Source organism: Artemia sp. Qi Xiang Cuo, chromosome 2 (genome assembly GCF_049724085.1).
Source record: "Artemia sp. Qi Xiang Cuo chromosome 2, ASM4972408v1, whole genome shotgun sequence".
Classification (NCBI taxonomy): domain Eukaryota; kingdom Metazoa; phylum Arthropoda; class Branchiopoda; order Anostraca; family Artemiidae; genus Artemia; species Artemia sp. Qi Xiang Cuo.
In genome coordinates this window covers 86,664,961-86,737,049 of record NC_142795.1, presented here as the reverse complement: position 1 = coordinate 86,737,049, position 72,089 = coordinate 86,664,961, and positions in this window count along the sequence as shown.

Genomic DNA, 72,089 nt, shown 5'->3' with positions numbered 1-72,089 from the left:
ATATCCCGTTTGAAGAGAATAACGTGGTAAAAATCTATTTACTTGATTTTCAAGCCAATATATTTTCTTTGTTATTCAAGCCAAAGGGTGGTAGGTTTCCTTTATGGAGGATTTGGACAAGGCGGTTCTAATGGTGTACTTTTTGTTTTGATCTGACTCTTTTTTTAGGAGCTACGGGTTTTTATATTTCTTAACATTGGAGGTGATCGTCTCTTACTAGGTTGCTAGCTACCGCTGCAACCCGGATTGCTAGCTACCGCTGCAACCCGGATTCAACTTCCCCTAATCATTCCTTGAGTGTTAGAACTTAATATCCATAGTTTTGCTTAGACATTGCAGACACAAACCCTTTTGACAACCTGGATGTTCCACTTCAACCTCCCCTAATCATTCCCTGAATTTTAGAACTTAATATCCAAAGTTTTTGCTTAGACATTGCAGACACAAACCCTTTTGACAACCTGGATGTTCTACTTCAACCTCCCCTAATCATTCCTTGAATGTTAGAACTTAATATCCGTAGTTTTTGCTTAGACATTGTAGACACAAACCCTTATGACAACCTGGTTGTTCAACTTCCCATCATTCCTTGAATGTTAGAACTTAATATCCATAGTTTTTGCTTAGACATTGCAGACACAAACCCTTTTGACAACCTGGATGTTCCACTTCAACCTCCCCTAATCATTCTCTGAATGTTAGAACTTAATATCCATAGTTTTTGCTTAGACATTGCAGACACAAACCCTTTTGACAACCTGGATGTTCTACTTCAACCTCCCCTAATCATTCCTTGAATGTTAGAACTTAATATCCATAGTTTTTGCTTAGACATTGCAGACACAAACCCTTTTGACAGCCTGGATGTTCAACTTCAACCTCCCCTTATCATTCCCTGAATGTTAGAACTTAATATCCAAAGTTTTTGCTTAGACATTGCAGACACAAACCCTTTTGTCAACCTGGATGTTCTACTTCAACTTCCCCTAATCATTCCTTGAATGTTAGAACTTAATATCCATAGTTTTTGCTTAGACATTGCAGACACTAACCCTTTTGACAACCTGGATGTTCTACTTCAACCTCCCCTAATCATTCCTTGAATGTTGGAACTTAATATCCATAGTTTTTGCTTAGACATTTGAGTTATGGGTTTTTATATTTCTTAACATTGTACGTGAGCGTCACTTACTAGGTTGCTAGCTACCGCTGCAGCCTGGACTGGCTCGAGTTCGATTACCGGTATGGGAAATATTATGATTTATTTTCTTTCTGGTTATGATTTTTTTTTGGTTTGAATTAAAAAATTTAATATTGGAAGTGATCGTCTCTTCCTAGGTTGCTAGCTACCGCTGCAACCCAGATATGTTAACTTTACTAACCTATACTATAGTTAAGTGGCCAATAAAATTTAGTATAGGCAAGAGGTCGTTCTTTATTATACTTTGGATACGTCCTTGAATGTTAGTTAGCTACCGCTGCAACCCGGATAAAAAATTATTATCATATCTTATATGTAACTTTTATTTTATAAGTCTTCGATAGTCTAATGGTAAGTATGCCCACTTGTTACCTGGGAGAAGGGGGTTCGATTACCCGTCGGGGAGAACTTTTTATATGTTGAATTAAAAGCACTATCTTTTCAATTTAAAATTTAAAAAAGAAACTTGTTTATTTACATTCTAGCTAAAATAATGAAGATAATTTGAATGAACCACAGGGTTCAGTTTCTTTGGACTTGAGTTCGTTTTTTCACTATAAATACAAACTAGCAAGTTTGTACTTACTACTAAATAGTAAGAGACGAAACTCAAACAATCAAGTAGCTAACTAAGTCCAATGTAAGGAAAGGTTTGTTATTTCAGTGATCGTCTTTTAATATAAATTTGATCTGACTCCTTTGTTAGGAACTATGGGTTTTTATATTTCTTAACATTGGACGTGATCGTCTTTTACTAGGTTGCTAGCTATCGCTGCAACCCGGAAAAAAACACATTGTGCCCACATCGTTCTTTACTCAGGCAGTGCTAGCGCGCTGCCTATGATAATAAACTGATTACACACAGGAAAAAGCCTACGGCTTTTTCTTCTTTTAAATAGTAAGAGACGAGTCTCAAATAATCAAGTAGCTAGCTAATTCCAAAGGTATTCAATTTTTGTTATTCCAATGATCGTTTTTTATTGTAACTAGGTATCAGCCATCTCTACAGCCATGATACTATTGGAAATTACATAATCCCTATTTATGTTTTAGTTAACATGGGCAAGGTGTCGTTCTTTATTGTATAATCAAGAATGAAAGAATTTTCAGTTTTGACTTTCCTTATATACTAATTATGACGTCACTCTATTCACGTCATAACTCTATTATAAAACTATGATGACGTTCATTATTTATCTAGTAGGGTTTCAGACAAGGTATTTCTAATGATGTACTTTTGTTTTGATCTGACTCTATTTTTAGGAGTTTTGGGTTTTTATATTTCTTAGCATTGGACTGATCGTCTCTTACTAGGTTGCTAGCTACTGCTGCAACCCAAATTCACATATATATTTATTTATGAGAGGCAGCCTGGCCGAGTGGTCCAAGGCACTGGTGTTAGCCACCAGTCTCTTCAGAGGCGTGGGTTCAATTCTTACCGCTGGTATACGATTATGTTTGAAAGACTGCAGTGTGAAAAGACATCAAAATGCAGTTTTTGGTGGAAAAATTTATTCTCTTTTAGAAATAATTTATTTTAGTTACTATAGATTTTTAACCCAATTAATTTCCTTTAAAATGAGCTATTGAACAACCCTCTACGATGTTCCAGTGCCAAGCTATCTCTGGATACAAAAGAAAAAAAGAAAAGAAAAAAATATCCCGTTTAGGCAGAATGTTGTAGTAGCTGCCACTTTTCTTGATTTTCAAGCCAATATATTTCCCTTGCTGTTCAAGCCAAGGGACAGAAATTTTACTATGCAGGGGTTTCGGACAAGGCGGTTCTAATGGTGTACTTTTTGTTTTGATCTGACTCTTTTTTTAAGAACTATGGGTTTTTATATTTCTTAACATTGGACGTGATCGTCTCTTACTAGGTTGCTAGCTACCGCTGCAACCCGGATAAACCTAGCATGAAAAAAACTAATTTTGAAATTTTCAGGTATTTATCTTGTTTGAATTACAAAATTAGTATTATTGGTTAGACACCACAAATATTTTTGCAGTTTACATAATAAGTTTAGCGATTCTGGACTAAAAAATAAAATAATTGCAATTATAAGACAATAATATGGAGATACGTACTTTACGGGTTACAAACCAAAAAAAGTTTGGTTCCAGGATACAATAATAACTTTGAACTGATATGAAAAAAAATTTCTTCCAGGAGACAAAAAGTAAAACTAATTATAAAATTTTCATGTATTTTGTTGTTTAAATTAAGAAATTATTATTACTGATTAGGCATCATAGATATTTTTGCAGTTTACATAATAATTTTAGCGATTAAGCCAAAAAATAAAATTTTGGTTCCAGGAGTTTCGGTTACTATTGAGACAAGTAGCTATTATTACTATAGAGTTCATTACCATGAACTGTTTGATTGCTTTAAAATTCAAATATCTTTGAAAAGACTGCAGCATGAACAAACATCAAAAATGCAATTTTTTTGAAAAAATTGATTCTACTTTAAAAAGTATTTTATTTTTAATTACAAAAAGCACTAGATGTTGCAATTTTCTTTAAAATGAGCTATTATACAGCTCTCTATGATTTTCCAGTGCCAAGCTAGCTGAGAAGAAAAATCAAGCGGAAAGAAAAAAATATCCTGTTTGTGGAGAATAACGTGGTAAAAGTCAATTTGCTTGATTTTTAAGACAATATATTTTCTTTGTTATTCAAGCCAAAGGGCGGTAAGTTTTCTTTATAGAGGTTTCGGACAAGGCAGTTCTAATGGTGTACTTTTTGTTTTGATCTGACTCTTTTTTTAGGAGTTGGGGGGTTTTATATTTCTTTATATTCGAGGTGATCGTCTCTTACTAGGTTGCTAGCTACCGCTGCAACCCGGATGAATAACTTTCTACGATGTTCCAGTGCAAAGCTATCTCTGGATAACAAGAAAGAAAAAAATATCCCGTTTAGGCAGAATGTTGTAGTAACTGCCACCATTAGAATTATAAACAACAATATAATTTCCTGTATTTCTATTCACGTCATAGCTCTAATTTATCTAGTGGGGTTTCAGACAAGGTAGTTCTAATGATGTACTTTTATTTTGATCTTATTCTATTTTAGGAGTTTTGGGTTTTATATATCTTAGCATGGGACTGATCGTCTCTTACTAGGTTGCTAGCTACTGCTGCAACCCAAATTATGAGAAGCAGCCTGGCCGAGTGGTCCAAGACACTGGTGTTAGCCACCAGTCTCTTCGGAGGCGTGGGTTCAATTCTTACCGCTGGTATACGATTATGTTTGAAAGACTGCAGTGTGAAAAGACATCAAAAATGCCGTTTTTGGTGGAAAAATTTATTCTCTTTTAGAAATAATTTATTTTAGTTACTATAGATTTTTAACCCAATTAATTTCCTTTAAAATGAGCTATTGAACAACCCTCTACGACGTTCCAGTGCCAAGCTATCTCTGGATACAAAAGAAAAAAAAAGAAAAAAATATCCCGTTTACGCAGAATGTTGTAGTAGCTGCCACTTTTCTTGATTTTCAAGCCAATATATTTCCCTTGCTGTTCAAGCCAAGGGACAGAAAGTTTCCTATACGGGGGTTTCGGACAAGGGGGTTCTAATGGTGTACTTTTTGTTTTGATCTGACTCCTCTATTAGGAACTTTGGGTTTTTATATTTCTTAACATTGGACGTGATCGTCTCTTACTAGGTTGCTAGCTACCGCTGCAACCCGGAGTATAAAAAAATATCTCGTTTAGGCTGAATTTTGTAGTAGCTGCCACTTTTCTTGATTTTCAAGCCAATATATTTCCCTTGCTGTTCAAGCCAAAGGGCGGTAAGTTTCCTTTCAAGGGGTTTCGGACAAGGCGGTTCTAATGGTGTACTTTTGAATTTGATCTGACTTTATTTTTAGGACCTATGGGTTTTTTACATTTCTTAACATTGGAAGTGATCGTCTCTTACTAGGTTGCTAGCTACCGCTGCAACCCAGAAAAATGGTACGATGAAATAATAATATGCATATGGTTCTTAAATCATGCTGTTTTATAGTTCCATATGGTGTAGCGGATAGGATAGCTGGCTTTTATCTAGAAGGGCCGGGTTATATTTCTTAACATTGGACGTGATCGTCTCTTACTAGGTTGCTAGCTACCGCTGCAACCCGGACAATACTCTACATTATCTCTGTATTTGATGTTTCTCCGGATGGATCCAGACTTGACATTTGAAGTGATCGGCTCTTACTAGGGTGCTAGTTACCGCTGCAACCCAGATTATTCCAATGATCGTCTTTTAATGAATCCTTATTATAATTCTTTACTATAACAACCAGGATGACGTCAGTTACAACTTGGGTTTCTTTTTATGCTATATCATTACAAACAGGAAAAAGCCTACGGCTTTTTCTTCTTTGAAATAGTAAGAGACGATCCTCAAGCAATCAAGTAGCAATCTAAGTCCAATGTATGCAGTGGTATGTTATTCCAATGATCGTATTTTAATGTAATTTTCTAGATTTTCAAGCCAATATATTTCCCTTGCTGTTCAAGCCAAGGGGCTGAAAGTTTCCTATAGAGGGTTTTCTGACAAGGTGGTTCTAATGGCGTACTTTTTGTTTTGATCTGACACCTTTTTAGGAACTATGAGTTTTTATATTTCGTAAAATTGGACGTGATTGTCTCTTACTAGGTTGCTAACTACCGCTGCAACCCAGACTAGGCTGCTAGCTACCGCTGCAACCCGGATAATTGACAAACACCATTTATGATGAGCTATATTCGTCCTTTATGTAACTACACCTGGAACCACCATATATCAGTTAGTATGGGAGAGAGATCGTTCTTTACTGTAAAATTTTGTTTGGCTGTCTCAATTTTCGCATGTCTATAAACTACATCATTATAATAACGCTGTTTGTCACTATCAATTATTACTTCTCGATACGCCTGGTCGGTTCAATACCTTTGCTTTTTTCTTTTCAAGATGCTATCTCAGTTTTTTTGGTAGTACTTTTTTTTTAACTTGCGTGTAGCTAGCTTGATTGAAACCATTATGTAACCATTAGTTGAATGTTTTTATGTCACGTATCAAGTATCAAGAACCTAACAAAAAAATAAACTAATTTTTAAATTTTCAGGTATTTTTCTAGTCTAAATTAAAAGATTAAAACTATTGTTCAGACACCATAAATATTTTAGCAGTTTATAACTTTAGCAATTCTGAACTAAAAACGAAAATAAAATAAAAATTATTTTTTTCAATTTTTACGTCACGTCACTAATTAAGTCATATATGGTTATTAGTACACAATAGGCTTTAGATATTACGTCATGTCACTTATTACGTCATATAGGGTTATTAGCAGATAATCGATAAAATATTCGTTCTTTATTATAATTTGGGCTACAGTATAACGAATGCCCATGCTTTCTTGTGTCCCTGTAATTGATTTCACAATAATCCAAGCCGCCAAGGTAGAAATTAACCACTTTGTCAGTTGAAAATTTTAATGCTATATTATTTTCAAGGATATCAAAAAGAATTTGACATAATTCAATATCCGTCGGATAGAGCTTGCAGATATCAGGGTGACATTCCCAAGTAACCTGCTGCCCAATTTTTGGTTTTGAATGTTTACTCAGATTGTTATAGGTTAATTCAGCCATCATAATTTCCTTGTCAGATCTAGATTCAGAGCATTTTTCAATAGTTGTCTCGTACTTTTCAGGACAGTTTGTTCGACTAAACAGAGAATTTTTTGCCAAATATTCAGTAAAACTAAAAGAACTGTTTAAAACACAGTTAGAAATGCTTTTTTCTTGAGTCGGTGTTCCAGGAATTTGTTCTAAATCATTAGTCTTACAAACACATTTACTAATAACCCTAACAGGCTCGTGTTCGCCATAATTGAAAAACATTGCTTTTCCTTCGCTGTTGATAGGTATGCTTGTATATATATTTGTATTGCTGCTACATAAACTGCAATTACTCCTTCCAAAATTAATATACGAATTTTCTAAGAAGTACGCCTCCGTATATTCACTGTGTTGTCGAACATTTTCCATTGCATCTATAAACTGTTCCGCAGTTGCCAATCCATACCTTGGAAGCTTTTCATTAAACTGACAACATTTCTTTTGGATATTACTATGAAGCTTTGCCAAAGCATTTCTAGCCGACTCTTCAACAGCATCCGCTCTTTCAAAGAGAATTTTAATCTGTAATTTTGAATACTTTTCGTGATCCTGGTAAAACATGCGTAAAATGTTTCTCAATTTACGAAGATCAGCCTGCATTTTTGCCATCTTCTTGTATTTTTGAATGTAATTTTTCCCTTTGTCCTTATGTGTTCTTCGGTACAACCTCGCAGAGAATTAAATTTTTTTCATTATAGCTTTTGTCACCCCAGTATCTACCCATTATTCTGGTAGCAACTTTTTTCTTATATATTTTTCAGTAATCTTCATCATTGTGATAACGCTCCTTGATCTTTTGTCTAGCCTGCTCAATTGTTGCTTCTCTATAAAGTCTATCATTTTGATAACGCTCCTTGATCTTTTGTTTGGCTGTCTCAATTTTTACTTCTCTATACACCTGGACTGTTGAATACCTTTGCTTTTGGTTTTTCTTATATTTGATGCGGTAATCTTCATCATTGTGATAACTCTCCTTGAACTTTTGTTTGGCTGTCTCAATTTTCGCATGTCTATAAACTAAATCATTATAATAACGCTGTTTGTCACTATCAATTTTCGCATCTCGATACGCGTGGTCGGTTGAATACCTTTGCTTTTCTCTTTTCAAGATATTATCTCTGTTGTTTCTGTAGTACTGTTTTTTTAACTTACGTATTGCTTGGTTTGATCTAACCATTATCTAATTATGAATGAGAACATTTACAGTTCTGACACTTCTTATATAGTAATTATGACGTCATGAAGTAATAATTTTATTTCATGACGTCATGGCGCAATGGTATTATTTCATGACGTCTTCAGAAACCAAAATATAAGGTCGTGTTTTTCTATTCACGTCATAGCTCTAATATAAAACTATGACGAAATTCATTATTTATCTAATAGGGTTTCAGACAAGGTAGTTCTAATGATGTACTTTTGTTTTGATCTGACTCTATTTTTAGGAGTTTTGGGTTCTTATATTTCTTAGCATTGGACAGATCTCTTACTAGGCTGCTAGATGCTGCTGCAACCCAGATTCACATATATATTATTTATGAGAGGCAGCCTGGCCGGGTCCAAGGCACTGGTGTTAGCCACCAGTCTCTTCGGAGGCGTGGGTTCAAATCTTACCGCTGGTATACGATTATGTTTGAAAGACTGCAGTGTGAAAAGACATCAAAAATGCAGTTTTTGGTGGAAAAATTTATTTCTTTTTGAAATAATTTATTTTAGTTTTGTAGATTTTTAACCCAATTAATTTCCTTTCAAATGAGCCATTGAACAACTCTCTACGATGTTCCAGTGCCTTTCTATCTCTGGAAAAGAAGAAAAGAGAAAAAAAAAAAACATCAAGCTTAGTCAGAATTTTGAAATATCTGCCCCTTTTCTTTATATTCAATCCAAAATATTTCCCTGTCTGTTTCAAGACAAGAGAAAGACAGTATCATAGCCAGGGGTTTCGGACACGGCGGTTCTAATGGTGTACTTTTGAATTTGATCTGACTCCTTTGTTAGGAACTATTGGTTTTTATATTTCTTAACATTGGACGTGATCGTCTCTTACTAAGTTGCTAGCTACCGCTGCAACCCGGATTAGTGAAAAGTTTCCAAGGTATGGACCGGCAACTGTGGAACAGTTTAAAGATGTAATGGGAAATCTTATACATCACTGTGAATATATGAAGGCATGCAAAAAATTTGAACTAAAATGATATAAAATTAATGGCGTATAAAATGGTGTAGCGAGTCAATTGAAGCAAAAGGAAAACCAAACTAATTTTTAAATTTTCAGGTTTTTTTCTGGTTTGAATAAATAAATGGAAATTATTGTTCAGACACCGTAAATATTTTTGCACTTTGCAGCTAAATAAAATTATTCTATTTAAAATTTTCAGGAATTATTCTAGTTTCAGTTGACAAATAAGATTTTTTTCTTCAAGGAATCGAGCAGCTAACTAAGTCCAACATATACAATGGTATGTTCTTCGAATGATCTCTTTTAATTAGGTCCCTAGCTAACGCTGCAAACCGGAACTATTAAAAAATATTCTATCTTCAATTACAGAAGGAACTAGATGTAGCAAGTTTTACTATTGAGACGAGTCGCTCTTACTATACAACATATAGTTCGTTATCACGAACTGTTTGCTTTGATGTATCTATTGGTACCAAAATTTTGTTCTTTAGAGTGTCGGTTACTATTGAGACAAGTAGCTATTATTACTATAGATTTCATTACCATGAGCTGTTTGATTGCTTCAAAATTCAAATATCTTTGAAAAGTCTGCAGTATGAAAATACATCAAAAATACAATTTTTTTGACAAAATTGATTCTACTTTAAAAAGTATTTTATTTTTAATAACAAAAGGCACTAGATGTTTCAATTTCCTTTAAAATGAGCTATTGTACAGCTCTCTATGATTTTCCAGTGCCCAGCTAGCTGAGGAGGAAAAAAAGCGGGAAGAAAAAAATTTCCCGTTTGTGGAGAATAATTTGGTTAAAGTCAATTTTCTTGATTTTCAAGCCAATATATTTTCTTTGTTATTCAAGCCAAAGGGCGGTAAGTTTCCTTTATAGGGGTATCTGACAAGGCGGTTCTAATGGTGTAATTTTTGTTTTGATCTGACTCTTTTTTAGGTGTTAGGGGTTTTTATATTTCTTAACATTGGACGTGATCGTCTCTTACCAGGTTGCTAGCTACCGCTGCAACGCGGATGTTTTGATCTGAATCCTTTTTTAGGAACTATGGGTTTTTATATTTCTTAACATTGGACGTGATCGTCTCTTACTAGGTTGCTAGCTACCGCTGCAACCCGGATTATATTCTATATCATTACAAAAAGGAAAAAGCCTACGGCTTTTTCTTTTTTGAAATAGTAAGAGACGAACCTCAAGTAACTGCCCCTGGAACCACCATATATCATTTAATATGGATGAGAGATCGTAGTTTACTGTAAAATTTTAATTTTTTAATTCAATCTAGAAAAATACCTGAAAATTTGTTTAATTAATTTTGTTTTTTGTTAGGTTTTGACTACTCGACGCGTGAACAAACTCTAGCCTATAGTAAATGGCGTTTATAATTACCCAAAATGGTTTTATTCCATTTAGACATCGTTAAAGCAGTTTTAAGTGACCAATTGGTTGTACCTCAGAAATAATATTCTAAGCTACTACTAAAATACTAACAGTGAAGCTAAAATGGTTTTATTCCATTTAGACATCGTTAAAGCAGTTTTAAGCGACCAATTGGTTGTACCTGAGAAATAATATTCTAAGCTACTACTAAAATACTAACAGTGAAGTTATGTTTTTTAGGAATTTATCTGCTAAGGAACTTTTTACCGAAATATTTTCGCTCTTTATGCTTAAACTGTCGAATGCAATGAAACTTTTAGTTTTTCAAATAAAATATATGAAAGTAAAAAATTGTCAAATATAATATTTTAACAAAACATCGATTTTACTGACTGAGAATGACATCAGTATATTTTTACATATTTTCAGTTCAAAATCGCTAAAGTTATTGTGTAAACTGCAAAAATGTTTATGTTGTTCTCCTAGAGTTACTCCTAAAGTGCGTATCTCTATAATGCTGTGCTATATTTCCGTAGAAAAGAAATTCTTTTTTTTGTTTTAGTTTTCAGTTCAGAATAGCTAAAGTTACTGTGTAAACTGCAAAAATGTTTATTGTGTCTGAGCATTAATTTAAAAAATTTTAATTCAAACTAGAAAAATACCTGAAAATTCAGAATCGGTTTTTTTTTGTTTGGTTTTTACTACTCGTCATGGGATTTTATGGGTAGAACTTTAAATGTAAGAAAAGATTCTGGTTACAGCAATAGCTAGCAACCCCTTCAGTTTGTATGAGTATGTGTTTGTGTATGCTGCAACCCGGACTAAAATTAAATATTATATCAATTCCTGTGAGCTAGTCTTCGTTCTTTATTATAACCGCTGCAACCCGTATTTCTACCACTGCAACCTGTATTATGTAATTAATAGGTTGCTAGCTACCGCTGCAACCTAGATATTCGTATTTCTGTTACTATGAGCTAAGGTTCGTTCTTCACTGTAAAATCGCTGCAAACTGGATACGACGATTCCTTCGATACGAAGTGCCTGACTGAAGAAGAAAAAACACATTGTGCCCACATCGTTCTTTACTCAGGCAGTGCTAGCGCATTGTCTCTGATAATAAACTGATTACACACAGGAAAAAGCCTACGGCTTTTTCTTCTTTGAAATAGTAAGAAACGAGTCTCAAGCAATCAAGTAGCTAGCTAATTCCAATGTATGCAATTGTTTGTTATTCCAAGGATCGTCTTTTATTGTAACTATGTTTCAGCCATCTCTACAGCCATGATACTGATGGAAATTATATAATCCCTATTTATGTTTTAGTTAACATGGGCAAGGTGTCGTTCTTTATTGTAAAACATAATTAAAATTTCTTAATGCAATAAAAATAATTTCTTTTAATTAAAAAAGGTTTTTAACCCCATTAATTTCCTTTAAAATGAGTCATTGAACAACTCTCTACGATGTTACAGTGCCATGCTATCTGTTGAATTACTAACCAATACTATAATTAAGTGGCGTATAAAATTTAGTATAGGCAAGAGGTCGTTTTTTATTATAGCTTGGGTTCAAATCTTACCGCTGGTATACGATTATGTTTGAAAGACTGCAATGTGAAAAGACATCAAAAATGCAGTTTTTGGTGGAAAAATTTATTCTCTTTTAGAAATAATTTATTTTAGGAACTATAGATTTTTAACCCAATTAATTTCCTTTAAAATGAGCCATTGAACCAATTAATTTCCTTTAAAATGAGCCATTGAACAACTCTCTACGATGTTCCAGTGCCAAGCTATCTCTGGAAAAGAAGAAAAAAAGAAAAAAGAAAAAAAATATCCTGATTAGGCAGAATGTTGTAGTAGCTGCCACTTTTCTTGATTTTCAAGCCAATATATTTCCCTTGCTGTTCAAGCCAAGGGACAGAAAGTTTACTATACAGGGGTTTTGGACAAGGCGGTTCAAATGGTGTACTTTTTGTTTTGATCTGACTCCTTTTTTAGGAACTATGGGTTTTTATATTTCTTAACATTGGACGTGATCGTCTCTTACTAGGTTGCCAGCTACCGCTGCAACCCGGATCAGACAGCTAACCAAGTTTATAATTTGTTCCTTATCATAATTAGCATTGGACTGATCGTCTCTTACTAGGTTGCTAGCTACCGCTGCAACACGGATACCGCTGCAATCTGGATATCTTGCAGCTACCCCTGGAACCACCATATATCAGTTACTATGGGCGAGAGATCGGTGTTTACTGTAACATTGAACAACTCTCTACGATGTTCCAGTGCAAAGCTATCTGTGGAATTACTAACCTTAACTATAATTAAGTGGCGCATAAAATTTAGTATAGGCAAAAGGTAGTTCTTTATTATATTTATTATAAAAAAATACAAACAGGAAAAAGCCTACGGCTTTTTCTTTGTTTAAATAGTAAGAGACGAAACTCAAACAATCAAGTAGCTAACTAAGTCCATTATATGGAATGGTTCGTTATTTCAGTGATCGTCTTTTAATGTAATCTTTAACAAAAACTTCATTAATCGGATATTTTAATATATCCTATATGGTCTAGAGGTTGGAATAGCTCTCACCCAGTAGGCTTGAGTTCAATTTCTGTATGGGAAATTTTTACTTATGATGATTTCTTAAGGAATATATAAAATTTCTTAATGTAATAAAAATAATTGTTTTAATTACAAAAGGTTTTTAACCCCATTAATTTCCTTCAAAATGAGCCATTGAACAACTCTCTACAATGTTCCAGTGCCATGCTATCTGTTGAATTACTAATCTATACTATAATTAAGGGGCGTATAAAATTTAGTATAAGTAAGAGGTCGTTCTTTATTATAATCTAAATTATCGTCCCTTTTCTATATAATGATTCCTTTTAATACTTCAGTTACCATGGGCTACTGTTCGTGTTTTAATGTAAATGCAACCTAGATAACATACAAGCATCGATGGCTCAGTTAGTAGAGCATATAATTCTGCTAATGATCGTCCTTTAATATAAACTTTAAATGAACCATTGAACAACTCTCTACGATGTTTCAGTGCCAAGCTATCTGTTGAATTACTAACCTATACTATAATTAAGTGGCGTATAAAATTTAGTATAGGCAAAAGGTCGTTCTTTATTATAACTTTACTATAATATGCAGTATTTTTGCAATTTACATAAAAGCTTTAGAGATTCTAAACTAAAAACTAAATGATCTTAGAGTTTTTGATTTTTCTATAGCATCATATCCAGTGACAGCTTCATAGAAAGGTGGCCTGATAGCAAAACACATCGAAGAGTTTAAGTTTTAGTTTAGAGTTTTAATTTAGAGTATTATGGCGTTTATAATGGCATTATAACGGCATAGTTATGTGAGGCAGCGTGGTCCAGCGGTTTAAGGTTCTGGGGTTAGCCACTCTTCAATTCGGAGCCATGGGTTCGAATCCCACCGCTGACAGTATTTTATACCAAAGCTAATTATAATCTTGTTTTAGTTACTATGGACTGAAGTTCGTTTTTTACTATAAACCCCTGGAGCCACCGTATATCAGTTACTATTGGCGAGAGATCGTTCTTTACTGTAAAGAGAACGCAAATAGCTCTGACATCCCTCATTTGGGCTACAGTATAACGAATGCCCATGCTTTCTTGTGTCCCTGCAATTGATTTCACAATAATCCAAGCCGCCAAGGTAGAAATTAACCACTTTGTCAGTTGAAAATTTTAATGCTATATTATTTTCAAGGATATCAAAAAGAATTTGACATAATTCAATATCCGTCGGATAGAGCTTGCAGATATCAGGGTGACATTGCCAAGTAAACTGCTGCCCAATTTTTGGTTTTGAATGATTACTCAGATTGTTATAAGTGACTCCAGCCATCATAATTTCCTTGTCAGATCTAGATTCAGAGCATTTTTCGATAGTTGTCTCGTACTTTTCAAGACAGTTTGTTCTACTACACAGAGCATTTTTGGCCAAATATTCAATAGAACTAAAAGAACTGTTTAAAATACAGTTAGAAATACTTTTTTCTTGAGTCGGTGTTCCAGAAATTTGTTCTAAATCATTAGTCTTACAAACACATATACTAATAACCCTAACAGGCTCGTTTTCGCCATAATTGAAAAACATTGCTTTTCCTTCGCTGTTGATAGGTATGCTTGTATATATATTTTTATTGCTGCTACATAAACTGCAATTGCTCCTTCCAAAATTAATATACGAACTTTCTAAGAAGTACTCCTCTGTATATTCACTGTGTTGTCGAACATTTTCCATTGTATCTATAAACTGTTCCGCAGTTGCCAGTCCATACCTTGGAAGCTTTTCATTAAACTGACAACATTTCTTTTGGATATTGCTATGAAGCTTTGCCAAAGCATTTCTAGCCGACTTTCCAACAGCATCCGCTCTTTCAAAGAGAATTTTAATCTGTAATTTTGAATACTTTTCGTGATCCCGATAAAACATGCGTAAAATGTTTCTCAATTTACAAAGATCAGCCTGCATTTTTGCCATCTTCTTGTATTTCTGAATGTAATTTTTCCCTTTGTCCTTATGCGTTCTTCGGTACAACCTCGCAGAAAATTTAATTTTTTCATTATAGCTTTTGTCACCCCAGTATCTACCCATTATTCTGGTAGCAACTTTTTTCTTATGTTTGTTTCGCTAATCTATATCGTTATCATACCGTTCCTTGCTCTTTTGTTTGGCTGTCTCAATTTTCCCTTCTCGATACCCCTGATCCGTAACATACCTCTGTTTTGCTCTGGCATATTTCATTTTCTTAAATTCTGGATCACAAGACATCTTAGTAGCAATCCTTACGCGTTCTCGAGCTTTATTGCGTTCAATGGCATTTTATCTCTTTTAAATAAACTTTTCCTATATTTCAGGATGTTAGCTTTATTTTTTGTGTAGTAAAGTTTTCTATTAGTAGAAATTTGGATTGCTCTATTTTGATAGTTTTTTTGGTTATTCTTTCTTTTTTTCCACTCGCGTGGGAACATATTTTTTCAATGTTTAAAATTATTTAGTACACAATAACCCGTGTCGAGTATCTAAAACCTAGCATAAAAAAAAACTAATTTTTAAATTTTCAGGTATTTATCTTGTTTGAATTACAAAATTAGTATTATTGGTTAGACACCATAAATATTTTTGCAGTTTAAATAATAATTTTAGAGATTCTGGACTTAAAAATAAAATAATTTCAATTATAAGACAATAATATGGAGATACGTACTTTACGGGTTACAAACCAAAAAAATTTGGTTCCAGGATACAATAATAACTTTGAACTGAGATGAAAAAAATTTTGGTTCCAGCAGACAAAAAGTAAAACTAATTATAAAATTTTCATGTATTTTTGTTGTTTAAATTAAGAAATTACTATTACTGATTAGGCATCATAGATATTTTTGCAGTTTACATACTAATTTTAGCGAGTAAGCCAAAAAAGAAAATTTTGGTTCCAGGAGTTTCGGTTACTATTCAGACAAGTAGCTATTATTACTATAGAGTTCATTACCATGAACTGTTTGATTGCTTCAAAATTCAAATATCTTTGAAAAGACTGCAGCATGAAAATACATCAAACATGCAATTTTTTTGACAAAACTGATTCTACTTTAAAAAGTATTTTATTTTTAATTACAAAAGTGACTAGATGTTGCAATTTCCTTTAAAATGAGCTATTATACAGCTCTCTATGATTTTCCAGTGCCCAGCTAGCTGAGAAGAAAAATCAAGCGGAAAGAAAAAAATATCCCGTTTGTGGAGAATAACGTGGTAAAAGTCAATTTGCTTGATTTTCAAGCCAATATATTTTCTTTGTTATTCAATCCAAATGGCGGTAAGTTTCCTTTATAGAGGTTTCGGACAAGGCGGTTCTAATGGTATACTTTTTGTTTTGATCTGACTCTTTTTTTAGGAGTTGGGGGGTTTTATATTTCTTTACATTGGAGGTGATCGTCTCTTACTAGGTTGCTAGGTACCACTGCAACCCGGATTAAGTGGCGTATTAAATTTAGTATAGGCAAAAGGTCGTTCTTTATTATAACTATACTATAATTAAGTGGCATATAATATTTAGCATAGGTAAGAGGTCGTTCTTTATTATAAATTCCAGTGCCAAGATATCTGTGGAATTACTAACCTATATTATAAACAAGTGGCGTATAAAATTTAGTATAGGAAAGAGGTCGTTCTTTATTATAACATGATTCTAATCAAGAATGAAAGAATTTTCAGTTTTGACTTTCCTTATATACTAATTATGACGTCACTCTATTCACGTCATAGCTCTAATATAAAACTATGATGACGTTCATTATTTATCTAGTAGGGTTTCAGACAAGGCATTTCTAATGATGTACTTTTGTTTTGATCTGACTCTATTTTTAGGAGTTTTGGGTTTTTATATTTCTTAGCATTGGACTGATCGTCTATTACTAGGTTGCTAGCTACTGCTGCAACCCAAATTCACATATATATTTATTTATGAGAGGCAGCCTGGCCGAGTGGTCCAAGGCACTGGTGTTAGCCACCAGTCTCTTCAGAGGCGTGGGTTCAATTCTTACCGCTGGTATACGATTATGTTTGAAAGACTGCAGTGTGAAAAGACATCAAAATGCAGTTTTTGGTGGAAAAATTTATTCTCTTTTAGAAATAATTTATTTTAGTTACTATAGATTTTTAACCCAATTAATTTCCTTTAAAATGAGCTATTGAACAACCCTCTACGATGTTCCAGTGCCAAGCTATCTCTGGATACAAAAAAAGAAAAAAAAAGAAAAAAGAAAAAAATATCCCGTTTAGGCAGAATGTTGTAGTAGCTGCCACTTTTCTTGATTTTCAAGCCAATATATTTCCCTTGCTGTTCAAGCCAAGGGACAGAAATTTTACTATGCAGGGGTTTCGGACAAGGCGGTTCTAATGGTGTACTTTTTGTTTTGATCTGACTCTTTTTTTAAGAACTATGGGTTTTTATATTTCTTAACATTGGACGTGATCGTCTCTTACTAGGTTGCTAGCTACCGCTGCAACCCGGAAAGACAGGAAAATGTGGAGCTAGCGCCCTTAGAGAATGCAAATAGCTCTGACATCCCTCATTTGGGCTACAGTATAACGAATGCCCATGCTTTCTTGTGTCCCTGTAATTGATTTCACAATAATCCAAGCCGCCAAGGTAGAAATTAACCGCTTTGTCAGTTGAAAATTTTAATGCTACATTATTTTCAAGGATATCAAAAAGAATTTGACATAATTCAATATCCGTCGGATACAGCTTGCAGATATCAGGGTGACATTGCCAAGTAACCTGCTGCCCAATTTTTGGTTTTGAATGTTTACTCAGATTGTTATAGGTGACTTCAGCCATCATAATTTCCTTGTCAGATCTAGAGATCTAGTTCTAGAGCATTTTTCAATAGTTGTCTCGTACTTTTCAGGACAGTTTGTTCTACTACACAGAGAATTTTTTGCCAAATATTCAGTAGAACTAAACGAACTGTTTAAAACACAGTTAGAAATGCTTTTTTCTTGAGTCGGTGTTCCAGGAATTTGTTCTAAATCATTAGTCTTACAAACACATTTACTAATAACCCTAACAGGCTCGTTTTCGCCATAATTGAAAAACATTGCTTTTCCTTCGCTGTTGATAGGTATGCCTGTATATATATTTTTATTGCTGCTACATAACTGCAATTGCTCCTTCCAAAATTAATATACGAATTTTCTAAGAAGTACGCCTCCGTATATTCACTGTGTTGTCGAACATTTTCCATTGCATCTATAAACTGTTCCGCAGCTGCCAATCCATACCTTGGAAGCTTTTCGTTAAACTGACAACATTTCTTTTGGATATTACTATGAAACTTTGCCAAAGAATTTCTAGCCGACTTTTCAACAGCATCCGCTCTTTCAAAGAGAATTTTAATCTGTAATTTTGAATACTTTTCATGATCCCGATAAAACATGCGTAAAATGTTTCTCAATTTACAAAGATCAGACTTCATTTTTGCCATCTTCTTGTATTTCTGAATGTAATTTTTCCCTTTGTCCTTATGCGTTCTTCGGTACAACCTCGCAGAGAATTTAATTTTTTCATTATAGCTTTTGTCACCCCAGTATCTACCCATTATTCTGGTAGCAACTTTTTTCTTATGTTTGTTTCGGTAATCTTTATCGTTATCATACCGTTCCTTGCTCTTTTGTTTGGCTGTCTCAATTTTTGCATGTCTATAATCCTCATCATTAACATAACACTCCTTGCTGTTTTGTTTGGCTCTCTCAATTTTCGCATCTCGATACGCCTTGTCGGTTGAATACCTTTGCTTTTCTCTTTTCAAGATGTTGTCTCTGTTTTTTGTATAGTAATGTTTTTTTAAATTACGTATAACTCTATTAGAACGCATCTTATTACAAAACAAGAAATAATATTCTTATCTAATTGAAACTTTTTAAGACTCGTATCATGTACCCATAACCTAACAAAAAATAAAACTAATTTTTAAATTTTCAGGTATTTTGTTAGTTTGAATTAAAAGATTAAAATTATTGCTCATATATCATAAATATTTTTGCAGTTTACATAATAACTTTAGCGATTCTAAACTGAAAAATGAAATATATTAAAAAATTGAATTTTTTGGTCTGAAAATACATAGCAAATTCCAGATCGGGTAGTTAGAACCTAACTAAAAATAAAACTAATTTTAACATTTTCAGGTATTTTTCTAGCTTGAATTGAAATATTCAAACTATTGCTCGGATACCATGGATATTTTGCAGTTTACACAAGCTGCAAAGAACGCATAAGGGCAAAATTAAAAATTATATTCAGAAGTCCAAAAACATGGCAACAATGCTGGCTGATCTTAGTAAATATAGAAAAATCTTACGAATTTTTTACCGGGATTACGAAAAATATTCAAAATTAAAGATTAAAATTATCTCTGAAAGAATGGATTTTGTTGAAAAGTCAGCTAGAGATGCTTTCGCAAAACTTCATAGTAATATCCAAAAGAAATGTTGCATGTTTAGTGAAAAGCTTCCAAGGTATGAACATGCAACTGTGGAACAGTTTATAGATGTAATGGTAAATTTTATAGATCACTGTGAATATATGGAGGCATAATTGTTCTTTACTTAGTTTCAGCTTTAATTCGATGATCCAGACTTTATGTACTAACTACATCCAAAGACTATGACGTCATTGATTAATATTGTATATAAAAAATTAAGTTTTTCGTAAAAAAATTGATTAAAAAAAAAATTAAGTACAAATAACACTAGACCTAAAGATTTCCTTTAAAATGAGCCATTGAACAACTCTTTACGATGTTCCAGTGCCAAGCTATCTGTGGAAAAAAAGAAAGAAAGAAAAAAATATCCTGTTTGTGGAGAATAACGTGGTTAAGGTCAATTTTCTTGGTTATCAAGCCAATATATTTTCTTTGTTATTCAAGCCGCAGGGCGGTGAGTTTTCCTTATAGGGGTTTCGGACAAGGCGGTTCTAATGGTGTACTTTTTGTTTTGATCTGACTCTGTTTTTAGGAGTTAGGGGTTTTTATATTTCTTAACATTGGACGTGATCGTCTCTTACTAGGTTGCTAGCTACCGCTGCAACCCGGATATACGGTCTAGAGGTTGGGATAGCTCTCACCAAGTTGGCTTGAGTTCAATTTCCGTATGAGAAATTTTTTCTTATGATGATTTCTTAAGGAACATAATTAAAATCTCTTAATGTAATAAAAACAATTTGTTTTAATTACAGAAAGTTTTTGACCCCAATAGTTTCCTTTAAAATGAGCCATTGAACAACTCTCTACAATGTTCCAGTGCGAAGCTATCTCATGAATTACTGACCTATACTATAATTAAGTGGCTTAAAAAATTTAGTATAGGTAAGAGGTCGTTCTTCATTATAAATTTCAGACAAGGTAATTCTAATGATGTACTTTTGTTTTGATCTAACTCTATTTTTAGGAGTTTTGTTATATTTCTTAGCATTGGACTGATCGTCTCTTACTAGGTTGCTAGCTACTGCTGTAACCCAAATTCATATATATATTTATTTATGAGAGGCAGCCTGGCCGAGTGGTCCATGGCACTGGTGTTAGCCACCAGTCTCTTCGGAGGCGTGGGTTCAAATCTTACCGCTGGTATACGATTATGTTTGAAAGACTGGAGTGTGAAAAGACATCGAAAATGCAGTTTTCGGTGGAAAAATTTATTCTCTTTTAGAAATAATTTATGTTAGTTACAAAAGGTTTTTAACCCAATTAATTTCCTTTAAAATGAGCTATTGAACAACCCTCTACGATGTTCCAGTGCCAAGCTATCTGTGGAAAAGAAAAATAGAAAAAAAAAAAAATATCTCGTTTAGGCAGAATGTTGTAGTAGCTGCCACTTTTCTGGATTTTCAAGCCATTATATTTCCCTTGCTGTTCAAGCCAAGGGACAGAAAGTTTCCTATACAGGGGTTTCGGACAAGGCGGTTCTAATGGTGTACTTTTTGTTTTGATTTGACTCCTCTGTTAGGAACTATGGGTTTTTATATTTCTAAACATTGGACGTGATCGTCTCTTACTAGGTTGCTAGCTACCGCTGCAACCCGGATAAATTAAAAGATTAAAACTATTGTTCAGACACCATAAATATTTTTGCAGTTTATAACTTTAGTGATTCTGAACTAAAAACGAAAATAAAATAAAAATTAATTTTTTCAATTTTTACGTCACGTCGCTCATTAAGTCATATATGGTTATTAGTACTCAATAGGTTTTAGATATTAGGTCATGTCACTTATTACGTCATATATGGTTATTAGTAGATAATCGGTAAAATATTCGTTCTTTATTAAAATGTCTATAATCTTCATCATTGAGATAACACATCTTGCTGTTTTGTTTTGCTCTCTCAATTATTACTTATCGATACGCCTGGTCGGTTGAATACCTTTGCTTTTTTCTTTTCAAGTTACTATCTCTGTTGTTTTTGTAGTACTGTTTTTTCAACTTGCGTATAGCTTGCTTGATTGAAACCATTATGTAATTATGAATGAGAACATTTACAGTTCTGACGCTTCTTATATAGTAATTCTAGCTAAAAATAAATGAAGATAATATGAATGAACCACAGGGTTCAGTTTCTTTGGACTTGAGTTCGTTTTTTAACTATAAATACAAACAGGAAAAAGCCTACGGCTTTTTCTTCTTTTAAATAGTAAGGGACGAAACTCAAACAATCAAGTAGCTAACTAAGTCCAATGTATGGAATGGTTTGTTATTTCAGTGATCGTCTTTTAATGTAAATTTACTAACATATACTATAGTTAAGTGGCCAATATAATTTAGTATAGGCAAGTGGTCGTTCTTTATTATAATACTAACTACATCCAAAGACTATGACGTCATTGATTAATATTGTATATAAAAAATTAAGTTTTTCGTAAAAAAAATTAATTGAAAAAAAATTAAGTACAAATAGCGCTAGATCTAGAGATTTCCTTTAAAATGAGCCATTGAACAACTCTCTACGATGTTCCAGTACCAAGCTATCTGTGGAAAAGAAAGAAAGAAAAAAATATCCCGTTTGTGGAGAATAACGTGGTTAAAGTCAATTTTCTTGATTATCAAGCCCATATATTCTCTTTGTTATTCAAGCCGCAGGGCGGTAAGTTTCCTTTATAGGGGTTTCGGACAAGGCGGTTCTAATGGTGTACTTTTTGTTTTGATCTGACTCTTTTTTTAGGAGTTAAGGGTTTTTATATTTCTTAACATTGGACGTGATCGTCTCTTACTAGGTTGCTACCTACCGCTGCAACCCGGATTTCTTTGGAGCATTACACGTGCACCTACTGCAAGTAAAAAGCTCATGAAAGAACCGGCTATTCTTTTTCTGTCATTGCCAAAGTTTAAAACAGTGTTTGCTGCTTTCTGTTCGATTCGTTTGTCGTCAACAACTGAAGAGAGTCAATCAACTGCAGAAAGTTTAACGTAGTCTGAGCAGCTTTTTGTAGGAAGCAACTCGTTAACTACCTTACAATTTTCATTGGTGGGCATAATAATGACAGGTCTATTTCCCTCTTCATACAATTTTGAGTAAAGATCTATAATTTCGTCATTTGAAGCTCTGTAGGAGTTCCCAATTTTTCTCTTGTAAAGACTATTCAAATTTTCACCAGTGCAAAACCCCTGTCTAATTTCAGCAAGTGTATTAGCACAGCTCTTATCCATCTTTTGTCTCACATTTATGCTTAGTTCCTCATACTCAAATAGATGCCAGAGGTTGAAAGTACTAACTGATCCGATCCCTATTTATATATTTCTTACTTCTAGTCGTGTGAGAGGTATATAAGGAGGATTTCTTACTGGTCTTAATCAATTAAGACACTTACTGGTCTTAATTGAAGAAAATCTCCCAAAAATACGCAGTTAGCATTACCCATTGGCAAATCAGCTGCCATTATTTCTGATAGTCTTAAATGAATATAGGTTAAAAGAAGAGACTAAACCATACTAATTTCGTTAATAATAAAAAGTCTTGTCTCCTTAAGTGTCTTTCTCAAAGTAAGAAGTTTTTCAGTGGAGAGAGGGGTGTATTTTGTGGTGTTTTCCTGATCAATAGCTAAACTTAAACAACTATGTATTGTTAAACCATTTATGCTATGTGCAGCCATACCATTAGGTGCCATAACTACAACGGGACAATCTTTATTCTTGAACTTGTTGCAAAGTAGTCTTCTCATGACACTGATAACCCTAGATTTTCCTGTACCCCCACATCCAGATACAATCAACTTCAAAGGTGTTGCACCATTGCGCTTGGTAACTGAGTCAAAAATTTTGTCAACTACTCCCTTTTAATCAATATTGAGCGACTCATAATCATTTTTCAGCCTGTCTTCGGTGTCACCATTTAAAATCTGTTTGTTTGCGTCTAACAAATCCTCCATAGCATCTGCTGCTCTGTCAATGACTCCTCCCTGAATTGCATTTTCTGGGTCATCTTCAATGTTTTCATAAATATTTTCTGCCTTCTGAATTTCTTTTGCACGTTCTCGGACCCTTTCTTCAAATTCTATATCGCTTTTCCTCTTAACAACAAATTTTTCGTGGTAAGCTACCATGTCGGGATAGTTTACACATTCAACACAGTAGGTTTCGTAGTTGCTATTTCCACTGACTACTAGTTCATTGTCATTTCACCAAGGATTAAACAATTTTGAAAGGTATCCATAGTAAGCATTTTTCTTCTCGTCAGTTTCAAATGGGTTTACCTTTCTGTGCTGTATGATATATGGTTTTAAAAGCCTTTTTCTGAGGTAGAAGGACCCATCAGTTAATATCATATTATCATCAGTACTATTACGCTCCCGTTCATACCAAGACAATAACTGAAAAAGACTGATAATTTCCATATGTTCCGGTCTTTTAGGGTAGATATCAATAACCCAGTGGGCAATGTACAAATCACTACTCTGTGGTCAATATATCTAATTGCCTAGAAATAATATACAATTTAGTACCAAGAAGCCTATCAGCAGCTTCAACTGCTCCAACTTGACGGGTTTTTATGGACTTCAACAAGTAGGACATAGTTCGTTGACCGATACTTTGGCATGCATTATTTATTTTCTCCCACATTACTTCTATTTCGACACTCTCTGCTTTAGTCATGTAATCGGTAATGTAATACGGTAATTTAGAGCCTAAATGGCCAATATATTGAACATCAATGTTTGCTCGATTAGCAATAAGTAACGCAGGAGAATAGTCATTTATATAACGCTCGTCATCTCTTCGAAGCAGATTATATATTCTTTTTCTTGGCTTTTTACGGTCTGTACCAAGAGCCAAGCAGTCAAGGATGTCATTTCTTTGACAGTATTTATTACAGTGGTGCACTTGATGGTCTTTGACCAGTTTGTGAAGAGTTGGACTAGTCAATCTATTTGGTATTTCACAAGTTATAATACTATTGATATACTGAATCACTTCAGATGCTGTTGATTTTCCAATAATAGGTGTATCTTCAATCCACAACACACAGTGTACATGAGGCGCACCTTGTTTCTGATACTCGATACGCCAGAAATGATCCTTAATTTTACCAAACAAAGGATTTGTCTTTGAACAAATTAGCTCATTAAATATAGGTGTCCATTTTTTGTCAAAGTGCATGGAAACTGCAACTGGATCTAGACACGTCAACTCTGCTGGGGTCATTTTTGCTACACCAGGTAAGTTCTTATGGACAGTCCGTAAATAGTCAATAAATTCAGGAGAGTACCACTCAGCACATGAAACTGTCAGAAACAAAGTCAGTGGACCCAATTGCTCAATCATTGACTTTACTTTATAGGAAAGAGATTGAAAATACTGCTGAGATCCTCTGATTTTTGACTGAACAGAAAACAAAGTCGCTTCCATCTCTCCATCACGGGAATGAAGCCGGTCTATAAATTGACGAGCATTTTGATTTGGTTTCACAGTCCACAACATATGACCGACGCTATTACACATGTAAGAGAATTCTTGCAATTGGAAGCTGTGAAAAAGATACTGTTTGTCAAGACAAAACTTAGTATGTCTGCTAAGAAACCTTGATTTAAAATATTCTGCATTCCTAATCCGAAAAGGTCTTGCCTTGTCACGCAAGCCATATTTGCCTTTCGGGAAAAGATTTGGAAACACTTTTAGATCAAGTTCTTCCTGAAATAAGTCTTCGCTCTCACCTTTTAGTTTCTTGATTTGAAATTGGTCAGTACCAAGATCTTTCATCTGCTTAAAATCTTTTAGGAAGTCTTTTGGAACCGCTGAATTGAGAGATTGGACAGAAAAATGTTCAACCAATGTAGATTTTGCACTTTCTGTCAGTTTCTGAAGGATTGCAGCTTCCGGTATTTCAGGTAAATTATCAACACCAACCGCTTTTTCAGCAAGACGCGCTTCAAGTATTTTATTTAAATCTTCTAGGGTGTATGCGCGTATTGTTTTATAGAGACTGTTGTTCTCTCTTAAACACAACAGTGCTTCATGGACTTTTCTCAGATCTATTAGTGCAGTCCAAACATTCTTGTTGTTAGTGGGATGACCATTGACAATGACTACAAAACTATCAATGTTAAGAAGTTTTTCAGGCTGAATATCTGCATTTGCTTGCACATCAACAGGTAGATATACTATTCTACCCTTAAGAGCGTCAACAAGTTCTGTTCTAGGTCTCTTCAATGCAGTTACTTGCCCTAATCTGACGATCGTAAGACAAGGCATTACAAATCGAATCATTGCCATTTCAAAATTATTTAAACACTTTATGCATTCCGGTGTACAGCCGATATGAAGGTTATTTAATACTGATCGGACATTCTCCTGACTTTTCAACATTTTCCCAGCACAGTAATCACAGACAGAGAATGAATCTAAGACATCCTCTTTCCAACCTGTACAATGAATTAGCTGTTCTCTGTCATCTTTGGGTATGTCCTGTTGGAGGTGTTCTAAAATCATGGCCAACATTATATCAAAACCTTTCTTATTTGAAAGGGATCTTAGACTCTTCAATTGGTATTTTTTTAATTACAAAAATTATTTTTCATTATTTTTCACCTAGGAGAAGGGGGTTCGATTCCCCGTCGGGGAGAACTTTTAATATGTTGAATTAAAAGCACTATCTTTTCAATTTAAAATTTAAAAAAGAAACTTGTTTATTTACATTCTAGCTGAAATAATGAAGATAATATGAATGAACCACAGTGTTCAGTTTCTTTGGACTTGAGTTCGTTTTTTAACTATAAATACAAACAGGAAAAAGCCTACGGCTTTTTCTTCTTTTAAATAGTAAGAGATGAAACTCAAAAAATCAAGTAGCTAACTAAGTCCAATGTACTAAATGGTTTGTTATTTCAGTGATCGTCTTTTAATGTATTACGTCATGTCACTTATTACTTCATATATAGTTATTAGTAGATAATCGGTAAAATATTCTTTCTTTATTATAAAATTCCTTTTATACTATCGATCCTGTGTGTACAACCCGGAATCGTTCTTTAATGTAATCAAATATCTTTGAAAAGACTGCAGTATGAAAATACATCAAAAATGCAATTTTTTTGACAAAATTGATTCTACTTTAAAAGATATTTTCTTTTTAATTACAAAAGTGACAAGATGTAGCAATTTCTTTTAAAATGAGCTATTATACAGCTCTCTATTATTTTCCAGTGCCCAGCTAGCTAAGTAGAAAAAAGAAGCGGAAAGAAAAAAATATCCCGTTTAGGCAGAATGTTGTAGTAGCTGCCACTTTTCTTGATTTTCAAGCCAATATATGTCCCTTGCTGTTCAAGTCAAGGGACAGAAATTATACTATACAAGGGTTTCGGACAAGGCGGTTCTAATGGTGTACTTTTGAATTTGATCTGACTCCTTTTTTAGGAACTATGGGTTTTTACATTTCTTAACATTGGACGTGATCGTCTCTTACTAGGTTGCTAGCTACCGCTGCAACCCGGATACAATTTCCTTTAAAATGAGCTATTATACAGCTCTCTATGATTTTCCAGTGCCCAGCTAGATGAGAAGAAAAATCAGGGTTGCTAGCTACCGCTTCAACCCGGATTACTATCTCTGTTTTTTTTGTAGTAATTATTTTTTAACTTGCGTGTAGCTTGCTTTGATCTAACCATTATGCATTCATGAATGAGATCATTTACACTTTTGACGTTTCTTATATAGTAATTATGACGTCACTGCATCAAAAATACAGTTTTTAGTGGAAAAATTTATTCTCTTTTAGAAATAATTTATTTTAGTTACAAAAAGTTTTTAACCCAATTAATTTCCTTTAGGATGAGCCATTGAACAAATGGCTACGACGTTCCAGTGCCAAGCTATCTCTGGAAACAAAAGAAAGAAAGAAAAAAATATCCCGTTTGGGGAGAATAACGTGGTTAAAGTCAATTTTCTTGATTTTAAAGCCAATATATTTCCCTTGAAGTTCAAGCCAAGGGACAGAAAGTTTCCTATACAGGGGTTTCGGACAAGGCGGTTTCAAAGGTGTACTTTTTGTTTTGATCTGACTCCTTTTTTAGGAACTATGGTTTTTTTAATTTCTTAACATTGGACGTGATCGTCTCTTACTAGGTTGCTAGCTACCGCTGCAACCCGGATAGTAAAAAATGTTGTTATGAAAGTAATATGATTTTAAAAAACTACAGGTAACTCAGTAAAGAAGGTACAATTTTCTGCAAAATTAATTACTTTTGTAATTAAAAATAAAATACTTTAAAAAGTATTTTATTTTTAATTACAAAAATGACTAGATGTTGCAATTTCCTTTAAAATGAGCTGTTTTACAGCTCTCTATGATTTTCCAGTGCCCAGCTAGGTGAGGAGAAAAAAAACGGAAAGAAAAAAATATCCCGTTTGTGGAGAATAACGTGGTTAAAGTCAATTTTCTTGATTTTCAAGCCAATATATTTTCTTTGTTATTCAAGCCAAAGAGCGGTAAGTTTCCTTTATAGGGGTTTTGGACAAAGCGGTTCTAATGGGGTAATTTTTGTTTTGATCTGAATCTTTTTTGAGGAGTTAGGGGTTTTTATATTTCTTAACATTGGACGTGATCTTCTCTTACTAGGTTGCTAGCTACCGCTGCAACTCGGAAATAGTTACTATGTGCCGTGGTTTGTTCTTTACTAGGTTTCAGCTATATCCGATGAAATTTATGTTATAAGAGATCATAAAACAATTAACTAGCTTTCTATATATATCTCATATGGTTTAGTGGTTTAGGGTAGTTGGCTTTCAATTAATTGTCTTGGGTTCGAATCCCGGTGTAGTAATTATTTTTAAACAAAATTAGATGAAATTAATTAGCTAATTTGACTTGACATAGTAGGTAACTAAGGGCAAGAGTTCGTTCTTTACTATAACAACCAGGATGACGTCAGTTACAACTTGGAATTCGTTTTATGCTATATCATTACAAACAGGAAAAAGCCTACGGCTTTTTCTTCTTTGAAATAGTAAGAGACGAACCCCAAGTAAGTACCCCTGGAACCACCATGTATCAGTTACTATGCATGAGCGATCGTTCTTTACTGTAAATCTGACTCTTTTTTTAGGAGTGGGGGGGTTTTATATTTCTTAACATTGGAGGTGATCGTCTCTTACTAGGTTGCTAGCTACCGCTGCAACCCGGATATCATTACAAACAGGAAAAATCCTACGGCTTTTTCTTCTTTGAAATAGTAAGAGACGATCCTAAAGCAATCAAGTAGCTATCTAAGTCCAATGTATGCAGTGGTATGTTATTCCAATGATCGTATTGTAATGTAATTTTCTTGATTTTCAAGCCAATATATTTCCCTTGCTGTTCAAGCCAAGGGACTGAAAGTATTCTATACAGGGATTTCGGACAAGGCGGTTCTAATGGTGTACTTTTTGTTTTGATCTGACTTTTTTTAAGAACCATGAGTTTTTATATTTCGTAACATTGGACTTGATCGTCTCTCACTAGGTTGCTAGTTACCGCTGCAACCCAGACTAGGTTGCTAGCTACTGCTGCAACCCGGATAATTGACAAACACCATTTATGATGAGCTATATTCGCCCTTTATGTAACTGCACCTGGAACCACCATGTATCAGTTAGTATGGGAGAGAGATCGTTCTTTACTGTAATCTTTATTAAAAATATTTCCCTTGCTGTTCAAGCCAAAGGGCGGTAAGTTTCCTTTCAAGGAGTTTCGGACAAGGCGGTTCTAATGGTGTACTTTTTGTTTTGATCTGATTCTTTTTTTAGGAACTATGGGTTTTTACATTTTTGAATATTGGACGTGATCGTCTCTTACTAGGTTGCTAGCTACCGCTGCAACCCGGATTACAAACAGGAAAAAGCCTAAGGATTTTTCTTCTTTGGAATAGTATGAGACGAACCTCAAAGAATCAGGCAGCTAACTAAGTCCAATATAAGTAATTGTTTGTTCTTCTAATGATCATCTTTTAGTTTGGCGTTTCTTACTAGGTTGCTAGCTACCACTTAAACCCGGATTATGTAATTAATAAGTTGCTAGCTACCGCTGGAACCTAGATATTCTTATTTCTGCTACTATGGGCTAAGGTTCGTTCTTTCATGTAAAATATCTCTGGAATTACAAACCTATACTATAATTAAGTGGCGTATAAAATATAGTACAGGCAAGAAGTCGTTCTTTATTATAATTTTTAACCATATTAATTTTCTTTAAAATGAGCCATTAAACAACTCTCTGCGATGTTCCAGTGCCAAGCTATCTGTGACATTACTAACCTATATTATAATTAAGTGACGTATAAAATTTAGCATAGGCAAGAGGTCGTTCTTTATTATATAATTAGCTAATTTGACAAGACATACGTTACTAAGGGCAAGAGTTCGTTCTTTACTATAAACTTCTCAATACGCCTGGTCGGTTGAATACCTTTGCTTTTATCAATTCAAGATGCTATCTCTGTTTTTTTGTGTAGTACTGTTTTTTAACTTGCGTGTAGCTTGCTTCGATTTAACCATTATGTAACTATGAATGAAACCATTGTTTCTTTGTGACCTTTTATATAATAATCATGACGTCATGGCATGATGATTTTATTTCATGACGTCATGGCGTAATGATATTATTTCATGACGTCTTCAGAAATAACAATATAATGTCGTGTTTTTCTATTCACGTCATAGCTCTAATAAAACTATGACGACATTCATTATTTATCTAGTAGGGTTTCAGACAAGGTAATTCTAATGATGTACTTTTGTTTTGATTTGACTGTATTTTTAGGAGTTTTGTTATATTTCTTATCATTGGACTGATCGTCTCTTACTAGTTTGCTAGCTACTGCTGCAACCCAGATTCACATATATAGTTATTTATGAGAGGCAGCCTGGCCGAGTGGTCCAAGGCACTGGTGTTAGCCACCAGTCTCTTCGGAGGCGTGGGTTCAAATCTTACCGCCGGTATACGATTATGTTTGAAAGACTGCAGTGTGACAAGACATCAAAAATGCAGTTTTTGGTGGAAAAATTTATTCTCTTTTAGAAATAATTTATTTTAGTTACAAAAGGTTTTTAACCCAATTAATTTCCTTTAAAATGAGCTATTGAACAACCCTCTACGATGTTCCAGTGCCAAGCTATCTGTGGAAAAAAAAAAAGAAAGAAAAAAATATCCCGTTTAGGCAGAATATTGTAGTAGCTGCCACTTTTCTTGATTTTCAAGCCAGTATATTTCTCTTGTTGTTCAAGCCAAGGGACGTTAAGTTTCCTATATAGGGGTTTCGGACAAGGCGGTTATAATGGTGTACTTTTTGTTTTGATCTGACTCCTTTGTTAGGAACTATGGGTTTTTATATTTCTTAACATTGGACGTGATCGTCTCTTACTAGGTTGCTAGCTACCGCTGCAACCCGGATTCCCTTTGTCCTTATGCGTTTTTCGGTACAACCTCGCAGAGAATTTAATTTTTTCATTCATTATAGCTTTTGTCACCCCAGTATCTACCCATTATTCTGGTAGCAACTTTTTTCTTATATATTTTTCGGTAATCTTCATCATTGTGATAACGCTCCTTGATCTTTTGTCTAGCCTGCTCAATTGTTGCTTCTCTATAAAGTTTATCATTGTGATAACGCTCCTTGATCTTTTGTCTAGCCTTCTCAATTCTTGCTTCTCTGTAATCATTATCATTACTTTTCAATTTAAAATTTAAAAAAGAAACTTGTTTATTTACATTCTAGCTAAAATAATGACGATAATATGAATGAACCACAGGGTTCAGTTTCTTTGGACTTGAGTTCGTTTTTTCACTATAAATACATACAGGAAAAAGCCTACGGCTTTTTCTTCTTTTAAATAGTAAGAGACGAAACTCAAACAATCAAGTAGCTAACTAAGTCCAATGTATGGAATGGTTGGTTATTTCAGCGATCGTCTTTTAATGTAAAAGATGGAAAAAAAATTTCTTCCAGGAGACAAAAAGTAAAACTAATTATAAAATTTTCATGTATTTTTTTTGTTTAAATTAAGAAATTACTATTACTGATTAGGCATCATAGATATTTTTGCAGTTTACATAATAATTTTTGCGATTAAGCCAAAAAAGAAAATTTTGGCTCCAGGAGTTTCGGATACTATTGAGACAAGTAGCTATTATTACTATAGAGTTCATTACCATGAACTTTTTGATTGCTTCAAAATTCAAATATCTTTGAAAAGACTGCTGCATGAAAATACATCAAAAATGCAATTTTTTTGACAAAATTGATTCTACTTTAAAAAGTATTTTATTTTTAATTACAAAAGGCACTAGATGTTGCAATTTCCTATAAAATGAGCTATTATACAGCTCTCTATGATTTTCCAGTGCCCAGCTAGCTGAGAAGAAAAATCAAGCGGAAAGAAAAAAATATCCCGTTTTTGGAGAATAACGTGGTAAAAGTCAATTTGCTTGATTTTCAAGCCAATATATTTTCTTTGTTATTCAAGCCAAAGGGCGGTAAGTTTCCTTTATAGAGGTTTCGGACAAGGCGGTTCTAATGGTGTACTTTTTGTTTTGATCTGAAAAACCGCTTTTTCAGCAAGACGTGCTTCAAGTATTTTATTTAAATCATCTAGGGTGTATGCATGTATTGTTTTATAGAGACTGTTGTTCTCTCTTAACCACAACAGTGCTTCATGGACTTTTCTCAGATCTATTAGTGCAGTCCAAACATTCTTGTTGTAAGTAGGCTGACCATTGACAATGACTACAAAACTATCAATGTTAAGAAGTTTTTCAGGCTGAATATCTGCATTTGCTTGCACATCAACAGGTAGATATACTATTCTCCCCTTAAGAGCGTCAACAAGTTCTGTTCTAGGTCTCTTCAATGCAGTTACTTTCCCTAATCTGACGATCGTAAGACAAGGCATTACAAATCGAATCATTACCATTTCAAAATTATTTAAACACTTTATACATTCCGGTGTACAGTCTATATGAAGGTTATTTAATACTGATCGGACATTCTCCTGAATTTTCAACATTTTCCCAGTACAGTAATCACAGACAGAGAATGAATCTATGATACCCTCTTTCCAACCTGTACATTGAATTAGTTGTTCTCTGTCATCTTTGGGTATGTCCTGGTGAAGGTGTTCTAAAATCGTGGCCATCATTACATCAAAACCTTTCTTATTTGAAAGGGATCTTAGACTCTTCAATTGGTATTTTGTTTTTATCTGTTCACAACTATCACAATGCATTGTGGGGTATACATCCCTGATGTTAGCTACCTTATCAAAGCTCTCACCAAATAATTTTATTATTTTATTTTCATCGACAGAATCTCTAATATTGCTATCACCGTAGATGAAGTCTTGACTATTATTACGACAGAGTCTACTTGATACTTCTTCTATATAATGACTTAGTTCCTTGTACGAGCCCTCGACTTTTAGTAGATTAATATGTTGTATAATCTTACATTTTGATACTGCCTTATATACACTATTAATGAAACAGTTCAAGACAGGAAAATGTGGAGCTAGTGCCCTTAGAGAACGCAAATAGCTCTGACATCCCTCATTTGGGCTACAGTATAACGAATGCCCATGCTTTCTTGTGTCCCTGTAATTAATTTCACAATAATCCAAGCCGCCAAGGTAGAAATTAACCACTTTGTCAGTTGAAAATTTTAATGCTATATTATTTTCAAGGATATCAAAAAGAATTTGACATAATTCAATATCCGTCGGATAGAGCTTGCAGATATCAGGGTGACATTGCCAAGTAACCTGCTGCCCAATTTTTGGTTTTGAATGTTTACTCAGATTGTTATAGGTGACTTCAGCCATCATAATTTCCATGTCAGATCTAGATTCAGAGCATTTTTCAATAGTTGTCTCGTACTTTTCAGGACAGTTTGTTCTGCTACGCAGAGAATTTTTTGCTAAATATTCAGTAGAACTAAAAGAACTGTTTAAAACACAGTTAGAAATGCTTTTTTCTTGAGTCGGTGTTCCAGGAATTTGTTCTAAATCATTAGTCTTACAAACACATATACTAATAACCCTAACAGGCTCGTTTTTGCCATAATTGAAAAACATTGCTTTTCCTTCGCTGTTGATAGGTATGCTTGGATACATATTTTTATTGCTGCTACATAAACTGCAATTGCTCCTTCCAAAATTAATATACGAATTTTGTAAGAAGTACGCCTCTGTATATTCACTGTGTTGTCGAACAATTTCCATTGCATCTATAAACTGTTCCGCAGTTGCCAGTCCATACCTTGGAAGCTTCTCGTTAAACTGACAACATTTATTTTGGATATTACTATGAAGCTTTGCCAAAGAATTTCTAGCCGGCTTTTCAACAGCATCCGCTCTTCCAAAGAGAATTTTAATCTGTAATTTTGAATATTTTTCGTGATCCCGGTAAAACATGCGTAAAATGTTTCTCAATTTACAAAGATCAGCCTGCATTTTTGCCATCTTCTTGTATTTCTGAATGTAATTTTTCCCTTTGTCCTTATGCGTTCTTCGGTACAACCTCGCAGAGAATTTAATTTTTTAATTATAGCTTTTGTCACCCCAGTATCTACCCATTATTCTGGTAGCAACTTTTTTCTTATGTTTGTTTCGGTAATCTTCATCATTATCATACCGTTCCTTGCTCTTTTGTCTAGCCTGCTCAATTGTTGCTTCTCTATAAAGTTTATCATTTTGAAAACGCTCGTTGATCTTTTGTTTGGCTGTCTCAATTTTTACTTCTCGATACACCTGGACGGTTGAATACCTTTGCTTTTGGTTTTTCTTATATTTGATGCGGTAATCTTCATCATTGTGATAACTCTCCTTGAACTTTTGTTTGGCTGTCTCAATTTTTGCATGTCTATAATCTTCATCATTGAGATAACACATCTTGCTGTTTTGTTTGATTACTTCTCGATACGCCTGGTCGGTTGAATACCTTTGCTTTTTTCTTTTCAAGATACTATCTCTGTTTTTGTGTAGTACTGTTTTTTCAACTTGCGCATAGCTTGCTTCGATCTAACCATTATCTAATCAAGAATGAGAACATTTACATCTTTGTCGTTCTTAAGTAGTAATTATGACGTCACGGCGTAATGATTTTATTGACGTCATGGCGCAATGATATTATTTCATGACGTCTTGAGAAACAAAAATATATTTTCGTGTTTTTCTATTCACGTCATATTCTCTTTTAGAAATAATCTATTTTAGTTACTATAGATTTTTAACCCAATTAATGTCCTTTAAAATGAGCCATTGAACAAATCTCTACGATGTTACAGTGCCAAGCTATCTGTGGAAAAGAAAAAAAGAAAAAAAGAAAAAAAAATATCCCGTTTAGGCAGAATGTTGTAGTAGCTGCCACTTTTCTTGATTTTCAAGCCAATATATTTCCCTTGCTCTTCAAGGCAAGGGACTGAAAGTTTCCTATACAGGGGTTTCGGACAAGGCGGCTCTAATGGTGTACTTTTGACTTTGATCTGACTCCTTTTTTAGGAACTATGGGTTTTTATATTTCTTAACATTGGACGTGATCGTCTCTTACTAGGTTGCTAGCTACCGCTGCAACCCGGATGATTTTCAAGCCAATCCGGGTTGCAGCGGTAGCTAGCAATCCGGGTTGCAGCGGTAGCTAGCAACCTAGTAAGAGACGATCACGTCCAATGTTAAGAAATATAAAAACCCATAGTTCTTAAAAAAAGAGTCAGATCAAAACAAAAAGTACACCATTAGAACCGCCTTGTCCGAAACCCCTGCATAGTAAAATTTCTGTCCCTTGGCTTGAACAGCAAGGGAAATATATTGGCTTGAAAATCAAGAAAAGTGGCAGCTACTACAACATTCTGCCTAAACGGGATATTTTTTCTTTTTCTTTTTTCTTTTTTGTATCCAGAGATAGCTTGGCACTGGAACATCGTAGAGGGTTGTTCAATAGCTCATTTTAAAGGAAATTAATTGGGTTAAAAATCTATAGTAACTAAAATAAATTATTTCTAAAAGAGAATAAATTTTTCCACCAAAAACTGCATTTTGATGTCTTTTCACACTGCAGTCTTTCAAATATAATCGTATACCAGTTATAATAAAGAACGACTTCTTGCCTATACTAAATTTTATACGCCACTTAATTATAGTATAAGTTCAACAAATAGCTTTGCACTGGAACATTGTAGAGAGTTGTTCAATGGCTCATTTTAAAGAAAATTAATGGGGTTAAAAACCTTTTGTAATTAAAACAATTTATTTTTATTACATGAAGAAATTCTAATTATATTCCTTAAGAAATCATCATAAGTAAAAATTTCCCATACGGAAATTGAACTCAAGCCAACTGGGTGAGATTTATTCCAACCTCTAGACAACATAGGATATATTAAAACATCCGATTAATGAATAACATTAATTTACATAAAGGACCAATATTGTTCCTCATAAATGAGATCATAATTGACGAGTGACTCGCGTCAATAGTAACCGAAATAAATTAAAAGACGATTATTCGAAAAACATACCATTGCATATATTGGACTTAGTTAGCTGCTCGATTCCTGGAAAAAATCTTATTTTTCAACTGAAACTAGATAATTACGGAAAATTTTAAATAAAATAATTTTATTTTACTGCAAAGTGCAAAAATATATATGGTGTCTGATCAATAATTTCCATTTTTTAATTCAAAGATGAAAAAAAACCTGAAAATTGTAAAATTAGTTTGATTTTCCATTCGCTTCAATTGACTCGCTACGTCATTTTTTACGCCATTAATTCTTTTTGTCTTAGTTCAAAGCTAATACTGTATCCTGGAACAAAATGTTTTTGGCGTAACCCGTAAAGTGCGTATCTCTATATTGTTGTCCAATATTTTCAATGAAAAATATTAATTTTTCTAATTTTAGTTTTCAGTTCAGAATTGCTAAAGTTATTATGTAAGCTACAAAAATATTTTTTATGTATAACCAATAATACAAATTTTTAATTCAAACTAGAAAAGTACCTGAAAATTTTAGAAATAGTTTAGTTTCTTGTCTCCTGAAACCAAATTACAGAAAAGAACAAACTTCCAGCCCATAGTTACTAAAATAAGATTATAATTCCATGTTAAAGATTGATCAATGATGTCATAATCGAAGGTTGTAGCCAGGTCGTTTCTTAATAATTCCAATTAAGAAAAAGCCAGGCTTTTTCCTGTTTGTAACACAGTAAGGATTTCAGTAAAGGAAAGACAATAATAATCCCCAGTGACAAAAATGGCAATAGCAGCAATGAAAATGATGTGGACGGTGATGACTTCAGGCTCCCGAAAAGCCTAGGGGTCATACGGCCCAGTATTCTTTCATGATAGTAGACGATACGAGGGTATTTTGATGAGAGCTGGAAAGTTGTCAGTAACCTTCTTGATGAGAGTTGGTTTTCGAAGAGGCTAATAATTCTTATATACTACTGGGTAAGGTTAAACTCTCAATTAATTCCATATTCATTGTGGTATCAATAAAGGAAGTGGTTCTTGGTCTTTGAATTCAATGTGTACTCTTTGAAATTATATAACTCTTTACACGAAAATTCTCCATTTTGTTTCATACTTTTCCTTAGATCTAAACTAGGACGCTATAGGGTAGCCGTCATTAGGAAGGAACATTTGTTAATAATAACCATACCTATGAACTTTTTTTTAAAATAACCTCTGTATAAATTATGATGAACTATATCGGTTCTTTATGTAACTATGTTCAGGAACACCAGTCTCTTCGGAGGCATGGGTTCAAATCTTACCGCTGGTATACGATTATGATTTATGTACAAAAATCAAATATCTTTGAAAAGACTGCAGCATGAAAAGACATCAAAAATGTAGTTTTTGGTGGAAAAATTTATTCTCTTTTAGAAATAATTTATTTTAGTTACTAAAGATTTTTAACAAAATTAATTTTCTTTAAAATGAGCTATTTAACAACTCTCTACGATGTTCCAGTGCCAAGCTATCTGTGGATAAGAAAGAAAAAATAAAAAAAAATATCCCGTTTAGGCAGAATGTTGTAGTAGCTGCCACTTTTCTTGATTTTCAAGCCAATATATTTGCTTTGTTATTCAAGCCAAAGGGCGGTAAGTTTCCTTTCCTATAGAGGTTTCGGACAAGGCGGTTCTAATGGTGTACTTTTTGATCTGACTCTTTTTTTAGGAGTTATGGGTTATTATATTTCATAACATTGGACGTGATCGTCTCTTACTAGGTTGCTAGCTACCGCTGCAACCCGGATAATTAGCATTGGACTGATCGTCTCTTACTAGGTTGCTAGCTACTGCTGCAACCCAAATTCACATATATATTTATTTATGAGAGGCAGCCTGGCCGAGTGGTCCAAGGCACTGGTGTTAGCCAACAGTCTCTTCGGAGGCGTGGGTTCAAATCTTACCGCTGGTATTATGTTTGAAAGACTGCAGTGTGAAAAGACATCAAAAATGCAGTTTTTGGTGGAAAAATTTATTTTCTTTTAGAAACAACTTATTTTAGTTACTATAGATTTTTAATCCAATTAACTTCCTTTAAAATGAGACATTGAACAACTATCTACGATGTTCCAGTGCCAAGCTATCTCTGGAAATAAAGAAAAAAAAATATCCCGTTTAGGCAGAATGTTGTAGTAGCTGCCACTTTTCTTGATTTTCAAACCAATATGTTTCCCTTGCTGTTCAAGCCAAGGGAAAGAAAGTTTGCTATAATGGGGTTTCGGACAAGGCGGTTCTAATGGTGTACTTTTTGTTTTGACCTGACTATTCTTAAGAGTTATTATATTTCTTAACATTGGACGTGATCGTCTCTTACTAGGTTGCTAGCTACCGCTGCAACCCGGATTACAAAACAAGAAATAAAATTTTCATCTAATTAAGCTTCTTATAACTCGTATCGAGTATCCATAACCTAACAAAAAATAAAACTAATTTTTAAATTTTCAGGTATTTTGTTAGTTTGAATGAAAAGATGAAAATTATTGCTCAGATATCATAAATACTTTTGCAGTTTACATAATAACTTTAGCGATTCTAAACTTAAAAATAAAATATATAAAAAATGGAATTTTTTGGTCTGAAAATACATAGTCAATCCCACATCGGGTAGTTAGAACCTAACCAAAAATAAAACTAATTTTAATATTTTAAGTTATCTTTCTAGCTTGTATTGAAATATTCAAACTATTGCTCGGATACCATGGATATTTTTGCAGTTTACACAAGCTGCAAAGAACGCACAGGCTGATCTTTGTAAATTAAGAAAATTTTTACGAATGTTTTACCGGGATTACGAAAAATATTCAAAATTAAAGATTAAAACTATCTCTGAAAGAATAGATTTTTTTGAAAAGTCAGCTACAGATGCTTTCGCAAAACTTCATAGTAATATCCAAAATAAATGTTGCATGTTAAGTGAAAAGCTTCCAAGGTATGGAACAGCAACTGTGGAACAGTTTACAGATGTAATGGGAAATCTTATACATCACTGTGAATATAGGGAGGCATAATTGTCCTTTACTTAGTTTCAGCTTAAATTCGATGATCGAGCCTTTATGTAATCACATCTACACTGCTCCCACCGTCTTTACTAATAATACTACCAAGGTAAGTAAAGCTGTCCACCATATCAATGTTTTTGTTACCCAGCGTCACGCTTTTCATCAACACTTATTCTTAGTCTTAGTGACCTAGTCTTCTTAACATTAATTTTAAACCTTTTCTAGGAACCTGAACTCACAAAACCTCTAAAAGTTCCTTCATTGTGCTCGAAATTTCATCTTGGGTGCTTAAATCATCAGCCTAATCTAAGTCCTGGAGAGTTTTTTCTCCCCATTTGATTCCGTCGTCTCCCATTGCCTCTCCTGTGCTCCTTAAGACAAGGTCCATCAAAGTAATCCATATAAAGTGGGATAGCATACAACCCTACTTAACTCTTGATTTAATACGAAACCAGCTGCTTACTTCATTTCCTACCTTAACCGCAGCGGTGTTATTCTCGTGCATAGCACTAATCACCTTCATGTATTTGTCTGGCATACCATAGAAGGACAAGATCTTCGCTAAAGCTCTTCTTTCAACAGAATCGGACGCTTGCTCATAATCTATATAACTGAGGACCAAAGTTGTCTGATAATTATATGTACCTTGCCTTAATGAAACCCACAAAATGCAACAGCAAAGTGAATAATATTAATTTGTTAATGTGATATATTAAAATTTAAAGTACTGAGCTCAATCAACAAGAGGCTTTCTTAAAGGAAAAGTAAAACCTAAAACCTCAAAGGTAAGAGACTAATGAGACACAAATCCAATAATATCATTTGGGGTCGTATCCTTGCTAATCTTCTTCAGAAATAATATACCTAGTAATTTTTATTGTTACTAAGGGCTTTGGTTTGTCCTTTATTAGGTTGCAGCTACCCCTTCAACCATGATGGTTGTAACCTTTGATTATGACCTCACATATCATTTTGTTTGTAAAATCATGATGTGTTTGATAATGTCCTATTGACTAACAGTTGCCTTAGCGTAATGGCAAGGAGAAAATCCCTAAAACATAAACGATTTAATTCAAGCCTGTCTGTGGTAACGGTTCTAATAGAAATAAGGTTTTATTAATGCGCTATGGCAGAAAGTGAACGGTTTCATTATTATCGATATAGATGGCCCAGTGGCTGTAAATCCCGTTAAGTCGCTCAAATTTCAGGAGGTATCCTCTTTGTAGAAAAACAACCCCTTCTATACTTTTGGCGCAGTCTATCCTGGTGGAATCAATGGTCATTTCCGATCTTCATCGGTTTTCAGGCAACGAAAGTATTTTAGGACATATTGATTCCGTAACAGCTATGGAACGAAGACCAGTGGAATATATTACATATTCTTAATATTTTTTCTTCTTTATCAAGCTGCTCAGTGTCGAAAACAACGAGTAAATTTTCTGAACTAATTCCTAATCTTCTTTGGAGCTGATCTTTTACTTTTTCAATAGTATTTGAAATAGTAAGAGACGACCTGGCTAAAACCTACGATTATGACATCATTGATCAATCTTTAATAAGATTCTTTATGTAATCATTGCTTCCACAGTCAAATATCTTTGAAAAGACTGCAGTATGAAAAGACATCAAAAATGCAGTTTTTTGTAAAAAGTGATTGTATTTTTAATTTTTTTTTTGTTTTTGATTAAAAAAGGCACTAGAACTTTAATTTCCTTTCGAATAAGCCCTTTTGCGACATTCTAGAACCACTGGGTCGATACGATTCCCCCTGGGAAAAAAAAATAAAGAAACACGCATCCGCAATCTTTCTTCTGGCAAAATATACCAAATTCCACATTTTTGCAGATAGGAGCTTGAAACCTCTACAGTTAGGTTCTCTGATACGCTGATTCTGATGGTGTGATTTTCATTAAGATCTTATGATTTTTAGGGGGTGTTTCCCCTTTTTTCGAAAATAAAGCAAGTTTTCTAAGGCTCGTAACTTTTAATGTATCTATTGATGTATCTAAGGCTCTTTTGATGTATCTGTTGGTTTCAAAATTCCATTTTTTTTAGAGTTTCGGTTACTATTAAGCCGGGTCGCTCTTACTATACAGTTGGTTACCACGAACTGTTTGAAAAATAAAATAAAAATTTATTGTAGAAAGATAAATTTGTATAAATATTGCATTCAATTATGACGTCATATATGGTTGTGCGAGAAAAATTATTCCCCTTGTATCTTTTCAGCATATTGTAAACAGTAACTTTGTAAATGTGATTATAATAACTTTATATTTGTTCTTTATTATAAAATTTAATTAAAATAATCTTGTATATAATGATTCATTTTATTACTTCAGTTACTATGGGCTACAGTTCGATCCTTAATTTAAATATATTCGATTCGGTAATCTTCATCATTATCATACCGTTCCTTGATCTTTTGTTTGGCTGTCTCAATTTTCGCATATCTATAAACTACATCATTGTGATAACACATCTTGCTATTTTGTTTTGCTCTCTCAATTATTACTTCTCGATACGCCTGGTCGGTTGAATACCTTTGCTTTTTTCTTTTTGAGACACTATCTCTGTTGTTTGTGTAGTACTGTTTTTTTAACATGCGTATAGCTTGCTTTGATCTAACCATTATCTAATTATGAATGAGAACATTTACAGTTCTGACGCTTCTTATATAGTAATTATGACGTCACGACGTAATGATTTTATTTCATGACGTCATGGCGCAATGGTATTTTTTCATGACGTCTTCAGAAACCACAATATAAGGTCGTGTTTTTCTATTCACGTCATAGCTCTAATTTATCTAGTAGGGTTTCAGACAAGGTAGTTCTAATGATGTACTTTTGTTTTGATCTGACTCTATTTTTAGGAGTTTTGGGTTTTTATATTTCTTAGCATTGGACTGATCGTCTCTTGCTAGATTGCTAGCTACTGCTGCAACCCAGATTCACATATATATTATTTATGACAGGCAGCCTGGCCGAGTGTTCCAAGGCACTGGTGTTAGCCACCAATCTCTTCGGAGGCGTGGGTTCAAATCTTACCGCTGGTATAATGTTTGAAATACTGCAGTGTGAAAAGACATCAAAAATGCAGTTTTTGATGGAAAAATTTATTCTCTTTTAGAAATAATTTATTTTAGTTACTATAGATTTTTAACCCAATTAATTTCCTTTAAAATGAGCCATTGAACAACTCTCTACGATGTTCCAGTGCCAAGCCATCTCTGGATACAAAAGAAAAAAGAAAAAAAAATATCCCGTTTAGGCAGATTGTTGTAGTAGCTGCCACTTTTCTTGATTTTCAAGCCAATATATTTCCCTTGCTGTTCAAGCCAAGGGACAGAAAGTTTACTATACAGGGGTTTCGGACAAGGCGGTTCTAATGGTGTGCTTTTGAATTTCATCTGACTCCTTTGTTAGGAAGTATGGGTTTTTATATTTCTTAACATTGGACGTGATCGTCTCTTACTAGGTTGCTAGCTACCGCTGCAACCCGGACAAACAGGAAAAAGCCTACGGCTTTTTCTTCTTTGAAAAAGTAAGAGACTAGTCTCAAACAATCAAGTAGCTAACTAAATCAAATGTATGTATCGGTTTTTTATTCCAATGACCGTCTTTTAGTGGAAAATTTTAATATATTGACCTTAAATATAATAACTGTACTAGCCTATACTATAGTTAAGTGGGCTATAAAATTTAGTATAGGAAAGAGGTCGTTCTTTATTATGATTACTCAGATTGTTATAGGTGACTTCAGCCATCATAATTTCCTTGTCAGATCTAGTTTTAGAGCATTTTTCAATAGTTGTCTCGTACTTTTCAGGACAGTTTGTTCTACTACACAGAGAATTTTTTGCCAAATATTCAGTAAAACTAAAAGAACTGTTTAAAACACAGTTAGAAATGTTTTTTTCTTGAGTCGGTGTTCCAGGAATTTGTTCTAAATCATTAGTCTTACAAACACATTTACTAATAACCCTAACAGGCTCGTTTTCGCCATAATTGAAAAACATGCTTTTCCTTCGCTGTTGATAGGTATGCTTGTATATATATTTTTATTGCTGCTACATAAACTGCAATTGCTCCTTCCAAAATTAATATACGAATTTTCTAAGAAGTACGCCTCCGTATATTCACTGTGTTGTCGAACATTTTCCATTGCATCTATAAACTGTTCCGCAGTTGCCAATCCATACCTTGGAAGCTTTTCGTTAAACTGACAACATTTCTTTTGGATATTACTATGAAGCTTTGCCTAAGAATTTCTAGCCGACTTTTCAACAGCATCCGCTCTTTCAAAGAGAATTTTAATCTGTAATTTTGAATACTTTTCGTGATCCCGATAAAACATGCGTAAAATGTTTCTCAATTTACAAAGATCAGCCTGCATTTTTGCCATCTTCTTGTATTTCTGAATGTAATTTTTCCCTTTGTCCTTATGCGTTCTTCGGTAAAACTTTGCAGAGAATTTAATTTTTTCATTTTAGATTTTGTCACCCCAGTAACGCTCCTTGATCTTTTGTTTGGCTGTCTCAATTTTTACTTCTCGATACACCTGGACGGTTGAATACCTTTGCTTTTGGTTTTTCTTATATTTGATGCGGTAATTTTCATCCTTGTGATAACTCTCCTTGAACTTTTGTTTGGCTGTCTCAATTTTTACTTCTCGATACACTTAGACGGTTGAATACCTTTGTTTTCGGTTTTTCTTATATTTGATGCGGTAATCTTCATCATTGTGATAACTCTCCCTGAACTTTTGTTTGGCTGTCTCAATTTTTGCATGTCTATAATCTTCATCATTGAGATAACACATCTTGCTGTTTTCTTTTGCTCTCTCAATTATTACTTCTCGATACGCCTGGTCAGTTGAATACCTTTGCTTTTTTCTTTTCAAGTTACTATCTCTGTTGTTTGTGTAGTACTGTTTTTTTCAAATTGGGTATAGCTTGCTTCGATCTAACAATTATTCTAATCAAGAATGAGAGAATTTACATCTTTGTCGTTCTTAAGTAGTAATTATGACATCACGGCGTAATGCTTTTATTGACGTCATAGCGCAATGATATTATTTCATGACGTCATCAGAAACAACAATATAATTTCGTGTTTTTCTATTCACTTCATAGCTCTAATATAAGGCTATGATGACATTCATTATTTATCTAGTAGGGTTTCAGACAAGGTAGTTCTAATGATGTACTTTTGTTTTGATTTGACTCTATTTTTAGGAGCTTTGGGTTTTTATATTTCTTAGCATAGGACTCATCGTCTCTTACTAGATTGCTAGCTACTGCTGCAACCCAGATTCACATATATAGTTATTTATGAGAGGCAGCCTGGCCGAGTGGTCCAAGACACTGGTGTTAGCCACCAGTCTCTTCGGAGGCGTGGGTTCAAATCTTACCGCTGGTATACGATTATGTTTGAAAGGCTGCAGTGTGAAAAGACATCGAAAATGCAGTTTTTGGTGGAAAAATTTATTCTCTTTTAGAAATAATTTATTTTAGTTACAAAAAGTTTTTAACCTAATTAATTTCCTTTAAAATGAGCTATTGAACAACCCTCTACGATGTTCCAGTGCCAAGCTATCTGTGGAAAAGAAAAAAGAAAAGAGAAAAAAATATCCCGTTTGGGGAGAATAACGTGGTTAAAGTCAATTTTCTTGATTTTCAAGCCAATAGATTTTCCTTGCTGTTCAAGCCAAGGGACAGAAAGTTTCCTATACAGGGGTTTCGGACAAGGCGGTTCGAATGGTGTACTTTTTGTTTTGATCTGATTCCTTTGTTAGGAACTATGGGTTTTTATATTTCTTAACATTGGACGTGATCGTCTCTTACTAGGTTGCTAGCTACCGCTGCAACCCGGATCTTTAACATGAAATTATAATCTTATTTTAGTTACTATGGGCTGGAAGTATGTTCTTTACTGTAATGATTCCTCATTTTAAACCAAAATAATTTGACCGTACTAACACAAATCAGGTCGGTATACAAGCTGCTTTATTCGCTAGGGAGAGAACTTAGTATAGGCAAGAGGTCGTTCCTTATTATAATGACTAGATGTAGCAATTTCCTTTAAAATGAGCTATTATACAGCTCTCTATGATTTTCCAGTGCCCAGCTAGCTGAGGAGGAAAAAGAAGCGGAAAGAAAAAAATATCCCGTTTAGGCAGAATGTTGTAGTAGCTGCCACTTTTCTTGATTTTCAAGCCAATATATTTCCCTTGCTGTTCAAGTCAAGGGACAGAAATTATACTATACAAGGGTTTCGGACAAGGCGGTTCTAATGGTGTACTTTTGAATTTCATCTGACTCCTTTTTTAGGAACTATGGGTTTTTATATTTCTTAACATTGGAAGTGATCGTCTCTTACTAGGTTGCTAGCTACCGCTGCAACCCGGATTACTATCTCTGTTTTTTTTGTAGTACTGATTTTTTAACTTGCGTGTAGCTTGCTTTGATCTAACCATTATGCATTCATGAATGAGACCGTTTACACTTTTGACGTTTCTTATATAGTAATTATGACGTCACTGCATCAAAAATACAGTTTTTAGTGGAAAAATTTATTCTCTTTTAGAAATAATTTATTTTAGTTACAAAAGGTTTTTAACCCAATTAATTTCCTTTAGGATGAGCCATTGAACAAAGGGCTACGACGTTCCAGTGCCAAGCTATCTCTGGAAACAAAAGAAAGAAAGAAAAAAATATCCCGTTTGGGGAGAATAACGTGGTTGGGGAGAATAACGTGGATCAAGAAGTCAATTTTCTTGATTTTAAAGCCAATATATTTCCCTGGAAGTTCAAGCCAAGGGACAGAAGGTTTCCTATACAGGGGTTTCGGACAAGGCGGTTCTAAAGGTGTACTTTTTGTTTTGATCTGACTCCTTTTTTAGGAACTATGGTTTTTTTTATTTCTTAACATTGGACGTGATCGTCTCTTACTAGGTTGCTAGCTACCACTGCAACCCGGATAGTAAAAAATTTTTTTATGAAAGTAATATGATTTTATAAAAACTACAGGTAACTCAGTAAAGAAGGTACAATTTTCTGCAAAATTAATTACTTTTGTAATTAAAAATAAAATACTTTAAAAAGTATTTTATTTTTAATTACAAAAATGACTAGATGTTGCAATTTCCTTTAAAATGAGCTGTTTTACAGCTCTATATGATTTTCCAGTGCCCAGCTAGGTGAGGAGAAAAAAAAACGGAAAGAAAAAAATATCCCGTTTGTGGAGAATAACGTGGTTAAAGTCGATTTTCTTGATTTTCAATCCAATATATTTTCTTTGTTATTAAAGCCAAAGAGCGGTAAGTTTCCTTTATAGGGGATTTGGACAAGGCGGTTCTAATGGGGTAATTTTTGTTTTGATCTGAATCTTTTTTGAGGAGTTAGGAGTTTTTATATTTATTAACATTGGACGTGATCTTCTCTTACTATGTTGCTAGCTACCGCTGCAACTCGCAAATATTTACTATGTGCCGTGGTTTGTTCTTTACTAGGTTTCAGCTATATCCGATGAAATTTATGTTATAAGAGATCATAAAACAATTAACTAGCTTTCTATATATATCTCATATGGTTTAGTGGTTTTGGGTAGTTGGCTTTCAATTAATTGTCTTGGGTTCGAATCCCGGTGTGGTAATTATTTTTAAACAAAATTAGATGAAATTAATTAGCTAATTTGACATGACATAGTAGGTAACTAAGGGCAAGAGTTCGTTCTTTACTATAACAACCAGGATGACGTCAGTTACAACTTGGAATTCGTTTTATGCTATATCATTACAAACAGGAAAAAGCCTACGGCTTTTTCTTCTTTGAAATAGTAAGAGACGAGCCACAAGTAAGTATCCCTGGAACCACCATATATCAGTTACTATGCATGAGCGATCGTTCTTTACTGTAAATATCATTACAAACAGGAAAAATCCTACGGCTTTTTCTTCTTTGAAATAGTAAGAGACGATCCTAAAGCAATCAAGTAGCTATCTAAGTCCAATGTATGCAGTGGTATGTTATTCCAATGATCGTATTGTAATGTAATTTTCTTGATTTTCAAGCCAATATATTTCCCTTGCTGTTCAAGCCAAGGGACTGAACGTATTCTATACAGGGATTTTGGACAAGGCGGTTCTAATGGTGTACTTTTTGTTTTGATCTGACTTTTTTTTAGGAACTATGAGTTTTTATATTTCGTAACATTGGACGTGATCGTCTCTTACTAGGTTGCTAGCTACCACTGCAACCCTGACTAGGTTGCTAGCTACTGCTGCAACCCGGATAATTGACAAACACCATTTATGATGAGCTATATTCGTCCTTTATGTAACTACACCTGGAACCACCATATATCAGTTAGTATGGGAGAGAGATCGTTCTTTACTGTAATCTTTATTATTAATATTTCCCTTGCTGTTCAAGCCAAAGGGCGGTAAGTTTCCTTTCAAGGAGTTTCGGAAAAGGCGGTTCTAATGGTGTACTTTTTGTTTTGATCTGACTCCTTTTTTAGGAACTATGGGTTTTTACATTTTTGAACATTGGACGTGATCGTCTCTTACTAGGTTGCTAGCTACTGCTGCAACCCGGATTACAAACAGGAAAAAGCCTAAGGCTTTTTCTTCTTTTGAATAGTAAGAGACGAACCTCAAAGAATCAGGCAGCTAACTAAGTCCAATATAAGCAATTGTTTGTTATTCTAATGATCATCTTTTAATTTGGCGTTTCTTACTAGGTTGCTAGCTACCACTTAAACCCGGATTATGTAATTAATAAGTTGCTAGCTACCGCTGGAACCTAGATATTCTTATTTCTGCTACTATGGGCTAAGGTTCGTTCTTTCATGTAAAACTAGCGAAACATTTTTTAAGCCTGATGAAGATTTAACTAATGTGTCAAAAGTAAGGTTGCAAGTCGAAAATTTTGTTTTGGCCTTATTATAATTGGTATGGTGAAATAATAATATGCATATGGTTCTTAAATCATACTTCTTTATGGTCCCATATGGTCTAGTGGCAAGGATAGATAACTTTCACTCAACAGGCCCGGGTTCGATTCCCGGTTGGAAAATTTTTAACTCTATAATCTTCGAACAATTTGAACCTTTTATAATTTATAATGATGTATAATATAAATACTGTAATCTTAACTATAGTGAAGTTGCCTATGCAAGTTAGTATAGGGAAGAGTTCGATCTTTATTATAACATTACTATTACTGATTAGGCATCATAAATATTTTAGCAGTTTACATAATAAGTTTAGCGATTAAGCCAAAAAAGAAAATTTTGGTGCCAGGAGTTTCGGTTACTATTGAGACAAGTAGCTATTATTACTATAGAGTTCATTACCATGAACTGTTTTATTGCTTCAAAATTCAAATATCTTTGAAAAGACTGCAGTATGAAAATACATCAAAAATGCAATTTTTTTGACAAAATTGATTCTACTTTAAAAAGTATTTTATTTTTAATTACAAAAGTGACTAGATGTTGCAATTGCCTTTAAAATGAGCTATTATGCAACTCTCTATGATTTTCCAGTGCCCAGCTAGCTGAGCAGGAAAAAAAAGTGGAAAGAAAAAAAAATCCCGTTTGTGGAGAATAACGTGGTAAAAGTCTATTTTCTTGATTTTCAAGCCAATATATTTTCTTTGTTATTCAAGCCAGAGGGCGGTAAGTTTCCTTTATAGAGGATTCGGACAAGGCGGTTCTAATGGTGTACTTTTTGTTTTGATCTGACTCTGTTTTTAGGAGTTGGGGGGTTTTATATTTCTTGACATTGGAGGTGATCGTCTCTTACTAGGTTGCTAGCTACCGCTGCAACCCGGATTTGAATGAAAAGATTGAAATTATTGCTCAGATATCATAAATATTTTTGCAGTTTACATAATAACTTTAGCGATTCTATACTGAAAAACTAACTCAGTCCAATATATGCAATGGTGTGCTTTTCTAATGATCGTCCTTTAATATAAACTATGGACTAAAGTTCGTTCTTTAATGTAAATTTTAATTACAAAAAGTTTTTAACCCCATTAATTTCCTTCAAAATGAGCCATTGAACAACTCTCTACAATGTTCCAGTGCCGTGCTATCTGTTGAATTACTAACCTATACTATAATTAATTGGCGTATAAAATTTAGTATAGGTAAGAGGTCTTTCTTTATTATAATCTAATGGTGTACTTTTTGTTTTGATCTGACTCTTTTTTTAGGAGTTGGGGGGTTTTATATTTCTTTACATTGGAGGTGATCGTCTCTTACTAGGTTGCTAGCTACCGCTGCAACCCGGATAACTATGGGCGAGAGACCGTTCTTTACTGTAACAGTTATTATGGACTAAAGATCGTTCTTTAATGTAAACTATAGTTCGCTCTTTACTATAATAGCTACCACTGCAACCCAGATCTATCTAAAATAATGAAGATAATATGAATGAACCACAGGGTTCAGTTTCTTTGGACTTGAGTTCGTTTTTTAACTATAAATACAAACAGGAAAAAGCCTACGGCTTTTTCTTCTTTTAAATAGTGAGAGACGAAACTCAAACAATCAAGCAGCTAACTAAGTCCAATGTATGGAATGGTTTGTTATTTCAGTGATCGTATTTTAATGTAAATTTACTAACCTATACTATAGTTAAGTGGCCTATATAATTTAGTATAGGCAAGAGGTCGTTCTTTATTATAATACTTTAAAATGAGCCATTACACAGCTCTTTATTATGACCACGAACTGTTTGATTTAATACTTAATTACTATGGGTTCAGTTCGTTCCTTATCGTAATAATTGAAAAACATTGCTTTTCCTTCGCTGTTGATAAGTATGCTTGTATATATATTTTTATTGCTGCTACATAAACTGCAATTGCTCCTTCCAAAATTAATATACGAATTTTCTAAGAAGTACGCCTCCGTATATTCACTGTGTTGTCGAACATTTTCCATTGCATCTATAAACTGTTCCGCAGTTGCCAATCCATACCTTGGAAGCTTTTCGTTAAACTGACAACATTTCTTTAGGATATTGCTATGAAGCTTTGCCAAAGCATTTCTAGCCGACTTTTCAACAGCATCCGCTCTTTCAAAGAGAATTTTAATCTGTAATTTTGAATACTTTTCGTGATCCCGATAAAACATGCTAAAATGTTTCTCAATTTACAAAGATCAGCCTGCATTTTTGCCATCTTCTTGTAATTAGCAACTGAATGTAATTTTTCCCTTTGTCCTTATGTGTTCTTCGGTACAACCTCGCAGAGAATTTAATTTTTTCATTATAGCTTTTGTCACCCCAGTATCTACCCATTATTCTGGTAGCAACTTTTTTCTTATGTTTGTTTCGGTAATCTATATCGTTATCATACCGTTCCTTGCTCTTTTGTTTGGCTGTCTCAATTTTCCTTTCTCGATACCCCTGATCCGTAACATACCTCTGTTTTACTCTGTCATATTTCATTTTCTTAAATCCTGGATCACAAGACATCTTAGTAGCAATCTTTACGCGTTCTCGAGCTTTATTGCGTTCGGTGGCATTTTTATCTCTTTTAAATAAACTTTTCTGATATCTCAGGATGTTAGCTTTATTTTTTTTGTAGTAAAGTTTTCTATTAGTAGAAATTTGGATTGCTCTATTTTGATATTTTTTTTTGGTTATTCTTTCTTTTTTTCCTTTCAAGTGAGACCTTATTTTTTCAAGGTTTAAAATTATAAAGTACACAATACCCCGTGTCGAGTATCTAAAACCTAGCATAAAACAAAACTAATTTTAAAATTTTCAGGTATTTACCTTGTTTGAATTACAAAATTAGTATTATTGGTTAGACACCATAAATATTTTCGCGGTTTACATAATAAGTTTAGCGATTCTGGACTGAAAACTAAAATAATTGCAATTATAAGACAATAATATGGAGATACGTACTTTACGGGTTACAAACCAAAAAAAGTTTGGTTCCAGGATACAATAATAACTTTGAACTGAGATAAAAAAAATTTCTTCCAGGAGACAAAAAGTAAAACTAATTATAAAATTTTCATATATTTTTGTTGTTTAAATTAAGAACTTACTATTACTGATTAGGCATCATAAATATTTTTGCAGTTTACATAATAATTTTAGCGATTAAGCCAAAAAAGAAAATTTTGGTTCCAGGAGTTTCGGTTGCTATTGAGACAAGTAGCTATTATTACTATAGAGTTCATTACCATGAACTGTTTGATTGCTTCAAAATTCAAATATCTTTGAAAAGACTGCAGTATGATAATACATCAAAAATGCAATTTTTTTGACAAAATTGATTCTACTTTAAAAAGTATTTTATTTTTAATTACAAAAGGCACTAGATTTTGCAATTTCCTTTAAAATGAGCTATTATACAGCTCTCCATGATTTTCCAGTGCCCAGCTAGCTGAGGAGAAAAATCAAGCGGAAAGAAAAAAATATCCCGTTTGTGGAGAATAACGTGGTAAAAGTCAATTTTCTTGATTTTCAAGCCAATATATTTTCTTTGTTATTCAAGCCAAAGGGCGGTAAGTTTCCTTTATAGAGGATTCGGGTAAGGCGGTTCTAATGGTGTACTTTTTGTTTTGATCTGACTCTTGTTTTAGGAGTTGGGGGGTTTTATATTTTTTAACATTGGACGTGATCGTCTCTTACTAGGTTGCTAGCTACCGCTGCAACCCGGATTCTTTATTATAATAAACTACATCATTATAATAACGCTGTTTGTCACTATCAATTTTCGCATCTCGATACGCCTGGTCGGTTGAATACCTTTGCTTTTCTCTTTTCAAGATGCTATCTCTGTTTTTTCGGTAGTACTGTTTTTTTAACTTGCGTGTAGCTTGCTTCATTGAAACCATTATGTAACCATTAGTTGAATGTTTATGTCACGTATCAAGTATCAAGAACCTAACAAAAAATTAAACTAATTTTTAAATTTTCACGTATTTTTCTAGTCTAAATTAAAAGATTAAAACTATCGTTCAGACACCATAAATATTTTTGCAGTTTATAACTATAGCTATTCTGAACTAAAAACGAAAATAAAATAAAAATTAATTTTTTCAATTTTTACGTCACGTCGCTCATTAAGTCATATATGGTTATTAGTGCACAATAGGTTTTAGATATTACGTCATGTCACTTATTACGTCATATATGGTTATTAGTAGATAATCGGTAAAATATTCGTTCTTTATTATAAAAATAGTAAGAGACGAAACTCAAACAATCAAGTAGCTAACTAAGTCCAATGTATGGAATGGTTTGTTATTTCAGTGATCGTCTTTTAATATAAAAATATAAATACTGTAATCTTAACTATAGTGAAGTTGCGTATGGAAGTTAGTATAGGGAAGAGTTTGATCTTTATTATATTCAGAAACAACAATATAATTTCGTGTTTTTCTATTCACGTCATAGCTCTAATATAAAACTATGATGACATTCATTATTTATCTAGTAGGGTTTCAGACAAGGTAATTCTAATGATGTACTTTTGTTTTGATCTGAATCTATTTTTATGAGTTTTGTTATATTTCTTAGCATTGGACTGATCGTCTCTTACTAGGTTGCTAGCTACTGCTGCAACCCAAATTCACATATATATTTATTTATGAGAGGCAGCCTGGCCGAGTGGTCCAAGGCACTGGTGTTAGTCACCAGTCTCTTCGGAGGCGTGGGTTCAAATCTTACCGCTGGTATACGATTATGTTTGAAAGACTGCAGTGTGAAAAGACATCGAAAATGCAGTTTTTGGTGAAAAAATTTATTCTTTTTTAGAAATAATTTATTTTAGTTACAAAAAGCTTTTAACCCAATTAATTTCCTTTAAAATGAGCTATTGAACAACCCTCTACGATGTTCCAGTGCCAAGCTATCTGTGGAAAAGAAAAAAAGAAAAGAGAAAAAAATATCCCGTTTGGGGAGAATAACGTGGTTAATTTCAATTTTCTTGATTTTCAAGCCAATATATTTCCCTTGCTGTTCAAGCCAAGGGACAGAAAGTTTCCTATACAGGGGGTTCAGACAAGGCGGTTCTAATGGTGTACTTTTTGTTTTGATCTGACTCCTTTGTTAGGAACTATGGGTTTTTATATTTCTTAACATTGGACGTGATCGTCTCTTACTAGGTTGCTAGCTACCGCTGCAACCCGGATTTGTTAGCCCCCTCATCGTCTTGAAAAGTCAACAATTTGGTATCGGTTAAAGCACCATGGATAGCAATTTCATCATCCATGTGAACAAATTCCTCAAGGGTAAACACATTTGGGTAGAAGTACCCACTCTGTGTAGGGGGATGCATCCGGTTAAATATCGTGACTCTGATAACCGTGCAGGGTTTTCTGTGTCCTTAACAAACCCAATTCTTTTGAAGCAATTATGTAGGGTGGTAGAACTGACAGTTTCCAGGCCTTATCAATCATAATTATAGGGGCAAAACTGTTATTTTCAGATTCTCACTTTTATCAAAACTATCCAGCAGAATTTATATATTTTCGATGAGTATTGCCAAGCAAGATGCCCTCGTTATAAATTCAAATTATCGAAGTTTTTTTTCAATTTAAAAAGTGTTTTTCGAGGGACCACAAAAAAAAGTTCTGACTATCAAGAGATTCAAATTATTGAGCGTCAAAGAAAGATCATGGATACGTGTTTATTTACTTTTTTTGTGTTACGTTTTCCCGAGGAGTGATCGTATCGAAACAATGTTCCTAGAAGATGGGGAGAGGATTCGATTTGATCTTAAAACAAAAGTTCTAATGCACTTTTTAAGCGACAGTAGTGTCCCCTCACTGCTTTCTGTGAGACCAATACGAAATTAACATGGGATTTCCGTGAGTCCTATAGGAGGTTTACAGGTAAAGCTCATAACCCCTCACACCTGTGCAATGCGGTGATGGCTAGATTCCCGGAATTCCAGGTGTTATGACTGAATATACTTAATCGGAGTGTGGTCAGGATAATATACAACTACTAATAATAGGGTTTACTAGCCCATCTATTAAAGGGAAAACTCTTTATACCACCATCTAAAAAAGAACATATGTTACTGAAAAGAACGTTTTATTCTTAATCATTACAGATCACGTAAGGGAGACTATGAAAAAACACAATAATTTTCGTCGTTTCAAATTTCAATCATGTTAATTTCTGCTCGTTTTGAGTTTGACTCGGTTATTTATTGTAAATTCTCCATTCGTCTATTCCATTTGTCTATTGATGTCCATGAGTTCCATTTGTCTATTGATGGTGATCTGTGCTAGTTTTAAGCTTGGAAGACGACTTTCTCGTTCATCTGTCAAGTAATTTCTGTTCGTTTTGAGTTTTAGTTGAATATTAGTTTTACGTTTGTGTAAATTATAAGTTCATTATTGATTTCATTTTTTAAAAGTTGTTTATATTAACTTTTTGCTGCTTAGTCATTAAAATGTCTGTTACTTTTTTACTCTGTTTTAGACATATTTTCGCTATCTACTTTTGCTAACAAAAATTGTTTTTATTAATTTAATCCGGGTTGCAGCGGTAGCTAGCAACCTAGTAAGAGACGATCACGTCCAATGTTAAGAAATATAAAAACCCCTAACTCCTAAAAACAGAGTCAGATCAAAACAAAAAGTACACCATTAGAACCGCCTTGTCCGAAACCCCTATAAAGGAAACTTACCGCCCTGCGGCTTGAATAACAAAGAAAATATATTGGCTTGATAATCAAGAAAATTGACTTTAACCACGTTATTCTCCACAAACGGGATATTTTTTTCTTTCTTTCTTTTCCACAGATAGCTTGGCACTGGAACATCGTAGAGAGTTGTTCAATGGCTCATTTTAAAGGAAATCTCTAGATCTAGCGCTATTTGTACTTAATTTTTTTTTAATTAATTTTTTTTACGAAAAACTTAATTTTTTATATACACTATTAATCAATGACGTCATAGTCTTTGGATGTAGTTAGTACATAAAGTCTGGATCATCGAATTAAAGCTGAAACTAAGTAAAGAACAATTATGCCTCCATATATTCACAGTGATCTATAAAATTTCCCATTACATCTATAAACTGTTCCACAGTTGCCGGTTCATACCTTGGAAGCTTTTCACTAAACATGCAACATTTCTTTTGGATATTACTATGAAGTTTTGCGAAAGCATCTCTAGCTGACTTTTCAACAAAATCCATTCTTTCAGAGATAATTTTAATCTTTAATTTTGAATATTTTTCGTAATCCCGGTAAAAAATTCGTAAAATTTTTCTAAATTTACTAAGATCAGCCAGCATTGTTGCCATGTTTTTGGACTTCTGAATATAATTTTTAATTTTGCCCTTATGCGTTCTTTGCAGCTTGTGTAAACTGCAAAATATCCATGGTATCCGAGCAATAGTTTGAATATTTCAATTCAAGCTAGAAAAATACCTGAAAATGTTAAAATTAGTTTTATTTTTAGTTAGGTTCTAACTACCCGATGTGGAATTTACTATGTATTTTCAGACCAAAAAATTCAATTTTTTAATATATTTCATTTTTCAGTTTAGAATCGCTAAAGTTATTATGTAAACTGCAAAAATATTTATGATATATGAGCAATTATTTTAATCTTTTAATTCAAACTAACAAAATACCTGAAAATTTAAAAATTAGTTTTATTTTTTGTTAGGTTATGGGTACATGATACGAGTCTTAAAAAGTTTCAATTACATAAGAATATTATTTCTTGTTTTGTAATAAGATGCGTTCTAATAGAGTTATACGTAATTTAAAAAAACATTACTATACAAAAAACAGAGACAACATCTTGAAAAGAGAAAAGCAAAGGTATTCAACCGACAAGGCGTATCGAGATGCGAAAATTGAGAGAGCCAAACAAAACAGCAAGGAGTGTTATGTTAATGATGAGGATTATAGACATGCAAAAATTGAGACAGCCAAACAAAAGAGTAAGGAACGGTATGATAACGATAAAGATTACCGAAACAAACATAAGAAAAAAGTTGCTACCAGAATAATGGGTAGATACTGGGGTGACAAAAGCTATAATGAAAAAATTAAATTCTCTGCGAGGTTGTACCGAAGAACGCATAAGGACAAAGGGAAAAATTACATTCAGAAATACAAGAAGATGGCAAAAATTAAGGCTGATCTTTGTAAATTGAGAAACATTTTACGCATGTTTTATCGGGATCATGAAAAGTATTCAAAATTACAGATTAAAATTCTCTTTGAAAGAGCGGATGCTGTTGAAAAGTCGGCTAGAAATTCTTTGGCAAAGCTTCATAGTAATATCCAAAAGAAATGTTGTCAGTTTAACGAAAAGCTTCCAAGGTATGGATTGGCAACTGCGGAACAGTTTATAGATGCAATGGAAAATGTTCGACAACACAGTGAATATACGGAGGCGTACTTCTTAGAAAATTCGTATATTAATTTTGGAAGGAGCAATTGCAGTTTATGTAGCAGCAATAAAAAAATATATACAAGCATACCTATCAACAGCGAAGGAAAAGCAATGTTTTTCAATTATGGCGAAAACGAGCCTGTTAGGGTTATTAGTAAATGTGTTTGTAAGACTAATGATTTAGAAGAAATTCCTGGAACACCGACTCAAGAAAAAAGCATTTCTAACTGTGTTTTAAACAGTTCGTTTAGTTCTACTGAATATTTGGCAAAAAATTCTCTGTGTAGTAGAACAAACTGTCCTGAAAAGTACGAGACAACTATTGAAAAATGCTCTAGAACTAAATCTGACAAGGAAATTATGATGGCAGAAGTCACCTATAACAATCTGAGTAAACATTCAAAACCAAAAATTGGGCAGCAGGTTACTTGGCAATGTCACCCTGATATCTGCAAGCTGTATCCGACAGATATTGAATTATGTCAAATTCTTTTTGATATCCTTGAAAATAATATAGCATTAAAATTTTCAACTGACAAAGCGGTTAATTTCTACCTTTGCGGCTTGGATTATTGTGAAATCAATTAGAGGGACACAAGAAAGCATGGGCATTCGTTATACTGTAGCCCAAATGAGGGATGTCAGAGCTATTTGCGTTCTCTAAGGGCACTAGCTCCACATTTTCCTGTCTTGAACTGTTTCATTAATAGCGTATATAAGGCAGTATCAAAATGTAAGATTATACAACATATTAATCTACTAAAAGTCGAGGGTTCGTACAAGGAACTAAGTCATTACATAGAAGAAGTGTCAAGTAGACTCTGTCGTAATAATAGACAAGACTTCATTTACGGTGATAGCAATATTAGAGTTTCTGTGGATGAAAATACAATAATAAAATTATTTGGTGAGAGCCTTGATAAGGTAGCTAACATCAGGGATGTATACCCCACAATGCATTGTGACAGTTGTGAGCAGATAAAGACAAAATACCAATTGAAGAGTCTAAGATCCCTTTCAAATAGGAAAGGTTTTGATGTAATGATGGCCACGATTTTAGAACACCTACAACAGGACATACCCAAAGATGACAGAGAACAACTAATTCAATGTACAGGTTGGAATTTACATGAAAGAACGAACCTTAGTTCATATACAATAAAGAACGACACCTTGCCCATGTTAACTAAAACATAAATAGGGATTATGTAATTTCCAATAGTATCATGGCTGTAGAGATGGCTGAAACCTAGTTACAATAAAAAACGATCATTGGAATAACAAAAATTGAATACCTTTGGAATTAGCTAGCTACTTGATTATTTGAGACTCGTCTCTTACTATTTAAAAGAAGAAAAAGCCGTAGGCTTTTTCCTGTGTGTAATCAGTTTATTATCATAGGCAGCGCGCTAGCTCTGCCTGAGTAAAGAACGATGTGGGCACAATGTGTTTTTTTTCCGGGTTGCAGCAATAGCTAGCAACCTAGTAAGAGACGATCACGTCCAATGTTAAGAAATATAAAAACCCATAGTTCCTAACAACGGAGTCAGATCAAAACAAAAAGTACACCATTAGACCCACCTGGTCCGACACCCCTATACAGGAAACTTTCTGTCCCTTGGCTTGAACAGCAAGGGAAATATATTGTCTTGAAAATCAAGAAAATTGACTTTAACCACGTTATTCTCCCCAAACGGGATATTTTTTTTCTTTTTTCTTTTTTTTTCTTTTCCACAGATAGCTTGGCACTGGAAAATCGTAGAGGGTTGTTCAATAGCTCATTTTAAAGGAAATTAATTGGGTTAAAAATCTATAGTAACTAAAATAAATTATTTCTAAAAGAGAATAAATTTTTCCACCAAAAACTGCATTTTTGATGTCTTTTCACACTGCAGTCTTTCAAACATAATCGTATACCAGCGGTAAGATTTGAACCCACGCCTCCGAAGAGACTGGTGGCTAACACCAGTGTCTTGGACCACTTGGCCAGGCTGCCTCTCATAAATAAATATATATGTGAATTTGGGTTGCAGCAGTAGCTAGCAACTTAGTAAGAGACGATCAGTCCCATGCTAAGAAATATAACAAAACTCCTAAAAATAGAGTAAGATCAAAACAAAAGTATATCATTAGAACTACCTTGTCTGAAACCCTACTAGATAAATAATGAATGTCGTAGCTTTATATTAGAGCTATGACGTGAATAGAAAAACACGAAATTATATTGTTGTTTCTGATGACGTCATGAAATAATATCATTGCGCCTTGACTTCAATAAAATCATTACGCCGTGACGTCCTAATTACTACTTAAGAAAGACAAAGATGTAAATTCTCTCATTATTGATTAGAATAATGGTTAGATCGAATCAAGCTATACGCAATTTGAAAAAACAGTACTACACAAAAAACAGAGATAGTATCTTGAAAAGAGAAAAGCATAGGTATTCAACCGACCAGGCGCATCGAGAAGTAAAAATTGAGAGAGCAAAACAAAGGTATTCAACCGACCAGGCGTATCGAGAAGTAATAATCGAGAGAGCAAAACAAAGGTATTCAACCGACCAGGCGTATCGAGAAGTAATAATTGAGAGAGCAAAACAAAACAGTAAGATGTGTTATCACAATGATGAAGATTATAGACATGCAAAAATTGAGACAGCCAAACAAAAGATCAAGGAGCGTTACTGGGGTGACAAAATCTATAATGAAAAAATTAAATTCTCTGCGAGGTTGTACCGAAGAACGCATAAGGACAAAGGGAAAAATTACATTCAGAAATACAAGAAGATGGCAAATATGCAGGCTGATCTTTGTAAATTGAGAAACATTTTACGCATGTTTTATCGGGATCACAAAAAGTATTCAAAATTATAGATTAAAATTCTCTTTGAAAGAGCGGATGCTGTTGAAAAGTCGGCTAGAAATTCCTTGGCAAAGCTTCATAGTAATATCCAAAAGAAATGTTGTCAGTTTAACGAAAAGCTTCCAAAGTATGGATTGGCAACTGCGGAACAGTTTATAGATGCAATGGAAAATGTTCGACAACCCAGTGAATATACGGAGGCGTACTTTTTAGAAAATTCGTATATTAATTTTGGAAGGAGCAATTGCAGTTTATGTAGTAGCAATAAAAATATATATACAAGCATACCTATCAACAGCGAAGGAAAAGCAATGTTTTTCAATTATGGCGAAAACGAGCCTGTTAGGGTTATTAGTAAATGTGTTTGTAAGACTAATGATTTAGAACAAATTCCTGGAACACCGACTCAAGAAAAAAGCATTTCTAACTGTGTTTTAAACAGTTCGTTTAGTTCTACTGAATATTTGGCAAAAAATTCTCTGTGTAGTAGAACAAACTGTCCTGAAAAGTACGAGACAACTATTGAAAAATGCTCTAAAACTAAATCTGACAAGGAAATTATGATGGCTGAAGTCACCTATAACAATCTGAGTAAACATTCAAAGCCAAAAATTGGGCAGCAGGTTACTTGGCAATGTCACCCTGATATCTGCAAGCTCTATCCGACGGATATTGAATTATGTCAAATTCTTTTTGATATCCTTGAAAATAATATAGCATTAAAATTTTCAACTGACAAAGTGGTTAATTTCTACCTTGGCGGCTTGGATTATTGTGAAATCAATTACAGGGACACAAGAAAGCATGGGCATTCGTTATACTGTAGCCCAAATGAGGGATGTCAAAGCTATTTGCGTTCTCTAAGGGCACTAGCTCCACATTTTCCTGTCTTGAACTGTTTCATTAATAGCGTATATAAGGCAGTATCAAAATATAATAAAGAACGACCTCTTGCCTATACTAAATTTTATACGCCACTTATTTATAGTATAGGTTAGTAATTCAACAGATAGAATGGTACTGGAACATCGTAGAGAATTGTTCAATAGCTCATTTTAAAGGAAATTCATGGGGTTAAAACTTCTTCTAATTAAAATAAATCCTTTTTAGTACCTTGAGAAATTTTAATTATGTTTCTTAAGAAATCATCATAAGTTAAAATTTCCCATACAAAATTTGAACTCAAGCCATCTGGGTGAGAGCTATCCCAACCTCTAGACCATACAGGACTTATTAAAATATCCAATAAATGACGTTTATGTTAAAGAACAAATTATGAACCTAGTTAGCTGTCTGATTATTTGAGGATCGTCTCTTACTATTCCAAAGAAGAAAAAACCGTAGGCTTTTTCTTGTTTGTAATTTATAATCTGGATTCAAGCGGTAGTTATAGTAAAGAACGGACTCAATCCCAAAGAAACTGAACTCTGTAGTTCATTCATATTATCTTCCCTACTTTAGCTAGGTTATAATAAAGAACAAACTTTAGCCTATACTAACTGAAATGTTTATAATAAATATTATACGGGTTGCAGCGGTAGCTAGCAACCTAGTAAGAAAAGATTACGTCCAATGTTAAGAAATATAAAAATCCATAACTCCTAAAAAGAGAGTCAGATCAAAACAAAAAGTACACCATTAGAACTGCCTTGTTTAAAACCTCTATATAGGAAACTTTCGGTCCTTTGGCTTGAACAGCAAGGACAATATATCCGGGTTGCAGCGGTAGCTAGCAACCTAGTAAGAGACGATCACGTCCAATGTTAAGAAATATAAAAACCCCTAACTCCTAGAAAAATAGTCAGATCAAAACAAAAAGTACACCATTAGAACTGCCTTGTCCGAAACCCCTATATTATAATAAAGAACGACCTCTTGCCTGTACTAAGTTTTATACACCACTTAATTATAGCATAGTTTAGTAATTCCACCGATAGCTTGGCACTGGAACATCTTTTATAATAAAGAACGAACTCTTGCCTATATTAACATGTATAGGCAACTTAACTATTCTTAATAATTAGACTTATTTATTCCGGGTTGCAGCGGTAGCTAGCAACCTAGTAAGAGACGATCACGTCCAATGTTAAGAAATATAAAAACCCCTAACTCCTAAAAAAAGAGTCAGGTCAAATTTATAGTAAAGAACCAACTATAGCCTATAGTAATTGAACTACAATCCGGGTTGCAGTGGTAGCTAGCAACCTAGTAAGAGACGATCACGTCAAATGTTAAGGAATATAAAATCCGGGTTGCAGCGGTAGCTAGCAACCTAGTAAGAGACGATCACCTCCAATGTAAAGAAATATAAAACCCCTAACTCCTAAAAAAAAGAGTCAGATCAAAACAAAAAGTATACCATTAGAACCAACTTGTCCGAAATCTCTATACAGGAAACTTACCGCCCTTTGGCTTGAATAACAAAGAAAATATATTGGCTTGAAAATCAAAAAAATTGACATTTACCAATTTATTCTCCACAAACGGGATATTTTTTTTCTTTTCGGTTTATTTTTCACCTCAGCTAGCGGGGCACTGGAAAATCATAGAGAGCTGTAAAATAGCTCATTTTAAAGGAAATTGCAACATCTAGTCACTTTTGTAATTAAAAATAAAATACTTTTTAAAGTAGAAAAAATTTTGTCAAAAAAATTGCATTTTTGATCGCCTTGTCTGAAACCCCTGTATAGGAAACGTTCTGTCCCTTGGCTTGAACAGAAAGGAAAATATATTGGCTTGAAAATCAAGAAAAGTGGCAGCTATTACAACATTCTGCCTAAACGGGATATTTTTTTCTTTTTTTCTCTTTTCTTTTGTATCCAGAGATAGCTTGGCACTTGAACATCGTAGAGAGTTGTTCAATCACTCATTTTAAAGGAAATTAATTGGGTTAAAAATCTATGGTAACTAAAATAAATTATTTCTAAAAGAGAATAAATTTTTCCACCAAAAACTGCATTTTCGATGTCTTTTCACACTGCAGTCTTTTAAACATAATCGCATACCAGCGGTAAGATTTGAACCCACGCCTCCGAAGAGACTGGTGGCAAACACCTGTGCCTTGGACCACTCGGCCAGGCTGCCTCTTATAATTTGGGTTGCAGCAGTAGCTAGCAACCTAGCAAGAGACGATCAGTCCCATGCTAAGAAATATAAAAACCCAAAACTCCTAAAAATAGTCAGATCAAAACAAAAGTATATCATTAGAACTACCTTGTCTGAAACCCTACTAGAAAAATAATGAATGTCATCATAGTTTTATATTAGAGCTATGACGTGAATAGAAAAACATCCGGGTTGCAGCGGTAGCTAGCAATCCGGGTTGCAGCGGTAGCTAGCAACCTAGTAAGAGACGATTACGTCCAATGTTAAGAAACATTAAAACCCCTAACTTCTGAGAAAAGAGTCAGATCAAAACAAAAAATACACCATTAGAACCACCTTGTCCAAAACCCTTATTAAGGAAACTTATCACTCTTTGGCTTGAATAACGAAGAAAATATATTGGCTTGAAAATCAAGAAAATTGACTTTAACCACGTTATTCTCCACAAACGGGATATTTTTTTCTTTCCGCTTGATTTTTCTCCTCAACTAGCTGGGCACTGGAAAATCATAGAGAGCTGTATAATAGCTCATTTTAAAGGAAATTGCAACATCTAGTCACTTTTGTAATTAAAAATAAAATACTTTTTAAAGTAGAATCAATTTTGTCAAAAAAATTGCATTTGTGATGTATTTTCATACTGCAGTCTTTTCAAAGATATTTGAATTTTGAAGCAATCAAATATAATTAAGATCAAACTCTTCCCTATACTAACTTGCATACGCAACTTCGCTATAGTTAAGATTACAGTATTTATATTTTTTTTACATTAAAAAACGATCACTGAAATAACAAACCATTCCTTACATTGGACTTAGTTATTACAGTAAAGAACAAGCTTCCAGCCCATAGTTAGTAAAATGAGATTATAATTAACATTAAATCCGGGTTGCAGCGGTAGCTAGCAATCTAGTAAGAGACGATCACGTCCAATGTTAAGAATTAGAAAAACCCATAGCTACTAAAAAAGAGTCAGATCAAAACAAAAAGTACACCATTAGAACCGCCTTGTCCTAAATCCCTACATATTAAACATTCTGTCCCTTGGCTTGAACAGCAAGGGAAATATATTGGCTCAAAAATCAAGAATTATAATAAAGATCGAACTCTTCCCTATACTAACTTGCATATGCAACTTCACTATAGTTAAGATTACAGTATTTATATTATGCATCATTATAAATTATAAAAGGTTCAAATGTTCGAAGATTATAGAGTTAAACATTTTCCCACCCCGGGAATCGACCCCGAGCCTGTTAAGTGAAAGTTAACTATCCTAGCCACTAGACCATATTGAACCATAAAGAAGTATGATTTAAGAGCCATATACGTATTATTATTTCACCATACCAATTATAATAAGGCCAAAACAAAATCGTCGACTTGCAACCTTACTTTTGACACATTAGTTAAATCTTCATGAGGCTTAAAAAATGTTTTGCTAGTTTTACATGAAAGAACGAACCTTAGTCCATATACAATAAAGAACAACACCTTGCCCATGTTAACTAAAACATAAATAGGGATTATGTAATTTCCAATAGTATCATGGCTGTAGAGATGGCTGAAACCTAGTTACAATAAAAAACGATCATTGGAATAACAAAAATTGAATACCTTTGGAATTAGCTAGCTACTTGATTATTTGAGACTCGTCTCTTACTATTTAAAAGAAGAAAAAGCCGTAGGCTTTTTCCTGTGTGTAATCAGTTTATTATCATAGGCAGCGCGCTAGCACTGCCTGAGTAAAGAACGATGTGGGCACAATGTGTTTTTTTTCCGGGTTGCAGCGATAGCTAGCAACCTAGTAAGAGACGATCACGTCCAATGTTAAGAAATATAAAAACCCATAGTTCCTAACAAAGGAGTCAGATCAAAACAAAAATTACACCATTAGAACCGCCTTGTCCGAAACCCCTGTATAGGAAACATTCTGTCCCTTGGCTTGAACAGCAAGTTATAATAAAGATCGAACTCTTCCCTATACTAACTTGCATACGCAACTTCACTATAGTTAAGATTACAGTATTTATATTATGCATCATTATAAATTATAAAAGGTTCAAATGTTCGAAGATTATAGAGTTAAAAATTTTCCCACCCCGGGAATCGAACCCGAGCCTGTTAAGTGAAAGTTAACTATCCTAGCCACTAGACCATATTGAACCATAAAGAAGTATGATTTAAGAGCCATATGCGTATTATTATTTCACCATACCAATTATAATAAGGCCAAAACAAAATCGTCGACTTGCAACCTTACTTTTGACACATTAGTTAAATCTTCATCAGGCTTAAAAAATGTTTTGCTAGTTTTACATGAAAGAACGAACCTTAGTCCATATACAATAAAGAACGACACCTTGCCCATGTTAACTAAAACATAAATAGGGATTATGTGATTTCCAATAGTATCATGGCTGTAGAGATGGCTGAAACCTAGTTACAATAAAAAATGATCATTGGAATAATAAAAATTGCATACCTTTGGAATTAGCTAGCTACTTGATTATTTGAGACTCGTCTCTTACTATTTAAAAGAAGAAAAAGCCGTAGGCTTTTTCCTGTGTGTAATCAGTTTATTATCATAGGCAGCGCGCTAGCACTGCCTGAGTAAAGAACGATGTGGGCACAATGTGTTTTTTTTCCGGGTTGCAGCGATAGCTAGCAACCTAGTAAGAGACGATCACGTCCAATGTTAAGAAATATAAAAACCCATAGTTCCTAACAAAGGAGTCAGATCAAAACAAAAAGTACACCATTAGAACCGCCTTGTCCGAAACCCCTGTATAGGAAACTTTCTGTCCCTTGGCTTGAACAGCAAGGGAAATATATTGGCATGAAAATCAAGAAAATTGACTTTAACCACGTTATTCTCCCCAAACGGGATATTTTTTTCTTTTTTCTTTTTTTTTCTTTTCCACAGATAGCTTGGCACTGGAACATCGTAGAGGGCTGTTCAATAGCTCATTTTAAAGGAAATTAATTGGGTTAAAAATCTATAGTAACTAAAATAAATTATTTCCAAAAGAGAATAAATTTTTCCACCAAAAACTGCATTTTTGATGTCTTTTCACACTGCAGTCTTTCAAACATAATCGTATACCAGCGGTAAGATTTGAACCCACGCCTCCGAAGAGACTGGTGGCTAACACCAGTGTCTTGGACCACTCGGCCAGGCTGCCTCTCATAAATAAATATATATGTGAATTTGGGTTGCAGCAGTAGCTAGCAACCTAGTAAGAGACGATCAGTCCCATGCTAAGAAATATAACAAAACTCCTAAAAATAGAGTAAGATCAAAACAAAAGTACATCATTAGAACTACCTTGTCTGAAACCCTACTAGATAAATAATGAATGTCGTAGCTTTATATTAGAGCTATGACGTGAATAGAAAAACACGAAATTATATTGTTGTTTCTGATGACGTCATGAAATAATATCATTGCGCCTTGACGTCAATAAAATCATTACGCCGTGACGTCATAATTACTACTTAAGAACGACACAGATGTAAATTCTCTCATTCTTGATTAGAATAATGGTTAGATCGAAGCAAGCTATACGCAATTTGAAAAAACAGTACTACACAAATAACAGAGATAGTATCTTGAAAAGAGAAAAGCAAAGGTATTCAACCGACCAGGCGTATCGAGAAGTAATAATTGATAGAGCAAAACAAAGGTATTCAACCGACCAGGCGTATCGAGAAGTAATAATTGAGAGAGCAAAACAAAACAGCAAGATGTGTTATCACAATGATGAAGATTATAGACATGCAAAAATTGAGACAGCCAAACAAAAGATCAAGGAGCGTTACTGGGGTGACAAAATCTATAATGAAAAAATTAAATTCTCTGCGAGGTTGTACCGAAGAACGCATAAGGACAAAGGGAAAAATTACATTCAGAAATATAAGAAGATGGTAAAAATGCAGGCTGATCTTTGTAAATTGAGAAACATTTTACGCATGTTTTATCGGGATCACAAAAAGTATTCAAAATTACAGATTAAAATTCTCTTTGAAAGAGCGGATGCTGTTGAAAAGTCGGCTAGAAATTCCTTGGCAAAGCTTCATAGTATATAATAAAGATCAAACTCTTCCCTATACTAACTTGCATACGCAACTTCACTATAGTCAAGATTATAGTATTTATATCCGGGTTGCAGCGGTAGCTAACAACCTAGTAAGAGACGATCACCTCCAACGTTAAGAAATATAAAACCCCCCAAATCCTAAGAAAAGAGTCAGATCAAAATAAAAAGTACACCATTAGAACCGCCTTGTCCAAAACCTCTATAAAGAAAACTTACCGCCCTTTGGCTTGAATAACAAAGAAAATATATTGGCTTGAAAATCAAGAAAATTGACTTTTACCACGTTATTCTTCACATACGGGATATTTTTTTCTTTCCGCTTGATTTTCCTCCTCAGCTAGCTGGGCACTGGAAAATCATAGAGAGCTGTATAATAGCTCATTTTAAAGGAAATTGCAACATCTAGTGCCTTTTGTAATTAAAAATAAAATACTTTTTAAAGTAGATTACATTAAAAGACGGTCATTGGAATAACAAATCATTGCATAGATTGGACTTAGTTAGCTACTTGATTGTTTGAGATTCGTCTCTTACTCTTTCAAAGAAGAAAAAGTCATAGGTTTTTTCCTGTTTTTAATTTTATAGCATAAAACAAACCCCAGTTGTAACTGACGTCATTATATAAAAGATCGATTTAGTTTCATCGGTATCATGGTTGTAGAGATACCTGAAACCTAGTAAACAACAAACCATCTCATAGTATTTAAAAACTTTACTAAGGGCTGTGGTTCGTCCTTTATTTACATCTCTGCAGGATTACTCGGTTGCTAGCTAACACTGAAACCCGGATATTAAAAAGAAAATTGTTTAAATATTGTTAGGATCAATTCAAATTTATGCTGGCAAATGACGTCATTGCAATACTGATGGTTAGAGTCTTTTCTTTGCTTTATCACATAGTGTTAAAATTCTTTTATATATGAATGATTCTTGGTGTAGTGGTTAGCACTTAGGACTTTGAATCCTGCGATGCGAGTTCAAATCTCAGTAGAGCTTTTTTATAACTTATAGCTTACTTATACAACTATTTAGGTTCCTGTCGTGATTCCTTCTTTTTAAAATTAAATTAGTTACTATGGCCTACAGTTCATTCTTTAACTTATGATTTATTAAGGAATATAATTAAATAACAATGTATATAAGGAAGCCTTTTATTACTTCAGTTACTAGGGGCAACAGTTCGTTCCTTAATGAAATTTTAGAAATAATTTATTTTAGTTACTATAGATTTTTAACCCAATTAATTTCCTTTAAAATGAGCCATTGAACAACTATCTACGATGTTCCAGTGCCAAGCTATCTCTGGAAATAAAGAAAAAAAAGAGAAAAAAATATGCCATTTGTGGAGAATCCTGTAGTAGCTGCCACTTTTCTTGATTTTCAAGCCAATACATTTTCCTTGCTGTTCAAGCCAAGGGACAGAAATTTTACTATACAGGGGTCTCGGACAAGGCGGTTCTAATGGTGTACTTTTTGTTTTGATCTGACTCCCTTTTTAGGAGCTATGGGTTTTTTATATTTCTTAACATTGGACGTGATCGTCTCTTACTAGTTTGCTAGCTACTGCTGCAACCCGGATATTTCTTAACATTGGACTTGATCGTCTCTTACTAGGTTGCTAGCTACCGCTGCAACCCGGAACAAGCCAATATATTCTCCTTTCTGTTCAAGCCAAGGGACAGAAAGTTTTATCTACAGGTATTTCGGACAAGGCGGTTCTAATGGTGTATTTTTTGTTCTGATCTGACTCTTTGGACGTGGACGTGATTTTGAACATTGGACTTGATCGTCTCTTACTAGGTTTCTAGCTACCGCTGCAACCCGGATACTATAAATTTCCTTTAAAATGAGCCATTGAACAACTCTCTACGATGTTCCAGTGCCAAGCTATCTGTGGAATTACTAACCTATACTATAATTAAGTGGTGTATAAAATGTAGCATAAGCAAGAGGTCGTTCTTTATTATATTGGTGGAAAAATTTATTCTCTTTATAGATTTTTAACCCAATTAATTTCCTTTAAAATGAGCCATTGAACAACTATCTACGATGTTCCAGTGCCAAGCTGTCTCTGGAAACAAACAAAAAAAAAAGAGAAAAAAAATATGCCATTTGTGGAGAATCCTGTAGCAGCTACCACTTTTCTTGATTTTCAAGCCAATATATTTCCCTTGCTGTTCAAACATAGGGACAGAAATTTTACTATACAGGGGTTTCGGACAAGGCGGTTCTAATGGTATACTTTTTGTTTTGATATGACTCTCTTTTTAGGAGCTATGTGTTTTTATATTTCTTAACATTGGACGTGATCGTCTCTTACTAGGTTGCTAGCTATCGCTGCAACCCGGATGTATTGAACAGGATCGATCCTTTATGTAATCTCAAAGTAAGAAGTTTTTCAGTGGAGAGAGGTGTGTATTTTGTGGTGTTTTCCTGATCAATAGCTAAACTTAAACAACTATGTATTGTTAAACCATTTATGCTATGTGCGGCAATACCAGTAGGTGCCATAACTACAACGGGACAATCTTCATTCTTGAACTTGTTGCAAAGTAGTCTTCTCACGACACTGATAACCCTAGATTTTCCTGTACCCCCACATCCAGATACAATCAAATTCAAAGATGTTGCACCATTGCACTTGGTAACTGAGTCTAAAATTTTGTCAACAACTCTCTTTTGATCAATATTGAGCGACTCATAATCATTTTTCAGCCTGTCTTCGGTGTCACCATTTAAAATCTGTTTTTTTGCGTCTAACAAATCCTCCATAGCATCTGCTGCTCTGTCAATGACTCCTCCCTGAATTGCATTTTCTGGGTCATCTTCAATGTTTTCATCAATATTTTCTGCCTTCAGAATTTCTTTTGCACGTTCTCGGACCCTTTCTTCAAATTCTATATCGCTTTTTCTCTTAACAACAAATTTTTCGTGGTAAGCTACCATGTCGGGATAGCTTACACTTTCAACACAGTAGGTTTTGTAGTTGCTATTTCCACTTACTACTAGTTCATTTTCATTTCTCCAAGGTTTAAACAAGTTTAAAAGATCTCCATAATAAGCATTTTTCTTCTCGTCAGTTTCAAATGGGTTTACCTTTCTGTGCTGCATGATATACGGTTTTAAAAGCCTTTTTCTGAGGTAGAAGGACCCGTCAGTTAATATCATATTATCATCAGTACCATTACGCTCCCGTTCATACCAAGACAATAACTGAAAAAGACTGATATTTTCCATATGTTCTGGTCTTTTAAGGTAGATATCAATAACCCAGTGGGCAATGTACAGATCACTACTCTGTGGATCGTTTTTAGCAAGCTTTTCAAGCTCCTCATACCTTCTCAGTGTCCTCTTCACCTCGCTCTTTTTCGCAAGGTCAATATATCTAAATTGCCTAGAAATACTATACAATTTAGTACCAAGAAGCCTATCAGCAGCTTCAACTGCTCCAACTTGACGGGTTTTTATGGACTTCAACAAGTAGGACAGTTCGTTGACCAAGACTTTTACATGCATTATTTACTTCCTCCCACATTGCTTCTATTTCGACACTCTCTGCTTTTGTCATGTAATCGGTAATGTAATACGATAATTTAGAGCCCAAATGGCTAATATATTGAACATCAATGTTTGCTTGATTAGCAATAAGTAACGCAGGAGAATAGTCATTTATATAACGCTCGTCATCTCTTCGAAGCAGATGATATATTCTTTTTCTTGGATTTTTACGGTTTGTACCATGAGCCAAGCAGTCAAAGATGTCATATAATTCTATTCGTTCCTTTGTAAGACGAGGAAAGCCAAACTTACAATACATAACCCATCTTCCTCTTTTTCTCTTATATTTTCTTTGACTGTATTTATTACAGTGGAGCACTTGATGGTCTTTGACCAGTTTGCGAAGAGTTGGGCTAGTCAATCTATTTGGTATTTCACAAGTTATAATACTATTGATATACTGAATCACTTCAGACGCTGTTGATTTCCCAATAATAGGAGCATCTTCAATCCACAACACACAGTGTACATGAGGCGCACCTCCTTTCTGATACTCGATACGCCAGAAATGATCCTTAATTTTACCAAACAAAGGATTTGTCTTTGAACAAATTAACTCATTAAATATAGGTGTACATTTTTTGTCAAAGTGCATGGAAACTGCAATTGGATCTAGACACGTCAACTCTGCTGGGGTCATTTTTGCCACACCAGGTAAGTTCTTATGGACAGTCCGTAAATAGTCAAAAAATTCAGGAGAGTACCACTCAGCACATGAAACTGTCAGAAACAAAGTCGGTGGACCCAATTGCTCAATCATTGACTTTACTTTATAGGAAAGAGATTGAAAATACTGCTGAGATCCTCTGATTTTTGATTGAACAGAAAACAAAGTCGCTTCCATCCCTCCATCACGTGATTGAAGCCAGTCTATAAATTGGCGAGCATTTTGATTTGGTTTCCCAGTCCGCAACATATGACCGACGCTATTAAACATGTAAGAGAATTCTTGCAATTGGAAGCTGTGAAAAAGAAACTGTTTGTCAAGACGAAACTTAGTATGTCTGCTAAGAAGCCTTGATTTAAAATATTCTGCATTCCTAATCCGAAATGGTCTTGCCTTGTCACGCAAGCCATATTTGCCTTTCGGGAAAAGATTTGGAAACACTTTTAGATCAAGTTCTTCCTGAAATAAGTCTTCGCTCTCACCTTTTAGTTTCTTGATTTGAAATTGGTCAGTACCAAGATCTATCATCTGCTTAAAATCTTCAATGAAGTCTTTTGGAACCGCTGAATTGAGAGGCTGGACAGAAAAATGTTCAACCAATGTAGATTTTGCGCTTTCTGTCAGTTTCTGAAGGATTGCAGCTTCCGGTATTTCAGGTAAATTATCAACACCAACCGCTTTTTCAGCAAGACGTGCTTCAAGTATTTTATTTAAATCTTCTAGGGTGTATGCATGTATTGTTTTATAGAGACTGTTGTTCTCTCTTACCCACAACAGTGCTTCATGGATTTTTCTCAGATCTATTAGTGCAGTCCAAACATTCTTGTTGTAAGTAGGCTGACCATTGACAATGACTACAAAACTATCAATGTTAAGAAGTTTTTCAGGCTGAACATCTGCATTTGCTTGCACATCAACAGGTAGATATACTATTATCCCCTTAAGAGCGTCAACAAGTTCTGTTCTAGGTCGCTTCAATGCAGTTACTTGCCCTAATCTGACGATCGTAAGACAAGGCATTAAAAATCGAATCATTGCCATTTCAAAATTATTTAAACACTTTATACATTCCGGTGTACAGTCTATATGAAGGTTATTTAATACTGATCGGACATTCTCCTGACTTTTCAACATTTTCCCAGCACAGTAATTACAGACAAAGAATGAATCTATGACGTCCTCTTTCCAACCTGTACATTGAATTAGTTGTTCTCTGTCATCTTTGGGTATGTCCTGTTGTAGGTGTTCAAAAATCGTGGCCATCATTACATCAAAACCTTCCTTATTTGAAAGGGATCTTAGACTCTTCAATTGGTATTTTGTCTTTATCTGCTCACAACTGTCACAATGCATTGTGGGGTACCGTATACATCCCTGATGTTAGCTACCTT